Source organism: Pelophylax lessonae (assembly GCF_965119305.1).
Source record: "Pelophylax lessonae genome assembly, chromosome: 4".
In the NCBI taxonomy this organism is placed as follows: domain Eukaryota; kingdom Metazoa; phylum Chordata; class Amphibia; order Anura; family Ranidae; genus Pelophylax; species Pelophylax lessonae.
Window position 1 is genome coordinate 548450092 of NC_138771.1, and position 72089 is coordinate 548522180.

At 46.1% G+C, this 72089-nt stretch overlaps 1 protein-coding gene across 2 annotated transcripts; it reads left to right on the forward strand.

Annotated features, from left to right (window-relative positions):
- Positions 1–1736: 1736 nt before the first annotated feature.
- Positions 1737–35761, forward strand: LOC309553705 (WW domain-binding protein 1-like). 2 transcript variants are annotated; one of them, XM_082255080.1, is made up of 4 exons: positions 1737–1844; positions 8519–8621; positions 25166–25327; positions 34687–35761. In XM_082255080.1, exons 1-4 carry the CDS (start codon positions 1806–1808, stop codon positions 35085–35087), a joined length of 705 nt encoding a protein of 234 aa, XP_082111206.1. In that variant the 5' UTR covers positions 1737–1805; the 3' UTR covers positions 35088–35761. The 2 variants fall into 2 exon arrangements, with proteins under 2 accessions (XP_082111206.1, XP_082111207.1); XM_082255081.1 differs by having other exon boundaries at positions 1780–1826.
- The last annotated feature ends 36328 nt before the right edge of the window (positions 35762–72089 follow it).

Sequence of the window (72089 nt, forward strand, 5' to 3'; positions counted from 1 at the left end):
ACCATCTCCTGTATCACGTCTACAGTCTCTGACCATCTACTGTATCATGTCCTCAGTCTCTGACCATCTACTGTATCATGTCTGCAGTCTCTGAGCATCTCCTGTATCATGTCTGCAGTCTCTGACCATCTGTTGTATTATGTCTGCAGTCTCTGAGCATCTCCTGTATCATGTCTGCCGTCTCTGACAATCTACTGTATCATGTCTGTAGTCTCTGACCATCTCCTGTATCATGTCTGCAGTCTCTGACCATCTACTGTACTAATGTCTGCAGTCTCTGACCATCTCCTGTATCATGTCTGCAGTCTCTGACCATCTACTGTATCATGTCTGCAGTCTCTGACCATCTACTGTATCATGTCTGCAGTTTCTGAGCATCTCCTGCATCATGTCTGCAGTCTCTGACCATCTCCTGTATCATGTCCGCAGTCTCTGACCATCTACTGTATCATGTCTGCAGTCTCTGACCATCTACTGTATCATGTCTGCAGTCTCTGACCATCTACTGTATCATGTCCTCAGTCTCTGACCATCTACTGTATCATGTCTGCAGTCTCTGACCATCTCTTGTATCACGTCTGCAGTCTCTGACCATCTACTGTATCATGTCCTCAGTCTCTGACCATCTCTTGTATCACGTCTGTAGTCTCTGACCATCTCCTGTATCATGTCTTCAGTCTCTGACCATCTCCTGTATCATGCCCTTAGTCTCTGATCATCTCCTGTATCATGTCTGCAGTCTCTGACCATCTCCTGTATCATGTCTGTAGTCTCTGACCATCTCCTGTATCATGTCTGCAGTCTCTGACCATCTCCTGTATCATGTCTGTAGTCTCTGACCATCTCCTGTATCATGTCTGCAGTCTCTGACCATCTCCTGTATCATGTCTGTAGTCTCTGAATATCTCCTTTAGCAAGTCTCCAATCTATTACTCAAACTTAAACACATTGCTAATAATATTAGCTATCTATTTATGCTGAAGGTAGGACTGTGCAGGGGAGGCAGAGAGTGCAAAAGGGGGAGACTGAGGGCCACTGTGATGGGGGGCTGTGAAATTTGTTCAAAAAATATATTCTTGAACACATTACAATTTTTTGTGGGTGTTTTTACATTTTAAAGTGGGGGGGGGGGGTGCCAGATATGGGATCCGCCCCGGGTGCCAAATGCTCTAGGTACGCCACTGATCTTGCGGCGAATCCACCGCTGGGACCACCCTTTTGTTAAAGTGGACCGTCCACCATTTAAAAAAACACCAGGGTTATGGCAGCTATCTATCCTGGTATCTAAAGTCAAAGTACCGACATAAAACTGTGGCGGGCGGTCCAGAAGTGGTTAAAATCACCCCCGAAATTGCCAAAAGTAGTGCAAGAATCACTTTTAAAAATGGTTGCGGTGTTGCAAAGTAGGCGTCACACTGATTGGGACAATGCCATTGCTGGCTCAGATTTAGCATGCAATTTGACTTGCATGCCAAATCGTAGCCTATTGCTGGCAACAACAGTGTCTAATTTAGCAGCTAGTTACGTCAGTATGATTAAAAAATTCCACCTCCACAATATCCTCCTGCACCCTTTATCCACTTTACAGCACCTCATTCTGCTTGTCAGCACACGCTTCTACTCTACACAGCTCCTTCCGCTCCCAGGAGCGCCCTCTAGCGTCCTCTTTCCAAACTCTCTACTCAGACGGGAAAAAAAAAAGAAAAAGGAGGACAGGGTGGCCAATCAGCGAGCAGGAAGTTGTTGGGCTGACCAATCATGAGAAGCGGTGAGAAGGAACAGGAAGTGGTAGCGGCTGGAGAAAGATGAGAAGAGAGGAGTTGGCAGTGAGGGGATCAGCTTATGTGTGTAGCGTGTTCCTGCTTTCTATCATTGTGTGTGTGTGTGGAAGTAGTGGAGCTGTGTCTGTGTGGATGTCATTGTGTCTCTCATTGGCAGTCAGAATTTCTATTCATCCATACAGAAGTATTGTGTAGTTGCTAACGTGTATTTATCAGTATACATCTAGTTCACTATATCATATGATATAAAGCTGGAGGCAGGAGTGTTGCTCATAGCATTCAGTGTACTAGAAGGATGGCTGCTTGATCCTCCATGCTTTATTTACCGCCATTGTTATGATAGTTAAATGCCTCTTCACTATGATGCTGCAAGCCCACTGCTGGGTTGGCACTTTGTGTGTTCTGCAGGAGGTAGGCATTCATTAATTTCTATGGCCTGCCCCAGCTGCAGAGGTGCTTCAAATAGCACTGCACTTAGTGCCGCAGCACCATGCGATTTGTGCGTGCGAATGCGCATCACGTTTAATGATGCATAAAGGTGGCGTTAAGAATAAATGCACCCCACACACACACACATCATCTAAAGAGCAGCATGTTCTATCTGCAGATCTGCAGCGCATGTCGTTTTGAAATCCTTCTGTACCCACACAAGCTTGAACCTAGCCATAGACAGAAATTTAGCTGGTTGCCAGACAAATTTCAGTCTGTCTAAGGGCAGGCTGGTTGTACAAAGGTTGATCCATCAATTGACTTCTGTACAACCAGCCTGTTGGGGTTTTCTTTGCCCGATTATTGCCAGCGAGGCTGCAGCCACCAGGAGTGATCATTGTATTCTGCCCCCCCCGCACTTTCTGCCAGCAGAACATTATAGGGCAGTTGGAGGGATTCAAATATATAATTGTATTATATTTTGACTTTTTAATTAATATCATGAATTTAAATTAATATGAATCTATTATTGGCAAGAAAAACGTTTCCATTGTGTTGTTAAAAGTCTTGCTTGCTGCATTTTTGGGCAGTTAAAAAAAAAAAAAAAAGCACCTCCCTGTTGAAATGCATTGAAAATGCACATCAATAATGCACCCTTATTACGTTTTTGATGCAGTTTTTGAGTCGCATGACCTATGAAAAACACACCATAAGTATGGTAAAATCGCATGTGTTTTTGGCTCCATTATCAGCACCTTTTTCTCTATTGGCAGAATGCAGAAAACACATTTTTCGGCTGCCATGTTTCAGCTGATCTCTAATATGCGGGTTTGGGAAGGTGTGTATATCACATGCATTCTGCATCCAAAGCACACTGCTCTTTAGCAGATGCACAGAGTTGACAATAATTCCTAATGGCACCTCCGTACATCTGAAAATGCACAAGAATCCATGCTGCTGTAGCATCATGTAATTCCGTGTGACTGCCCTGTGAGAGCGTTTTTGCAAAAGGGTCAGGGACCTTTCCCTGTGTTTCATGCAGGTACAGCAGCACATTCAAAGGAAGGGCTGCTAAGCCTGCACAAACTCACCTACACAGAGGTGCAGATATGTAAACCTAGCCTTATGCCCTGTACACACTATCAGATTATCTGAAGACTTTTGTCTTCAGATTTACCTTTTCTATGTAGTGCAAGGGCCTGCCAGATTGCATACAAATTGAAAGTGTTTAGGTTTGACCTCATATTATATGGTTTTGGTAAGTCTGCAGACAAGTCTTCAGATAATCTGATAGTGTGTACAGGGCATTAGGACACATGCACACTACAGGTGCATCTCATAAAATTAGAATATCATCAAAAAGTAAATTTTTTTCAGTAATTCATAAAGAGAAACATATACTTTATATTGATGCGTTACACATATAGTGATATATTTTAAGCGTTTCTTTCTTTTAATTTTGATAATTATGGCTTACAGCTAGTGAAAACCCCTCCTCTGCACTTAAAACCATTCAAAACTCCAAGTTTGGCTGTTTTGAATGGTGTCATTTTTTGAATCTGGCGCCAGTACCCGGAAGTGTTGTCAGGACATCACTTTCGGGTTTTTGCATGGAACCCCGATCAGAGCCGAATGCGGCTTTGATCGGGTCTTCGGCGGCTGTGCAGGCTGGTTGCCCAGGTCTCCCAGTGGGATGGGAGACCCGGGCGAGCCGCGGGAGGGGGGACGGCCGGTACTCTGGTACAAGCACTTTCCCCCGAAATATTGGCAATATCGGTCACCTTGGTGGCCAATTCCGATATATCGGGGAAAGTGCAGATTGGCCCTCGATCGATCCCTAATGTACAGTATAATATGCACTCAATACTTGGTCAGGGCTCCTTTTGTCTGAATTGGAAACTTCACACTGGACCTCATGAAATTTGGATTCTGTGCCTCTCCACTCTTCTTCAAACTCTGGGACCCTAATTTCCAAATAAAATACAAAATTTTCTACAGTCAGTGATGAGTTGGGGAGCCATGTAATCTGCTGGTGTTGGTCCACTGTGTTTTATCAAGTCCAAAGTGAGCACAGTCTTTTATCAGTAAACACTGGAGCACTTCATGCTTCACTCTGCTGACCAGCTTTATGGAGATGCTGATTTCATTTTCCAGCAGGACTTTGCACCTGCCCACACTGCCAAATGTACCAATACCTGGTTTAATGATCATGGTATCGCTATGCTTGATTGGCCAGCAAACTAGCCTGATTTAACCACTTCCCGCCCGCCCTATAGGCAAATGACGGCGGGAATGTGGTTGAGTTATCCTGACCGGACGTCATATGACGGCGGCAGGATAACTCCGCTCTGGGCGCCCCCCGGGGGCGCGCAGAGCGGCGATCGGTGATGCGAGGTGTCAGTCTGACACCCTGCATCTCCGATCTCGGTAAAGAGCCTCTGACGGAGGCTCTTTACCATGTGATCAGCCGTGTCCAATCACGGCTGGTCACATAGTAAATAGGAACAGCCGTTGATCGGCTTTCCTTAGTTCGTGCCTGACAGGCACGAGTAAAGGAGCGCCGATCGGCGGCTCCCCTGACAGGGGGGGGGGTCGGCACTGGTAATCAGATCATTGATTACCAGTGCAGACCCTCGGGGGGGGGGGGGGGGGGGATGCCACTAGATCCACCAGGGATGCCCACTATGACCCCAGGGATGCCCACTATGGCCACCAGGGATGGCAATCAGGGCTCAGGGAGCCCCCCATTGCCCTCCCCATCAGTGCTGCCCACCAGTGCCCTCCCTATCAGTGCTGCCCACAAGTGCCCATCATTGCCATCCTTAAGTGTCGCCCACCAGTGCCCATTATTGCCCACCGGTGCCGCCTATCAGTGCCCATTAGTGCCCATTAGTGCCGCCCATCAGTGCCGCCCATCAGTGCCCACCAGTGCCGCCTATCAGTGCCCATTAGTGCCCGTCAGTGCCACCTATCAGTGCCCGTCAGTGCCACCTATCAGTGCCCATCAATGCCGCCTATCAGTGCCCAGCAGTGCCGCCTATCAGTGCCCACCAATGCTGCATATCAGTGCCGCATATCAGTGCCGCATATCAGTGCCGCATATCAGTGCCGCCTATCAGTGCCGCCTATCAGTGCCACCCCATCAGTGCCTCCTCATCAGTGCCTGTCAGTGCAGTCTCATCAGTGCTCATCAGTGCAGGAAAAAAATTATTTATTTACAAAATTGTATAACATAAACAAAAATTTTTTTTTTTTTTTTTAAACTTTTCGGTCTTTTTTTATTTGTTTAGCAAAAAGTAAAAATCGCACAGATGATCAAATACCACCGAAAGAAAGCTCTATTTGTGGGGGGAAAATGACATAAATTTGGTGTAGGTACAGTGTTGCATGACCGCGCAATTGTCATTCAAAATGCAACAGCGCTAAAAGGGGAAAATTGGCCTGGGCGGGAAGGGAGGGAAGTGCCCTGTATTAAAGTGGTTAAACCCCATAGAGAATCTGTGGGGTATTGTGAAGAGGAAGATGAGACACCAGACCCAACAATGCAGATGAGGTGAAGGCCGCTATCAAAGCAACCTGGGCTTCCATAACACCTCATCAGTGCCACAGGCTGATCGCCTCCATGACACGCCGGATTGAAGCAGTATTTCAATAATTTGTCTCATGTAATATTCTAATTTTCTGAGATACTGCATTTTGGGCTTTTACTAACTGTAAGCCATAACCATAAAAATTAAAATGAAGAAATGCTTGAAATATATCACTGTGTGTAACACATCTATATAAAATGAGTTTCACTTTTTGAATTGAATTACTGAAATAAATTAACTTTTTGATATTCTAATTTTATGAGATGCATCTGTAGGTGCTTAGCCTCTGTGTGTCCGATCTAATTGTTTTTTATGCACCCGAGAAGCACAGGTGCAGCTTCCAGCCTCTCTGCCTGCAGCCTGTCCAATACAGATGCTGCATGCTGTACTGAATGGTACTTGCATTTAGGGCTCTACACAATCAAAGACCTATGCCCTGAATAAAGGTATTCTGCATTTAGAGTAAACGTCCCTGAATGTAAAGAGCCATAAATGGTACACCATCCAGCCACATAGTATTTTATACTGTCATAGACTTTGACAGGCTGCAGGCAGCAGGGCTGGATGCTTCCAGGGTGCACAAAAACTGCAGGATTGGATGCATACCGGCTAAACATCCAATGTACATGTGTCCTAATACACCTGGGGTGTACCTTAGGGAATGAGAGCAGGGTGATTGCCCAGAGTCCAGAGACTTTGGGGTGCATTGGCACCCTGAGGAAGAAAGACCATACCATAGAATTTTAAAGCGGAACTAAAATAGAAAAAGAAAAGGTTGCAGACAGGCAGGCTCTTTATTGCAGAAAAGACATGCAGTACAATACACCTACTTGCCGGTTCTCAATCCACTGGAGAATGTACACTGGGTTGCAGAACAGATGTAAGTATTTTTTTTCTTTAGTTCCCCTTTACTGTTCAGCTTACAAAGCTAAGGCATCGCAATTATAGTTTTATGGGAACTGAAAATTACAGTCCCATGGCTAAGATAAAGATAACATCTCACCACCTTTTTCTAATCACTGCGGTGTGCTTACAGAGTGACCCTATTCACTTAAATAGGTCACGTTAGTGGCTGCTGAAAGTGACAGGGGTATAGTTCCTGCTGCAAATCCTCACAGCCACGCCATGTGTACACCTCTGGCCACTGCCTCTGCAGTTAAAGGGTGTAGCGGTTAGGGGGGTGTTAAAAGCACAGCTCAACTGTGGAATTTTACCACCTCCCAACCGTTCGTGTGAATGAGCCCAAAGTAGTATTGGACTCTTTGCAATTTTTACATTAGTGCATTCAGGTCACGCACGCAAACAGTTCCTAGTAATGTTTTTCTCAAAGCAGACATTTACTCCCAAAATGGACTTTTCCTCCATGCAAGACCCAAACTACTTCCTTTTCATTATTGAAAAGCCATTTTTTTTTTTTTTCGTTTTTATGATTTTTTTTTTTTTTTTACTCCGGCCCACATTTCCCATTTCCATTCTTGCTGAAGAAAGAAAGATATGTCCTGCTCCTGCAGCCTCCCTGGACATTCTTGTCAGATATCCCTGGAGCCTACAAGAACAGGGATACACAGTGTTGGAGGACAGACTTGGTGGCTTGTTATTGGGGGCCAAGTGCAAGAACCTGGAAGAGACAGCTGGCTCCCAATAACTTAGGAAAGGAAATATAGCAATGAGGAACCTGGCTTGTTGCAGCAGATTGTAACAGGACAACTCTGAATTTACTGAGGAGGTTTGCAAAAGAAACCCTACACACCAGGTAATGCGGGCCTTAGACAGTTCGAATCTCGGCTGGTTCAGCAGGGACCGCCTGAGAATCGAACCATGTATGGGCAGGCTGATTGTACCCAATGCAGCTAAGTCAATCCATCGATCGACCTGGGGTACAACCAGCATGTCAGATTTTTGGGATGCGGTTATTACCAGCGATTATAGCCACTAGCAATAATCATTGTGTTCTTCTGGCAGAGATGGCTCCCCCTGCCGGAAGAACACAATCAGTCCATTGGAGGGATTCCCCCATCAACACTAGCTGTTGATGTAGAAATCAAATGATTTTCCTTCCTGAAACCTCTGTCCTGCTTATGGGGAGTGAAATTACTCTAGTATTTCTGCCTAAGCAGTTACAATTTTTACCTTTATAACCCTGGCGCTGGCTTGCTCCCAAGCTTTCTCCTTGCCGTTTCCCTGAACTTCTGGTCAGGAGCATGCATACTGACTATGAGGAACTATTGTCAAGGGACAGCACAGTTGCCTGCAGCTTCACTCTTTAGCTTGTAGGAGGGTGGAGCCGAGGATTGGCCTGCCATCCTAGGTATTAGGGCTGTGTGTTTGTGTTGATGCACACAGCTAAGAGACATTTAGCTCTATTCCTGGGTAAGAACATGCATGCAAGGGAAAGGAGCCACCCTAAAAAAGGAAATTGCTGAAGATTAATTCTGAAAATAGTGCAAGCAGGCTGGTGGTTGCCAGTAAATTACAAATCCTGAGCCCTCTTGAAAAACAATGAGGTCTAAAATAAGATGCTATGATCTTCTGAGACCACTTAAGTTTCCCTACATACCTCCTCCCCACCTTGGTGCCCTTGAATTTTTCTAATTGATATGTACGTGGACCACTCAGTGCACTTTTACCCACTCCTAGAGATTATCTGCTTTTTTGAGATTTCTGAGCTATGTTTTTGGTTGAGTCACTGCCTCTAATATAAGTACAATTTTGTTGCAGGGTCGAGAGTTCTGCTTTGGTGAAGATCGGAAGCCTTACAGATGTGAGATAGGATACTGCTGTGGGGATACAGAGTGCTGCACTTACTACTATGAACTGTGGTGTAAGTCTGTAGTGGACTCCACTCAGTGATACCATGACAGTAGAAAGTCTATGCTAAAGAGAGGCTGTTAATGAGTCCTATCCTCAAACATTTTTTATACAGAAAAGGAAAAAGAAAAACATCAGGCTTTACTGATACTAGGGAAACTGTAACAGTTAAAAAATTGCAATTTTTAACTGTTGTAGTTTCCCTGGTACCAGTGATTTTTTTTTTTCTTTTTCTGTAGTAGAAAGTCTACATTAATGAACATTATTGGCTGAGATAAATGGTCCCCCTTTTAGCCAAAGCCATTAACACCATATTACCAAAAGTATTGTATGTGAGGTTAGGCACCGATGTTAGACGAGAAGGCCTGGCTCGCAGTTTCCACGATAATTCATCACAAAGGTGTTCTATTGGGTTGAGGTCCGGACTCTTTATGAACCTTTATGAACAAATGCACTTCTGGAAGAATGGTCAAACATTCCCATAGACACACTCCTAAACCTTGTGGACAGCCTTCCCAAAAGAGGTGAAGCTTTTATAGCTGCAAAAGGTGGGCCAACTCAAATTTGAACCCTACGGACTAAGATCTTTGCAAATTTTTTCTTTTTAGATAACATTTTTTCTTCTGTTTTTTTCCTCTGAGATCTACAATCAACTGCCGGGCTGGGCGACGGGCTGGATAATCTAGATCCAGTGATCAACCCAGTCTGGCCAGCGAGCCCGTGCAGACCTTAGCTCCGCGCTAGGTCAGCTGCGACATAGCCCCACCAGACGGGGCTGGCCTGCGAGTTAAATGCCTCGCGAGGTCGCATACGACCTGGTCTCAGTCCGAGTCGCAGCGTTCCTCCTAGCTGACAGCCCCCATTTAGATGGCAAGGGGTTCTGTCTGGAGTGGTGCCGCCTGGTTCCTGGTATGACGAATAGCTGTCCCCCCTCTCCCTTTGGAGGGTTCTGAGGTGGACATGGGCCCCTCGGTTGGACCCCTGGGTTCCCCTGCCTTCCTGTCAGGCACCCCCCCATCTGTCCCCCCCCATTCTACCCCCCCCCCCTTCACTTCCGCTGGGGCTGTGTGGGTGGTTTGGTCCATCTAGCGGGGGGGGGGGTGGCTCCTGCCAGGGCCCTCCATCCTGCCTGGGCATATCCCCTTGAGGCCTAGGGATTCCTCCTGGGAGCCTCGGCGTGCCACCATTTTGTTGTAGCCTTGTGCTGCAATGCATGTTCCATGTTTGTGTTTTCTGGTGGCCATATGCCATTTGAATAAAGGTTCATTATATTGCAAACAGAGAGCACTATATTTGTTCTTTATCCCCACATTATATGCCCTCATTCCGGAGTTGACAAGCTGGAAAGAGATCTCTGGGTCCTGTATATCTGTATACGAGCTGATGCTGACCAGTTTGGGTCCTGAGTTGAGGTGAGAGGCCAATTCACCTGGTGAAGGGATTTGCACATAAGGTGTCTGATATATCCTATGGGAGTGTTGGTTTCCTATTAACACTTGAGGACACAGAGCACGATTTGTTTATGGACTGTCTAATGGACGTTTATATGCATGAACACTTGATTTTGATTTAACACGTTTATCTGGCGCATTACTTCTTTTATATTGATTATTTTAATTGTGAGGTGTGGACATAATTTAGTGTTTGCTGCCGGTCTTTATATCATTTTTACATCATATCACTATGTATGCACATATTTTGGCACTGTTTGACACAGCAATTTTGATTTATATTCACGGTTGGGTTTGCGCTGATAGTTTTTTGTTTTACATGGCTGCGACATAGCCCCACCAGTTGGGGGCTGGCCTGCGAGTTAAATGCCTCACTACGACCTGGTCTCAGTCCGAGTCGCAGCGTTCCTCCTAGCTGACAGCCCCCATTTAGATGGCGAGGGGTTCTGTCTGGAGCGGTGCCGCCTGGTTCCTGGTATGGCGAGTAGCTGTCCCCCTCCTCTCCCCCTAGAGGGTTTTGAGGTGGACATGGGCCCCTCGGTTGGACCCCCGGGTTCCCCTGCCTTCCTGTCAGGCACCCCCCCATCTGTCCCCCCATTCTACCCCCCCTTCACTTACGCTGGGGCTGTGTGGGTGGTCTGGTCCGTCTCATTGGACAATCGGCTATGCGGGGGGGGGCTGTACCTGGGGGGGGGGCTCCTGCCAGGGCCCTCCATCCTGCCTGGGCATATCCTTGAGGCCTAGGGATTCCTCCTGGGAGCCTCGGGTACCACCATTTTGTTGTAGCCTTGTGCTGCAATGCATGTTCCATGTTTGTGTTTTCTGGCGGCCATATTGCAGTGTTTTGCCATAGAAAACAGCAGCGGCGGCGGCTATGTCTGTGGAGCCTTCTGGGTGGCGTTTCCGGGAGTGGGAGCCCCTCCCCTTACCCTGGTGCTGACTCCTGGATCCTTTCATTTCCTGATTGCCGCTCGTGCAGTGCAGATTCTCTTGGTGGCTGCAGTGCCTGGTTTCTGCGGGGTGGTCTGGTGGGGTCCCCTCCTCTCTGCTGAGGATCGATTGGTGCTCTGTGACTGGTAACCGGGTGGGCTGCCAGAGCGGTGGGGGTTGTCCCTTAGCAGTGTTTTACACTTTTTTTGTGGGGTCCCCCTGATGACTCCTGGAGTCTTTGGAGTACATCTCCTCACCTGATCCCCTCTCTGAGGCTGTCAATGCACTGACGGCGGTCCTGGAGTCCTTTGTGTCCCAGGTGGAATTGGCTTTGGGACGACGGGCTGGCAAAAAATGCCCTCCGCCTTCCTCTGACTCATCAGATCCTGAATCTGATTCAGCTGCCATGGATGTGGGTCACCCTGCTGGGTCTGCGACCACGCGCCCTGAATCCTCAGATGGTGAGCAGGATTCCTCCTCTTCTGCAACCACGTACGAAAAGGCGCTGGTGGACGCACTGTTTGTAGCTGTGCGTGAGACCTTAAAGATGGAGGATGCAACTGCAACAGAGGCGCAGGTTCCCTTTGGCACTCACAAGCCATCTAGAGCAGAAAAGGTGTTCCCTTTCCCCTACTATTTTGACAGAATTTTCATTAAAGATTGGGGATGACTAAAGCTTCCCCTTTGGGTCCCTAAGCGATTTGCTAGGCAAAACCCCTTAGAGGAGTCCCTTCCTAAGAAGTGGACTGTTCCACTGGTGATGGACCCTCTGGTTTCCAGACTAAACAAGGCAACCATGACTCTGGTTGAAGAGTCCGAGGCCTTTAAGGACCCAGCTGACATGAAGGCAGAGGCTGTGGCCTGCAATATGTTTACGCTGGCTTGTTCTGCACTGTGGCCGATAATTACCATTGCCCTGGTGTCGCAGACTCTGACCAATGGCTAGGCTTTTGCGCCTTGACCTGGCTTTGCTGAACTGGCAGACCAGCTGGTCCAGGTTCTGCAGTTAATCTGTGATGCCTCTTTGGATGCGGCTCCCCTAGTGGCTCGGTTCTCTTTCGGCAATGGTCCTTCGGCGCGTCTTTTGGCTCAAATGCTGGTCTGTGGATCAGACTTCTAAAAAGGCCTTGACTGATCTTCCCTTTCAAGGAGATCGCCTGTTTGGTGCTACCCTGGATGACATCATTAAAGGTCTCACGGGGGGGGGGGAAGAGTACCATTCTTCGGCAGGCTACTAAGGGCAAGGACCCTTGTCGTAGACGTGAGCCCTCCTTTTCGGTATAAACATAAGAAGTTTTTTCGTCCATCAGGGTCGACTGACAAGGGATCAGAGCCCTTCAGAGCCTCCTCTGGAGGATCTAAGCAAACTTGGTCTGGCAAGAAAAGAGCAGGCTTCTCCAGACCCGCGGACAAGGCCCCTTAAGCAAGAAGGTGCGCCCTCACCCGTATGGAGGGGTGGGGGGACGTCTTCGCTGGTTCCCGGACACGTGGACTCCATGCTCCTTCCTCTGGTACAAGACAGGTGGATCCATGAGGTCATTCGGTCCGGCTACAAGATCGAGTTTCTTTCTTACCCTCTGGTAAGGTTCTTCCTTCCAACGTGTGACTGTCCCCGGTCTGCTTACAGGCTCTTTTTGCAGCAGTGCAAGATCTTTTACTTTAAAGGGTGATGGTCCTGGTTCCAGCTTCAGAACGTTTTCAGGGGTTTTACTCAAATCTGTTTACAATTCCCAGGGTGTAAGGTAAGGTGCGTCCAATGCTGGACCTCAAGGCACTAAACTGCTTTGTGCGGGTGCAGAAGTTCAGAATGCAGTTCATTCACACAGTGGTGGCTTCCCTGCATCATTGGGATTTTCTTGACTCAATTGACATCCAAGGACGCTTACCTTCACATTCCAATATGTGTCAGTCTCCAGCGCTTCCTCCGCTTTGCCATGAGAGAGGCATTATCAGTTTATGGCTTTACCCTTTGGTCTCACCTCTGCTCCTCGGGTCTTCACAAAAGTGTTGGCCCCAGTGCTAGCGTTGTTACGCCAATGGGGGATTGCGGTACTGGGCTGCTTGGACGACCTCCTTCTGTAAGCGGAGTTTCCTATTGCTCTGATGGAAAACCTGGAAATCCCTATACGAGCTTGAGGGAGTTTAGCTGGATTCTGAATTTTTCAGAAGTCTGCTCTGGTTCTGTCCACAAAGCTGGACTATCATGGTCTGACTCTGGACTCAGCCTTAGCCAGAGTGCTCCTTTCTCTGGACAAATTCCAGAAACTGCAGGCTGCAATTTGTTTCCTGCTGTCCAACAGATGGTCATTCCTCCGGACTTGCATGCTGGTGTTGGGCCTGATGGTGTACCTTTGAGGCAGTTCCATTTGCACAGTTCCATACGAGGTCCCCACAAGGGAGATTCTGGCCAAATGAGACAAGAATCCGCAGTCTCTGGACAATCGGATCCGGCTGAGCTGGGGAACGAAAGAGTCCCTGATATGGTGGCTTTGTGCTTCGGCTGGGAAAATCCTTCCTCCCCTTGTATTGGACAGTGGGCACTACGGATGCCAGCCTGTGTTGCCGGGGAGGTATCCTTGGCAAAAATTCTGCTCAGGGGATCTGGACACTGGAAGAGTCCAAACTACTGTGCAATGTCTTGGAACTCTGAGCGATCAGAGTGCCTCAAACATTGGACTTATCGTCTTCAGGGATGTCCAGTGCGCATTCAATCGGACAATGCCACGGCCGTGGCTTATGTCAATCACCAGGAGAGCACAAGGAGTGTCCTAGCGGCTTTGGTGGTAGCCGGCATTCTAAGGTGAGGAGAGTGGTTCGTTCCAGCCCTCCCCGCCATACACATTCCAGGGGTGGAAAACTGTCAGGCAGATTAATTTAGTTGGCAGGCGTTTGACCAAGGGGAGTGGTCCCTTCGTCCAGAGGTGTTTCATCTGATATGTCTTCGTTGGGGCATCCCTGAGGTGGATCTGTTGGCGCCTCGGCTCAACAGAAAGGTGCAGAGGTTTGTGGCTCGGTCAAGGGATCCTCTGGCTGACTCCACAGACACACTAGTGGCTCAGTGGGGTCTGTAGTGGCTTATTTACAGCTTCCCTCCTCTCAAGCTTCTGCCCAGACTTCTATGCAGGATCGAGGCAGAAGGGATTCCGGCCATATTAGTGGCTCTGGACTGGCCTTGCCGGGCCTGGTACGCCTGGTGCGGCTGGTTGCCGACGTTCTTGGAAGCTTCCTCTCAAGGAGGATCTTCTGTCCCAAGGACCGATCTTCCATCCTGCTTTACAGTCGCTGGCTTTGATGACTTGGCTGTAAAACGCCAGGTGCTGAAGGATAATGGTTTATCTGAGTCTGTGATTCCTACCCTGTTGAAAGCTAGGAAACCTACTTCTAGAAAGAACTACCATCGTACGTGGAAGATGTACATTGCCAGGTGTGAGTCTCTGGGGGTTCCTCCTCCCTTTTTCTCAGTGGCTCAAATCTTAACCTTCCTTCAATGGGGTCTGAATGGAAATTGGCCTTGAGTACCATCAAGGGCCAGGTATCGGCTTTGGCGGTCTTCTTCCAATGACTTTTGGCCACACACACCCTGGTGCGTACCTTTTTTCAGGGTGTCTGACATTTGGTTCCTCCTGTGCGGGCTCCGTTGCCACCTTGGGATCTTAATTTGGTGCTTTCAGCTCTGCAGAAGCCTCCTTTTGAAAATATTCGGGAGATTCCCCTGCTTATGTTGTCCCAGAAGGTGGCCTTTTTAGTGGCTATCACTTCTGCGCGCAGGGTGTCGGATCTGGTGGCGTTATTCTGTCGTTCAACTTACCTGGTGATTTACAGATAAGGTGGTTCTTCGCCCCTGTCCATCGTTCCTTCCAAAGGTTGTCTCTGGCTTTCATTTAAATTAAGACATTGTGTTGCCTTCCCTGTGTCCCAGGCCTAAACATCCGTAGGAATTTGTCTTCCATGCCTTTGATGTGGTCCAGGCAAATAGGGTGTATCTGGCAGCTACGGAGTCTATCAGGAAGTCAGACACTCTTTTTGTGCTCACGGATGGACCTCGAAAAGGGTTGCCTGCTTCCTCTGCAACCATTTCCAGATGGATCAGACAGACGGTCGTTCAGGCCTATTCTATCAGGGGTCAGGTTCCTCCTTTCCCTGTCAAGGCACACTCTACTAGGTAGCTTAGTGCATCCTTGACCTTCTGTCATCAGGCGTCAGTGACGCAGGTTTGCAAGGTGGTCGTTGGTGCACACTTTTACAAAGTTTTATAAAGTGGATGTGTTGGCATCTGCGGATGCTTCCTTTGGCCGCAAGGTTTTGCAGGCTGCTGTTTAAGAGGACCTGATCCTCTTTGAGTGTGTATTGTCTTTTTCAGGTGGGCTCTGGTTGTTTTTGTTGAGCCTCTGTTGCCTGGTTGGCTAATGTTTAGCCTTGGGGAATTTTTTGGTTGTTCCCACTTTTCATGTTTAACACTGCTTTGGTATGTCCCAATGGTTATGAATACCAGAAGCTTTGTCCGTCAATGAACAATAGAGACAATGGGATTTTTGACTTACCGTAAAATCAATTTTCTGATGTTCATTGACTGACACGGCACCCACCCCTCTGTGAAGTTATTATTCTCCTGACACTGCTTGTTACAAAACTGAGTGTCTATAGCAGAGAGAGGGAATATACCCCCTGGGACTGCCCATGGGTGTAGCCGATCGTCTGTTTCTCTGGCCGCTGGTGGCCAGGTGAACAAAGGGGCAGGACTGGAAGTGACGAATACTCGTCCTTTCCGGTTTCCAGGGAGGGACGGGAATGACGTCAGTTCCTCTCTCTCAATCCCAGGCAGCCATCGCCGCAGGCTGCTTCGCTGCGGGGCCTCCATGATGCGAGCGGAGAGGCGGCGGCCCCTTCCGCCACCCGCAGAAGTGATTGAGTGGCTGATTAGCCACTCGGATGACTTCTGCCTTCTACATAATCGCTGGCTGAAAATAATGGTACTGGAATGATGCCTGTAGGTGCAGGCATTATCCCGGTATAACCACTGAAACCCAAGGACGTACAGGTACGTCCTTAGGTGAGAAGTGGTTAATGCAGCATGGCATTGAGGCGATCAGCCTGTGGCACTGCTGAGGTATTATGGAAGCCCAGGTTTCTTTTATAGCGGCCTTCAGTTTGTCTGCATTGTTGGGTCTGGTGTCTCTCATCTTCCTGTTGATAATACCCCACAGATTCTCTATGGGGTTTAGGTCAGGTGAGTTTTCTGGCCAATGAATCATAATACCATGATTATTAAAACAGGTATTGGTACTTTTTGCACTGTGGGCATTAGCCAAGTGCTGCTGGAAGCTGAAATCGGCATCTCCATAAAGCTGGTCAGCAGAGGGAAGCCTGAAGTTTTCTAGAATTTACTGTTGGAGGGCTGCGCTGACTTTGGACTTGATAAAACACATGGACCACCACCAGCAGATGACATGGTTCCCCAAATCATCACTGCCTGTGGATACTTCACACTGGACCTCATGCAACTTGGATTCTGTGCCTCTCCACTCTTCCCCCACACTCTGGGACCTACATTTCCAAATGAAATGGCAAATTTCTCTTTCGTTCATTGATGTACACAGCTCCATATCTTTTTGACCCTTGGGTTTATACTTCTACCTACAGGAGTAGGACACTAGGCGGAAAAAGGTTCGACTACGCCCACAGGACAATCCCAGGGGGTATACCCCTACTTCCTGCTATAGGTCTTCAGTTTTTTTCTGCCTAGTCAGGAGTAAGGACCTAGTTCCTTGCTGGGATCTCTGGCCCTATTTTTTTCCTTTTTTAAATGGAATTTTTTGCTTCTTTTATTATTTTATGCTCCTGTGAGAACTACAATCAACTACTGAACTGGGCAACGGACTGGATATCCTAAATCCTTATGGTCTTCCCAGTCTGGCCAGCGAGCGTGACCTGACCTCAGCTCCTCGCTAGGTCGGCCGCGACATAGCCCCACTGGACAGGGGCTGGCTGGCGAGTAAACGGCTCGCGAGAACGCATAGCCCTGGTCACTAACTGAGTCGCAGCGAGCCTCTGGCCCGCAGCACCCCCATTCCAAGATGGCGCAGTAGTAGTGCCCGCCCGGTTCCAAGGTGTGGTGAGTAGTGTCCCCTCTGATGGTTTTCAGGGTGGACGTGGGCCCCTCCCTGGGTTAGTTGGACCTCCAAGTGCTCTTCCTTCCCACATAGCGCTCCCCTTACTATCAGGGTCCCTCTGCGGACCACATCCTATTCACCCATACTTAGCCCCCCCCCCTGTTATGTATGTGTAGGGGTGTCGAGTCGGTGCTGGGGGCCGGGGGGGGCGCCGGCTGCTCAAAACGCATTTTTTGGGAGAAATGGTCCTGTGGGGGCTTCTGCCAGGACCCCTCCTTGCTGCCCAAGTGTACCCTGGGGGTCCCGGGCGGGCCCGCCATTTTGCCGCGGATGGCTGCTGTATATCTCGGCGGCCATGTTTGTGTAGTTCGGCGGACATTTTCTTGTAGTTTCCTATTGATATGAACGGTGGCCATGTTTTTGAAGCCTATGGCGCAGTGAATCGGCGGTGGGCCTCTAGTGTCAGTTCCTGAATGTTCTCCTTCTCTATGATCGCCGCACGACGTACAGCTTGGCACCTTGTCTCTGTACCTGAGTAGGTAGTGGTGAGTTCCTGTGGCTGCAAAACGGCTCCCTCTTTCAGCTATAGCGGTAGCTTGGTGCGCTGGGACCTGTGGTGCCTCTGGTGCGTCAGGGGGATTTCCTCGTCTCCTATTGAAATCAAGGATGCTTACCTTCACATTCCAATATGTGCCAGTCACCAACGCTTCCTCTGCTTTGCCGTGGGAGAGGAGCATTATCAGTTTGTGGCATTACCCTTTAGTCTCACCTCTGCTCCTCGGGTCTTCTCAAAAGTGTTAGCCCTGGTGCTAGCTTTGCTACACCAACAGGGGATCGCGGTACTGGGCTATTTGAACAATCTCCTTCTGTGAGCAGAGTCTGCTTCTGCTCTGGTGGAAAACCTGGAGATTACAATACGAACTTTGAGGGAGTTCAGCTGGATTCTGAATTTTCAGAAGTCTGCCCTGGTTCTTTCCACAAAGCTGGATTATCTGGGTCTGACTCTGGACTCGGCCTTGGCCAGAGTGCTCCTTCCTCTGGACAAACTCCAGAAATTGCAGGCTGCAATTAGTCTCCTGCTGTCCAACAGATGGTCATCCCTCCAGACTGGCATGCAGTTGCTGGGCTTTATGGTGTCTACCTTTTTAGAGGCTATTCCGTTTGCACAGTTCCATACGAGGTCCTTGCAAAGGGAGATTCTGACCAAATGGAACAAGACTCTGCAGTCTCTCGACAATCAGATCCGGCTGAGTTGGGGAACGTAGGAGTCCCTGATGTGGTGGTTTCGTTATTCGGTGCTTCAGCTCGGCAAATCCTTCCTCCCCTTGTATTGTACAGTGGTCACCATGGATGTCATCCTGTCCGGCTGGGGAGGCGTCCTCTGCAAGCATTTTGCTCAGGGGATCTGGACGCTGGAAGAGTCAATGTCTTGGAACTCAGAACTGTCTGGACCATTGGATGGATTGTCTTCAGGGATGTCCAGTGTGCATTCAATTGGACAATGCCACCGCTGTGTCTTATGTCAATCACCAAGGGGGCGCAAGAAGTGTCTTGGTGGCTCTGGAGGTAGCCGGCATTCTAAGGTGGGGAGAGTGGTTCGTTCCAGCCCTCCCTGCCATACACATTCCCAGGGTGGAAAACTGTCAGGCGGAATAACTCAGTCAGCAGGTGTCGGACCATGGAGAGTGGTCCCTTCATCTGGAGGTGTTTCATCAGTTGTTTCTCCGGTGGGGCACCTCTAGGTGGATCTGTTTGAGTCTTTGCTCAACAGAAAGGTGCAGAGGTTTGTGGGTCAGTCAAGGGATCCGTTGGTGGACACCACTGATGCGCTGGTGATCCCGTGGGGTCAATATCGTCTAATTTACCCCCCTCCTCTCAAGCCTCTGCCAAGACTTGCTGATGTCCTTTGGAAGCTTCCTCTCAGGGAGAATGCTGTCCCAAGGACCGATCTTCCTTCCTGCTTTACAGTCGCTGGCTTTGACTACTTGGCTGTTGAACACCAGGTGTTGAAGGATAGAAGTTTATCTGACTTGGTGATCCCTACACTGTTAAAAGCTAGGAAATATACTTCTAGGAGGATCTACCATTGTACGTGGAAGACGTACATTGCGTGATGTAAGTCTCTTGGGGTTCATCCTTGCTCCTTCTCGGTGGCTCAGATGATCTTAACCTTCCTTCAACGGGGAGTTGAACAGAAATTGGCCTTCAGTACCATCAAAGACCTGGTGTCAGCTTTGGCGGTCTTCAGGGTCTCCGACATTTGGTTCCTCCTGTGCGGGCTCCGTTGCCGCCTTGGGACCTCAATTTGGTGCTTTCTATAACCCTCCTTTTGAGAATCTTCGGGAGATTCCCCTGCTTGCGCTGTCCCAGAAGGTGGCCTTTTTGGTAGCTATCAGCTCTGCACGCAGGGTGTCGGAACTGGCGGCACCTTACCGGCACCTTACCTGGTTATTTACAGAGATAAGGTGGTTCTTCGCCCCCTGTCCGTCGTTCCTTCCAAAGGTTGTCTCTGATTTTCGTTTGAATGAAGACATTGTGTTGCCTTCCCTGTGTCCCAGGCCTAAACATCTGAAGGAATTTGCCTTGCATGCCTTGGATGTGGTCCGGGCAATTAGGGTGTACCTGGCAGCTACAGAGTTTTTCAGGAAGTCAGACTATCTCTTTGTGCTCATGGATGGACCTCGTAAATGGTTGTCCGCTTCCTCTGCGACCTTTTCCAGATGGATCAGATAGACGGTGGTTCAGGCCTATTCCATCAGGGGTGAGGTTCCTTCTTTCCCTGTTAAGGTGCACTCTACACGGGCGCATAGTGCCTCCTGGGCTTTCTGTCATCAAGTGTCAGTGACTCAGGTTTGCAAGGCGACCACTTGGTCTTTGGTTCATACTTTCACAACATTTTGTAAAGTGGATGTGTTGGCATCTGCGGATGCTTCTTTTGGCCGCAAGGTTTTGAGAGGACCGAATTCTCTTTGAAGGTGTATTGTTTTTTCAGATGGGCTCCAGTTGTTTTGGTTGAGCTCCTGTTGCCTGGTTGGCTACTGTTGAGCCTTGGGATTTTTTTGCTGTTCCCACCCCTCCATGTTTAACATTGCTTTGGGACGTCCCAACGGTTATGAAGATCTGAAGCTGTGTCCATCAATGAACGCTAGAGAAAATAGGATTTTTGACTTGCTATAAAATCCATTTCTCTGATGTTCATTGATGGACACAGCACCCGCCCCTCTGTGGAGTTGTAATTCTTCAGACACTGCTTATAACTAAACTGAGTGCCTATAGCCGAGAGAGGGAGAATACCATCTGTGACTGCCCATGGGCGTAGCCAGACTTTTTTTTTTCCTGCCTAGTGTCCTCCTCCTGTAGGGGGCAGTATAACCCAATGGTTACGAAGATCTGAAGCTGTGTCCGTCAATGAACATCAGAGAAATAGATTTTGCGGTAAGTCAAAAATCCCTTTTTTTTTTTTTTCAAGGTAATTGCAGGTTTGCAGTTGATGATTATTTATTGTATGTGTTAAAGCTGATCTACATGTTTAATGTCTCTTTAACCACTTAAGGACCATACCTATTTCTGACATTTGTTTACAAGTTTAAAATCAGTATTTTTTTTGCTATAAAATTACCTAGAACCCCCAAACGTGTTATATATATATATATATATATATATATATATATATATATATATATATATATATATATATATATATATATATATATATATGTGTATATATAGGAAAAAAAACAACTGTGCTAATTCAAAACAGGAGCAGCTACTTCAAGTGCGACCAACACCCCAAAAGTAAAAATATAAAAAACAAGCTGCGCTAGAAATTGAAACAGTCCATATGAATGTCCATAGGTGTAAATATAAAGTGATGACACTTGTGCAGGTACCGCTTACCGAATTCCAAACAATTAAGAGCCAAATAGGTGAAGGCAGATGTCTTCAAATAGTGAGGCGCGGTAAACTTCAAAGGACTCCAATATGGTTCTCCTCAGTGAAACATTAATGAAAAAAGAAGAAAAACAACACCATAGTGTAAACCAATAACGAGTAAGGAGTAGATGCTCCAAATAGGTTATGACCTGTGCAGGTACCGCTTACCAGAAATGACTGATTTTGTAGCCAAAATGTAGTATGATGACTCCACCAGGTCTCAAAGGATGAACAGCAAGCCTGCACTCTTGTGATGCAAATCTCCAGAAATGGGTATTATGTAAAAAGGAAAAAAAGGGCAAACGCCATAGCGTAAAACCAAAAACAATAGGTAATGACACCCGAAATTTGTGAAACTGGAATACCAGTACTGAATGTGGTAATTGGATAGTGAATGAGTGACAACCACCACCAAACTGAGTATATACCCCTTACCAAAATAAAGCAAGAGGAAAATCAGATAGACTCCCCAGTGTGATTGTCCGCTTACCAGATGGGCTAGTATATAAACATGTAGAGATAGGGGGTCCCGATCATGCAACCAAGAGGGCACCAGTAAGGATGGGTACTCTTACCGACTCCAGGTGGTATATGAGCGGGGGTTCAGGGTAACATCAGGCTAACTCCAATAGGACTCCTCCAACCAAGGCTCAGGAAGTATGCCAAATAAGTACCTTCTTGCTGTTCTCCTTCGTTTGACATGTGCTCCAGCACATGTCAAACGAAGGAGAACAGCAAGAAGGTACTTATATGGCATACTTCCTGAGCCTTGGTTGGAGGAGTCCTATTGGAGTTAGCCTGATGTTACCCTGAACCCCCGCTCATATACCACCTGAAGTCGGTAAGAGTACCCATCCTTACTGGTGCCCTCTTGGTTGCATGATCGGGACCCCCTATCTCTACATGTTTATATACTAGCCCATCTGGTAAGCGGACAATCACACTGGGGAGTCTATCTGATTTTCCTCTTGCTTTATTTTGGTAAGGGGTATATACTCAGTTTGGTGGTGGTTGTCACTCATTCACTATCCAATTACCACATTCAGTACTGGTATTCCAGTTTCACAAATTTCGGGTGTCATTACCTATTGTTTTTGGCTTTACGCTATGGCGTTTTCCCTTTTTTTCCTTTTTACATAATACCCATTTCTGGAGATTTGCATCACAAGAGTGCAGGCTTGCTGTTCATCCTTTGAGACCTGGTGGAGTCATCATACTACATTTTGGCTACAAAATCAGTCATTTCTGGTAAGCGGTACCTGCACAGGTCATAACCTATTTGGAGCATCTACTCCTTACTCGTTATTGGTTTACACTATGGTGTTGTTTTTCTTCTTTTTTCATTAATGTTTCACTGAGGAGAACCATATTGGAGTCCTCTGAAGTTTACCGCGCCTCACTATTTGAAGACATCTGCCTTCACCTATTTGGCTCTTAATTGTTTGGAATTCGGTAAGCGGTACCTGCACAAGTGTCATCACTTTATATTTACACCTATGGACATTCATATGGACTGTTTCAATTTCTAGCGCAGCTTGTTTTTTATATATATATATATATATATATATATATATATATATATATATATATATATATATATATATATATATATATATATATATATATATATATATATATATATATATATATATATATATATATATATATATATACATACATACATACATACATACATACATACAGTCAAGTCCATAAATATTGGGACATCGACACAATTCTAATCGTTTTGGCTCTATACACCACCACGGTGGATTTGAAATGAAACAAACGAGATGTGCTTTAACTGCAGACTTTCAGCTTTAATTTGAGGGTATTTACATCCAAATCAGGTGAACGGTGTAGGAATTACAACAGTTTGTAAATGTGCCTCCCACTTTTTAAGGGACCAAAAGTAATGGGACAGATTAACAATCATAAATCAAACTTTCACTTTTTAATACTTGGTTGCAAATCCTTTGCAGTCAATTACAGCCTGAAGTCTGGAACGCATAGACATCACCAGACGCTGGGTTTCATCCCTGGTGATGCTCTGCCAGGCCTCTACTGCAACTGTCTTCAGTTCCTGCTTGTTCTTGGGGCATTTTCCCCTTAGTTTTGTCGTCAGCAAGTGAAATGCATGCTCAATCGGATTCAGGTCAGGTGATTGACTTGGCCATTGCATAACATTCCACTTTTTTCCCTTAAAAAACTCTTTGGTTGCTTTCGCAGTAGGCTTCGGGTCATTGTCCATCTGCACTGTGATGCGATCTCACCGTCCAATGAGTTCTGAAGCATTTGACTGAATATGAGCAGATAATATTGCCCGAAACACTTCAGAATTCATCCTGCTGCTTTTGTCAGCAGTCGCCTCATCAATAAATACAAGAGAACCAGTTCCATTGGCAGCCATACATGCCCATGCCATGACACTACCACCACCATGCTTCACTGATGAGGTGGTATGATTTGGATCATGAGCAGTTCCTTTCCTTCTCCATACTCTTCCTTTCCCATCACCCTGGTACAAGTTGATCTTGGTCTCATCTGTCCATAGGATGTTGTTCCACAACTGTGAAGGCTTTTTTAGATGCTGTGTGGCAAACTCTAATCTGGCCTTCCTGTTTTTGAGGCTCACCAATGGTTTACATCTTGGGGTGAACCCTCTGTATTCACTCTGGTGAAGTCTTCTCTTGATTGTTGACTTTGACATACATACACCTACCTCCTGAAGAGTGTTCTTGATCTGGCCAACTGTTGTGAAGGGTGTTTTCTTCACCAGGGAAAGAATTCTTCGGTCATATACCGAAGAATCCACCACAGTTGTTTTTCCATGGTCTTCCGGGTCTTTTGGTGTTGCTGACCTCACCGGTGCATTCTTTCTTTTTAAGGATGTTCCAAACAGTTGATTTGGCCACACCTAATGTTTTTGCTATCTCTCTGATGGGTTTGTTTTGTTTTTTCAGCCTAATGATGGCTTGCTTCACTGATCGTGACAGCTGTTTGGATCTCATATTGAGAGTTGACAGCAACAGATTCCAAATGCAATAGCAAACTTGAAATGAACTCTGGACCTTTTATCTGCTCCTTGTAAATGGGATAATGAGGGAATAACACACACCTGGCCATGGAACAGCTGAGCAGCCAATTGTCCCATTTACTTTTGGTCCCTTAAAAAGTGGGAGGCACATATACAAACTGTTGTAAAGATTACAATTGTGTCGATGTCCCAATATTTATGGACCTGACTGTATATGTGTGTGTATATATAAATATAAATATATAATTTTTTTTTTTTTTAGCAGAGACCCTAGAGCATAAAATGGAGATCGTTGCAATACTTTTTGTCACACCATATTTGCGCAGCGGTCTTACTAATGCAATTTTGTGGGAAAAAATACACTTTTTTGAATTAAAAGATATGCAAACAGTAAAGTTAGCTTCCTTTTTTTTCTATAATGTGAAGGATAATGTTACGCCAACTCAATCATTTTAAGAGTTGGGTTTAGTTCAGGTTGCAGGGCAAAGTAACAGGTTCGCCTAACTTCTCCCTTCTCACGCATCGCATGCGCGCCCTATCTTAACTCCCCTAATGCTCTATTCCCTTCTCTGCTGCCCTCGTGGTTGGGAACTGGCCAGAAACTATTGGGGGTCAAATGGGTATGGGAAGAGATTTTTTTTTCCACACTCTAGACTGAATTAAGCACCAGGGAATGAAACAAAATTGAGTACATACTGCTGGGTAGGGGTAAAATTAGAGACATTATTTGTGTAGACATCCAAAATCCCGGAGACTGCTGTGCTACCATCTTGGTTGTAAAGTCAGCAAACTCTCAAGTGACCCTAAATTGTAATCCCTTTTACCTCCTCCCCTAGCAGCTACATAAAGGTTATAGGGAGGTGAGGGGAGGCTGGAGATGCTGGGCCAGCACCGACAGTAACTCTCGGACGTGGAAAGGGCTATGATGTGCAAAGAGGAAGGAGGCTGTACTAGGGAATTTACTCTCCTGGAGTAGTCACATTTTCTTGCAGGTTCATATGCACATTGTAAGTGAATAAAAAAAGAATGGTTTAGTGCTTTATTCTTTTACATGTTTTCCTATTTTTAATTCCAGTATGGCATGTTTACTTTCCAGGGTTCTGGCTGGCCTGGACGCTCATCATTCTGGCAGGCTGTTGCTGTGCATATCGGCACCGTAGAGTAAAAATAAGACATCAGCAGGAGCTGAGACAGCGTGAGATCAGCCTTATGGCCTACCAGGGGGTCGCTCCATCTGCCTCTGCTTCAACTGCCTTAGGTAATTTCTAGCCTCCATTAAATCTGTTATACAATGAAACCTCTGAGGATTGTTATAGTAATGACTTGTGAACCCCTAAGTCCTATAGATGACATGTGGTTAACTCCGAACAGTGGAAGTTCTGGGAGCGGCTTGCAAAAACTAACTGAAGAGCCTCAGCTCAGTCATCTACTTAGCCAAACCTACACAAATACTAGGTCCAGGGAGCCAGTGCACCTAGAATACTGCAGTTGGTAGCTAAATTTGTAGGATATATCAAACCATATCCTAGATTGCACAAACTGAATTCTAAATAATATTTGATGCAAGTCCTGTTCTCTGCATCAGTCTGAAATCACACTTAAGATTCCAGAGAGCTGGAGTGCATGCCATTTACATCACAGGCTATTTAAAGAAAAACAAAATAAAACCTTTCCTAGGTTTACTTATTAAGACCATGCAAAGAACAGAATTGATGTGCAAGGGGGAGTAACCCATAAATGATCTTTTCCATTCGGAGTACAGCAATCTGAAATGTACTGCAGTGTGCATACAATTTTACCATGCTATGCTTTTGGTTTAAGTTGTTCCTGGCTGCTTTAAAGGTTTCAAAACTGCCTCAAACTTGCAAAAATCCAGCCAGAAATAACAAAAGAAAGCGCAGTTTTAAATCTTGGATTTTATATATATATATATATATATATATATATATATATATATATATATATATATATATATATTCCAAGATTTAAAACTGCGCTTGGAAAACATTATTAAAACCACAACTAATTGGTGATATAAGCAGCGACTCTGCTCTGCTGTGAGATAATTTAACACAGAATACATTCAAATATGTAACAAAAGAGCCGCGCAAAAATAATGTGATAATAATAATATTGTATGCGATGCATATTAGCACATTATGCCATTGACTTTCAGGGAGAAGATTTTTTGTGGTTTACTACCACTTTAAGCTAAGACCAGTAGGCCTAGCATCGCATGGAAAGGGTCAACAACTTCCTCAGCAGGACTACAATGTAGCAGGTTAGCAGCATACATTTAAATAGGGATTAATAACCTTCAGGGCAGCATTCAAAAGTAGTAGCACAACACTCCATACAGCTAAGGGTAAATCTCAGAATGTTCCCACTGTTATATGAATGTGCAGATAGCACACACATGGGGGAGAGAGAGCCTGTTCATTTGTAGGTCTCCTTCCTTTTTTCAGAGCCAATCTTTGTCATAAAATGGATAACAAAAGAGCGGAAAAGAAAATCCATCCTGCCCACTCTGCTTGTATTCAGAATGGCAGGATTGGCTTTTGTAAGAGATCATCAACCTTACACCTATTTTACACTCTAATGTTGACACTGAGGTATGCATTGCAAGCATTAAATAAGAGGAGGATAAGAAGAGATATTATGAAAGTTTATAAAAGAAGAGAATAAAAAAACTGAACTCCAACTGTTCTAACAGCCCTGAACTTGATCCATTGGTTGAAGTTCAGATCTAGAACACAGCACACAGAGAGAGAGAGACACACCTGGTGGTTTTTGGTGACATGTCCTCCTGGAGTTAAGATTAAGGTCCAGACTCCAGCACAGCAGCACTTCAGAGAAAATTGAGATTATCCTTCCACGTGGTACTGGCAAGCAGGCAAGCAGGATCCTGTCAACAAAAGAGCTGAGGTTCTGGTCCATTACCTTTTCACTGTGGCAGGTTCAATGTTGAGGCCGGGTTTGCCATCACCTTGGTATCCCAGACTTTAACGGAAGGGGCAAAAATGTTACGCCAGGATCTGGAAGGGGGTCAACACCCTCCTGAGCTGGCGGATCAGTTGATCCAGGGGCTACAGTAAATTTGTGATGCATCTTTGGGTGCAGCCCCTTTGGCTGGCAGGGTATCTGTGACGGCGGTGATTCTTCGCCGAATTATTTGGCTGAAGTACTGGTCGGCCCACCAGGCTTCTAAAAAGGTGCTGACTGATCTACCTTTTATAGGTGACCGTTTGTGCGGTGCCTCTATGGAAGAGGTCAAAAGAGCCTTATGGTAGGTAAGAGTACATTACTTCCGCAGGTTACTTGAGGCAAGGAACCTCGTCGTAAACGTGGTCCTTTTTTCTTGGCTCACAAGTGGCCCTTTTGTCCGCCTGGATCTCAGGAAAAGGGTTTGAGATCCACCCGTAACTTCGTGGGAGGTTCCAAGAGACCCTGAAATGGTAAGTCAAAAGCGAGCACTACCGGTTCCGCAGACAAGCCTTCCCCAGCCTGAAGGGGTGCCCTCACCTGCATCTGGGGTGGGGGGACGTCTTCCCCTTTTTCTCTATCGTTCATTGACGGACGCAGTTCTCTGATTCATATCAGTAGGGGTAATACTGCCCCCTACAGGAGTAGGACACTAGGCAGAAAAAGTTCTGGCTACGCCTATGGGCAGTCCCGGAGGGTACACCCTCTCTCTTCCTGCATAGGATGTCAGTTTTTTTTCTGCCTAGTAAGTTCACTGGATCGGGCAACTGCAGCTGTCCGGTGCACTTTCAATTGACTATGCCGCGACCGTAGCTTGTGTCATTCACCAAGGGGGCACCAAAGGTGGCCTTGCGGCCTTGCAAGTGATGATTCTCGTTGGGCAGAGCGCCTTGTTCCGGCTCTATCCGCTGTTTCCTTTCCAGGTGGGGAAAATACACAATTGGTAGGCAGTTTGCCTCAGTTGGCAGGCCCTGGATGCAGGGCTATGGTCCCTTCCTCCGGAGTCGTTCCAGCAGTTGTGCCTTCGTTTGGGAGCACTCCGGACGTGGTCCTGTTGGCATCACATCTACAGGATAGTGCAGAGGTCGTGGCCCGCTCCCCGGACCCTCTGGCGGGTGCAATGGTGGCACCATGGGTTCTGTCATAGGCAAGAACATTCACTAGGTTCAACATGTACGATGCTAAGAAGTTTGGCGTGGTCACCTGCACAAGGCTGACGCCGGCATGGTCGTGCGAGAGTGCTCACGGATGGGCCGAGGTCAGTGTCAGCTGCTATCTGTCTTTCCTCCTCTCCAGTTGCTGCCAAGAATCCTTCGCAGGATCGAGGCGGAAGTGATTTCGGTCATTCTCGTGGCTCCGGACTGGCCTCGCCGAGCTTGGTGCGCCGACCTCGTCAGGCTTGCCGCTGACTCTCCTTGGAGGCTTCCTCTCAGGGAGGATTTCTTATCTCCGGGGCCGATCTTCCGTCCGGTTTTACGGTCGCTGGCTTGCCGGCTTGGCTGTTTATTCCACAGGCCGTTGGCCGCCCATTCCCTGGTGCGTAACTTTTTCCAGGGGGTGCAACACTTGGTTCTTCTGGTGCGACCTCCGTCGCCAACTAGGGACCTTGATTGGTGCAGTTGGTTCTTCCAGACCCTCCTTTGCAAGTATCGAGGGTATTCCCCTGCTTACCTTATTGCAGAAGGTGGCCTTCTTGGTTACTGTCACTCTGCACGCAGGGTGTCGACACTGGCGACATTGACCTGTCGTTCTCCCTATATGTTGGTTCATAGGGCCAGGTGGTACTTCGTCCGGATCCGTCCTTTCCTCCGAAGGTGGTTTCTAGTGTTCACTTGCACTAGGCTATTGTGTTGCCATCTTGTGTCCTAAGCCCCCTCATCCTACTAAATGTGCGCTGCATACTCTGGATGGAGTTCGGGCACTCGAGCGGTACTTGGCGACTACTGTGTCTTCCTGTAGTCAGATTCGCTCTCTGTGCTCACAGATGGTCCAAGTACAGGGCTGCCTGTGTCTGCTGCGACTATTTCCAGGTGAATCGGACAGTCGGTGGTGCAGGCTTCTTCATTTATGGGTCCAGTCCTACCTTTCCCTGTTTCGGCGCTTTCTACTTGGGCGCCTAGTGCTTCCTGGGCTTTTTGCCATACAGGCATCTGTGCTTCAGGTTGCAAGACGAGTCGTTTGTTCACACCTTTGCCACGTTTTATAAGGTGGATGTGCTGGCATCTGCAGATGCCTCTTTTTGGCCGCAAGGTTTTTTGCTGGCTACTGTTTGGAGGGCTTTTGGCCTTCCTTGAGGGTGTTTACTGTTTGTTTTCAGGTGGGCCTCATCTTTTATTCTGATGAGTCCTATGATGCCTGGTCGGCTGTGTTTGGCCTTGGGGATTTGTTCTTTTTTGCTGTTCCCACCCCTCATTTTATGGCACTGCTTTGGGACGTCCCTACTGATATGAATCAGAGAGAACTTCGTCCGTCAATGAACGATAGAGAAAACTGCATTTTTGACTTACCGTAAAATCCTTTTCTCTTAAATTCATTGATGGATGCAGTACCCGCCCCTCTATTTTGAGTTTGATTGGTTTTACTTTCTGACACTGCTTTGATACAAAACTGACATCCTATGCAGGAAGAGAGAGGGTGTACCCTCCGGGACTGCCCATAGGCGTAGCCAGAACTTTTTTCTGCCTAGTGTCCTACTCCTGTAGGCGGCAGTATTACCCCTACTGATATGAATCGGAGAGAACTGCATCCGTCAATGAACTTAAGAGAAAAGGATTTTACGGTAAGTCAAAAATCCAGTTTTTTGGACCCGTGGACCTTGTTCATTCAGGACAAATGGCTCCATGAGTTGATTCGGTTCAGTTACAAGATCGAGTTTTGGTCCTTGCCTCCAGCAAGGTTCTTTCATTCCAACTTGCGCCTGTCTCATGATCGGCTACAGCAGTGGTCCTCAACCCTGGCCTACAGGGCCCACTAACAGGCCAGATTTTAGGTATTACCTTGGGGAGATGCAGACTAGAGTACTGCAATCACTGAGCAGCAAATGATATTACCTGGGATGTATTTCAGTTATCTTGAAAATCTGGCCTGTTAGTGGGCCCTGTAGGCCAGGGTTGAGGACCACTGCGCTACAGGGCCTCTATGGGGCAGTGCAGGACCTGTAAGCACAAGGAGTCATTGTACCGGTTCCAGATTCTGAACGTTTTCAAGGTTTTTATTCAAATCTGTTTACAGTTCCCAGGAAAAAAGGCAAGGTTCGCCCGATCTTGGACCTCAAGGCTCTGAACCACTTGTGTGGGTTCTGAAATTTTGGATGGAGTCCATCCGCACGGTAGTAGCTTTCCTTCATCAAGGGGATCTTCTTGCTTCTATCAATCTCAAGGACGCTTACCTTCATATTCCAATATATGTTGGGCATCAGCATTTTTTTTGTTTTGCCGTGGGCGAGGAGCACTGTTAGTTTGTGGCGTTATCTTTTGGTCTCGACTCAGGTGTTCACAAAGGTTTTGGCCCCAGTGCTGGCCTTGCTACAGCAGAAGGGGATTGCGGTACTGGGTTACCTGAACGATCTGCTTCTGCGTGCAGAGTCCTCTTCGGCTCCAGAAGCCGACTTGGACATTACTATGCGATCTCCTCAGGAGTTTGGATGGACACCAAGCTAGACTACTTAGGTCTGATGCTAGACTCCACGTCAGCCCGGTTGTTTCTTCCTCAGGTGAAACTTCCAAAGTTGTAGGATGCGATTCGGCTCCTGTTGTCCAACAGTCGTCACTCAGGACTTGCATGCAAGTTCTGGGTCTGATGGTCTCCACTTTCGAGGCAGTTCTTTTTGCTCAGTTCCATACAAGACCTCTGCAAAGAGAGATTCTTGCCAAATGGAACAAGTATTCCCAGTCGCTGGACAATCTGATCATGTTAAGTCGGGGTACGAGGGGGTCTCTGATATGGTGGCTCCACTCCCCGGCATTTTGCCATGGAAATTGCTTTCTTCCCTTGTATTGGAGTGATTTCAACGGATGCCAGTCTGTCCGGGTGGGGAGGTGTCTTAGGAATATATTCGGTCAAGGTGTTCGGACTTGAGAGGAGTCCATGCTGCCGATCAACATCCTGGAGATTCGGGCGATCAGACTTTGTCTCAGTGGACGGATCAACTGCAGGGATGCCCGGTGAGGATACAATCAGACAATGCTATGGCTGTGGCATATGTCAATCATCAAGGTGGCACAAGGAGTTCCCTGGCAGCCAAGAAAGTAGCTGACATTCTGAGGTGGGCAGAACTATATGTTCCGGCCCTCTCTGCTGTACACATTCCGGGGGTAGAAAATTGGCAAGCGGTCTATCTCAGTCGGCAGACGTTGGATCAGGGAGAATGGTCCCTTCATCCGGAGGGGTTTCATCTATTGTGTCTCCAGTGGGGGACTCCCGATGTGGACTTGTTGGCCTCCCATCTCAACAGGAAGGTGCAGAGATTCATGTCAAGGTCTGGGGATCCTCTGGCCGACGTTACAGATGCCGTGGTGGCCCCTTTGGGTTAGTATTGTCTTTTACTCCAATACAACTTCTGTCGAGGCTGCTACGCAGATTTGAGGCTGAAGGGATTCCAGTCATTTTGGTGGCACCAGACTGGCCTCGCCGGTCTTGGTACGCAGGCCTGGTAAGGCTGGTAGCAGACATTTCTTGGAAGCTTCCTCTCAAGGAAGATCTTCTGTCTCAGGGACCAATCTTTCATCTTGCTTTACAGCGGCTGGCTTTAACAGCTTGGCTATTGAAAGCCTGGTGCTGAAGGACAGAGGGCTCTTATTCTGGTAAAAGCTAGGAAATCTACTTCCAGGAAATAAAAAAAATATATATATATATATATATATATGTGTGAAACAAAAATAAAGTGCAATGGTGCAAATTGGTACAATGAATATTGTCTGATTATAAATAGAGTACCTAATTAATACAGTTAATTCAGTGCTAAAAAATACAACAGACCACAAAAATGTCAAAAACACAAGAAATATCCAAAATAAAAAAAAAATGTATATATAAAAAGGTATTTTTATAAATTGTTATAAAAAAAATTATTAAAAATATATATATAGTCCACTAACCCCAGTAATCGTGCAAATAAAAATTGTGCAAAATATAATTCGTAATTTGATTGGGTAGAAATCACTCCGTGCAAGCAGGTGCAATCGTGCTCCCCAAATAGGACCGCACGCCCCAACTAGAGGTACCCCCGCAGGGGTCACAGGTATATAGCCAACAAATGGAATTTGACTCCCCCAGCCACTCTAGTACCAACCGGTGTTCCGTGAGAATTACCTACCCCGTGAGAAAAACCTACCCTGGCAGTGCGCATGCTCACAGCCCCTAGTGCGCATGCGCACTAGTCTGAAATGATGACTCTTCCGTGGAAAAAACCTACCATCGCGGCGGGTACATTAAAACAGCTGTACTGCAATATGAGTAAGCTCCGCTCCTTGCCCTGTCACTTCCCTGATCTTGTCTACAAAATATAAAAGCGGCTGGCGGCTCCGTGATTTATGTTGTCATACAGCCGCCGCCGGTTTTATATTTAGTAGACAAGACCAGGGAAGTGTCAGGGATAGCAGTGGAGATCACATGATATTTCTGGCGAGCTGTTTTAATGTAATTCCGCGGCGTTACAGACACTTTCGTAAACCGGAAGTGACTAGGGTAGGTTTTTCCCACGGGTAGGTAATTCTCACGGAACACCGGCACAGATAGACTCTCAGCCCAAGCTTGCTGTAAAGTTGTTCCTGTCCCAGCGTTCATATAAGTCACATGTGTCAAACACAAGGCCCGCGGGCCGAAACTGGCCCTACGGGCCATTTCATGTGGCCCTAGCACCTCTCCTCCAGACCCTGTGCTTTCTGCTTTCCAGCACTGCCTCTAGCTTCTTCCCAGCTGCAGCACAAGGTGAAGGGTGGTGCACTGTAAAGTAAGGGAGGGTGGGGAACTCAACGTCTGATGGGGAGGCTCCTGACGTCTTATGTAAGGGTAGGGGATGCTCTGGACATCTAGTCTTACAGATACAATCGCCCCTTTTGAGGGCAATCATATTGCCAGTGCGGCCCTCAATTAAATTGAGTTTGACACCCCTGATATAAGTTATGGATACTCCTCATGGCCATGCAGGAAGAAGAAGCTTTCCTTTTCAATCTGCAGCTGTTGTAATTTTCAGAAAATGCAATATGGCTACCTGGAGTTGTTCTGTACACAGAATGTGTACTGACCACACCCCAGAAACATAATTTCCTGCTTGTGTGATTGGCTCTCTTATTTTCCCAGAAATCTGCACTAAGATACAAGTCAGATTACAGGCATCCCCTCTCTGGTCTGTGTATCAGCTTTAGGGGCTAGACCTCGTAAGGAGCCTGCATCTGCTGCCACCATTTTCAGATGGATCAGGCAGACGGTGGTGCAGGCCTATTCTATTAAGGGTCAGGTTCCTCCTTTTCCCTCTCAAAGCACATTCTATGAGGGCGCTTAGTGCCTCCTGAGCCTTCTGTCATCAGGCGTCAGTGGCTCAGGTGTGTAAGGCAGCTACGCTGCCATCTGTACACACTTTCACAAAGTTTTTTAAGGTGGACATACTTGCATCTTCTGATGCTGCGTTTGGCCGTAAGGTTTTGCAGGCTGCGGTTGCAGAGGCTCCCGTCTCTTGAGGGTGCATTTGTTCTGGTGGTAAGCTCCATTTGTTCCTGGTTGAGCTCTTGATTTACCTAGTTGGCTATTTTTAGCTCTTGTTGGAAATTATATGTTTTGCTGTGTTTTTCCCACCCCTCATGTTGATACTGCTTTGGGACATCCCAAGGGTCTAGAAGACATGAAGCTGTGTCAGCCAATGAACGAAAGAAAAAACTGGATTTTTGGCTTACCGTAAAATCCTTTTCTCTGAGGTTCACTGACGGACACAGCACCCGCCTCTCTGTTGGGTTGAGTTATATATTCTTCTGACACTGCTTGTTACAAACTGAAGTCCTATAGCAGGAAGTGATGGTATACCCCCTGAGACTGCCTCAGGGCGTAACCAAAAATGTTTCCGCCTAGTCCTACTGCTGAAGAGAGAGCAGCATAAGCCAAGTGTCTAGAAGACATGAAGCTGTGTCTGTCAGTGAACCTCTGAGTAAAGGATTTTGCGGTAAGACAAAAATCCAGTTATTTTTATCTTTCTTGAGTTTAGTTTGAAGTCCATATGTACAAGGCCTAAGGTCTTCAAGGAATCTTTTCAGATCTTGTCAAATGTTTTGTAAGTGATGATCTTGTCAAATGTTTTGTAAATTATGCTGCTTGGGCTAGCCCATGTGATTAAACCTTAATCCTATGATTGTTGTACTAAATAATTTATTTTAATTGTTTTTAATGGTTTCAAATAATTCATAATTGTATGACGGAACACAGAGGACCTAGATATTCATGATTACTTGGGTATGTTGCCACCTCCAGGTGAATAGACACTGGCCTAGGTATTGGGTTATTAACGCTGACTTTGTATAATGGCACCATACAAATATCATATGCCCCCCTCTATAATAATATAAAATCAGTGTAAACTGGTAAGCTTTATATATTTTGCTGGAATGTGTTGGTGGCGTTTTTCCATGTCTGACTTTTTTTCTACAGAGGTCTGGCCAACCTGCAAACTGCCTACATATGAAGAAGTGACCCAGGACCCACCCACACCTCCACCACCCTATTCTGAAATCTTGGAGGAGACTGTCACAGGTGGAGAGAGCCAGCCTTTTCCTGCAGCTAGTTCTGTAAGTTTAGATCTAACACTATCTCAGCAAGAAGCAGCATCACTACAGGAGGTATCTACAACAGATCATCTTGTGAATCGACATGACTGTATGGAGCAAGAGAGTGCCAGTGCCTTGGAGAGGAGACGCCACATCACGGGGGATTCTGGAATCGTTCTTTGTGATGAAAAGATCTTGTGCTTGAGTGGGAGAGAAGAGGAGACTGTTTTATGTAGCGGGGAATATGTTCGCCTGGAAACAGGGGAGATACACAGACGGGAGTAACTAAACCCTATTTCAGAGAATTCATTGGCCTAAATGGAAATCTGTAGTGCGAAAGTTTGAAAACTGACATTGCTGACCCCTTCTCAAAATACTTGGTCTATGGTTGCCTTGCTCATCCAGTGGTTTTATTACTTTGTAAATCAATGACTTTTAATAGGTATGGAGATTAGGAATTCTGCCTTTCTTCTGACTTTTAATCTACATACTTGCCCCTGGCCAGTGTCTTAAAGTATTATAACCAGAGAGAGCCAGACAGCTAGAATTTTCAGAAGGAGGTCATCATTGGCAGTCTCCGTATTTCTATTAGTACAGCTTTTCATTAATGGGCAATACATGACCGTAAGGGGCTCTATCCCATGGACATTTACAAGGGCTGTTACACCAGGGGGAGCAGCGGCCTCGCCAACCCTGACAACCCTCTATTTCCTGGCACTATCCTTGCACTGATGGCATCTTCTTACAGAGCTTTTGCACTTTGTTTTTGTAAATTTGTCATTGGATTCAAGTGGAGAATCCATCTGTGTTTTCCTTGTTATTATAATTATGTTTTTTGGAAAGAATTAGACACATTTTGTTACTGACATCAGAATGCTGTGTAATATTGTAATCACCATGGCATGGTCTCAACGAATGGTTCTTTATCTGCTTATCAGAAGGGAATACTGATAAATAAACCAGCTCAGTTTAACAATGGACTCATGGTCATTTACAAGTTATTGGCAGATTTGGCATTGTTAAACAGCACATCTATATTGGCTCTACATTGGTTGATTTCAGTGTATTTTCTGTTGCTAAGGCATTTGGTTAAATATTGGGCAATGGCATGGTGGTACTAGAAATTTGATTGAACAGGATGATACTGGTCAATGAAATAGTTTTACGCAGAGCGGCCCTAATTCTCCTCTTCTGAGGTCCCCTGCCCATGCTCCTGGCTCCTCCCTCTTGCCCACTGCTCTCCATAGCAAGCCACTTGCTTTGGGAGCACTTTTGCGGGCTCGATCCTAGGCCATGCTGTGTGTATCCATAGACACACACAGCGTGGCTTGGCCCTTCCTCTGCTCTCGCCTCTTGGACCTAGTATGACAGCAGAAAGTTTGGCACAGCGCTGGATCAATATTGGGGTAATTTGGGGGGGGCTCCCTAGCAGATGCAGAGAAATATTAATACAGAGAATGCACTAAGGTAAAAATCCTTCTACCTTTACAACCACTTTAAAGGGGAAAAGGTGTTTTTTAGCCTTTTTACTAATAGCATAAAAATAACTTTTAAAGATAGTCTTGCCAAATACTTTAAAATCAAAGAGGCACTGCACTCCCGCCCAGCCAATGTAGCATAGACTTGAAGACGGACTCAGCCTATGAGTCTCTGGCTAAGACTAATGAACTGAGGCCATTTTAAGTCTACTCTAGGTTGGCTACATGGGAATGTGTCACTGCTTTGATTTTATACAAACATTGCTTCAGATTTGGCAGCCTGCACCTATCCCTCCGGTGACTGTGGGAGTTTGGCTTCACCAGCTTGAGCAGAGTTCATAACATAGAACCATGGCCATATATATTTTTGTTGTTGTTCCAGTCCTCCAGTCCACAAAGTTAATCTAGCACTTTGTCATGTCTTTCTAAGTGGTGGTGTTGTCTTTCTAAGTGGTGGTCGACAGTATCCCTCAGTACTCCACTGCTGTCCAACCACACATCTAGCAAATAGATAAATAAGTGGTAATTGACCGCTTGTCTTATGCACTAGGCATTTTTCTGAGACCAGCACCATCATTAGGTTTGCAGGGGGAGGAGGCAAGACAGCTGATACCTCATCGTTTACCTGGTGATTCCGCTTAACTGGTTGCTAGGATGCAGGCAGCCGGGCTGCAAAGTGTAATGCATCTCCGCTTGGCTGTCTGCACCACACAACGAATGACGCTGTGTGGCCTGGTCATCTGCATTCTTGCCACCAATAAAGCTGGATCGTCAGGTGGCAGATCCAGCCGAGTCCATCACTGCTTGAAAATGACAGAGGGGTTGGGACAGGTGCACTCACTGAACAGGGGGCAGTAGAAACTGAGCTCAACATTAGTAATGCTTACAAATTGGGCTTCTAGCAGGAGAGCAGAGCAGCTGGAAAGCAAGGAATAAACAAAGGATTTTCTTAATATTTTAATAGCAGATCATTGGAGAAACGAATACAGGTCATTTATACAAGAATTTTTAGATCTGTGTTTTTATTTTAATGCTCACGAGAGATCTTTAAAGGATTTTTGCAGTTTGATTTTCATTTTGGTTCAGAACTAGTTTTTATACTCTGTAGAATAAAATAAATGTTGCTGCTCCATGTAAAACACAGGTTAATTTTCAATAGACTGGGGAAGAGTTAAAATTTGCTTGAGGTTTTTATTTCCATCTAGGAACCCACTGGTCAGATTTTCTATCACTTCCTGACCGTTCAACAATGTACTAGAAAATGGTTATCACTGGGACAGAAATGCACAGTCAGAATTAAAACATGTTTAGAACATTATCCAATCTACTAAAAATGTGCTTTGCTTTATTTCCCAATGGAGAGATTTTCCTAACCCTTCTTATTCTGATAGGGACATGGGTGACAATAAAAACCTGGTAGAGGCTTTAACTAGGGATGCACCGATCCGATATTCGGATCGGATATCGGTGCCGATATGGCCAATTTAGATGGATCGGGGGATCGGTAACATTGACCGATCCACTGGCCGATCCGGTTTTTGCTTGTTAATGGCTCAGCCATCCCTTACTAGGTGCAGTATGGGAACCGCTACTTCCTGTATAGGTCTGGCTCACAGGCGGAGTGATATCAGATGCACTCCGCCTGTGAATGGAGGAGCCGTACACATGAAGCAGCGGCTTTGCTCTGTACTGCAGCTGCTTGCTTTGTGTGTAGCTCCGGATCGGTTCCGGTATCGGCGATTTCACAACGCCAGATATCGGTATCGGGTCCAAAAAAGTCAGATCGGTGCATCCCTAGCTTTAACCCATCCCTTCTCTCTTAAATCAAAATAAGAATTTTGGCTGGCGTTGGCTTTAAGGAGACCAGAACTGAGACTCCTCGACAACAATACAATTATATCTGTATTAAATAAATAACTTTTCAATTATTAAGTTAACAAACATGCATTTATTTGCTACCCTCTCACTAGGCAGGATTATGTAAGAAAATGTCTCAAGTTTTTAAAAGAAAGAAGTACAAGGCACAATTTTTTTTATAAGCAAAATAAATGTACTAAAGCAGATTTTCAGGTTCAGTTTGAACCGATATAGCTACAGTGCCTTGCGAAAGTATTCGGCCCTCTTGAACTTTTCGACCTTTTGCCACATTTCGGGCTTCAAACATAAAGATATAAAACTGTGTATTTTTTGTGAAGAATCAACAAGTGGGACAAAATCATGAAGTGGAACTAAATTTATTGAATATTTCAAACTTTTTTAACAAATAAAAAACTGAAAAATTGGGCGTGCAAAATTATTCAGCCCCCTTAAGTTAATACTTTGTAGCGCCACCTTATGCTGCGATTACAGCTGTAAGTCGCTTGGGGTATGTCTCTATCAGTTTTGCACATCGAGAGACTGAAATCTTTGCCCATTCCTCCATGTAAAACAGCTCGAGCTCAGTGAGGTTGGATGGAGAGCGTTTGTGAACAGCACTTTTCAGTTCTTTCCACAGATTCTCGATTGGATTCAGGTCAGGACTTTGACTTGGCCATCCTAACACCTGGATATGTTTATTTGTGAACCATTCCATTGTAGATTTTGCTTTATGTTTTGGATCTTTGTCTTGTTGGAAGACAAATCTCCGTCCCAGTCTCAGGTCTTTTGCAGACTCCATCAGGTTTTCTTCCAGAATGGGCCTGTATTTGGCTCCATCCATCTTCCCATCAATTTTAACCATCTTCCCTGTCCCTGCTGAAGAAAAGCAGGCCCAAACCATGATGCCGCCACCACCATGTTTGACAGTTGGGATGGTGTGTTCAGGGTGATGAGCTGTGCTGCTTTTACGTCAAACATAACGTTTTGCATTGTTGCCAAAAAGTTCGATTTTGGTTTCATCTGACCAGAGCACCTTCTTCCACATGTTTGGTGTGTCTCCCAGGTGGCTTGTGGCAAACTTTAAACAACACTTTTTTGGATATCTTTAAGAAATGGCTTTCTTCTTGCCACTCTTCCATAAAGGCCAGATTTGTGCAGTATACGACTGATTGTTGTCCTATGGACAGAGTCTCCCACCTCAGCTGTAGATCTCTGCAGTTCATTTAGAGTGATCATGGGCCTCTTGGCTGCATCTCTGATCAGTCTTCTCCTTGTATGAGCTGAAAGTTTAGAGGGACGGCCAGGTCTTCGTAGATTTTCAGTGGTCTGATACTCCTTCCATTTCAATATTATCGCATGCACAGTGCTCCTTGGGATGTTTAAAGCTTGGGAAATCTTTTTGTATCCAAATCCGGCTTTAAACTTCTCCACAACAGTAACTCTGACCTGCCTGGTGTGTTCCTTGTTCTTCATGATGCTCTCTGCGCTTTAAACGGACCTCTGAGACCATCACAGTGCAGGTGCATTTATACGGAGACTTGATTACACACAGGTGAATTCTATTTATCATCATTAGTCATTTAGGTCAACATTGGATCATTCAGAGATCCTCACTGAACTTCTGGAGAGAGTTTGCTGCACTGAAAGTAAAGGGGCTGAATAATTTTGCACGCCCAATTTTTCCGTTTTTTATTTGTTAACAAAGTTTGAAATATCCAATAAATTTTGTTCCACTTCATGATTGTGTCCCACTTGTTGCTTCTTCACAAAAAATTACATTTTTATATCTTTGTTTGAAGCCTGAAATGTGGCAAAAGGTCTCAAAGTTCAAGGGGGCCGAATACTTTCGCAAGGCACTGTATGTACACTATATTGTCAAAAGTATTGTCTCAAATGTCTGCGAACCACAAGTTTGCGGCGGGCCCCATTGACTTTGATGGGAGGCGAACTTTAAAAACCTTTAGGTCATATTTGCAGCCACAAAAGACTTACTAGCTGTGAACAAATAGTCCCACCATATGGACAATGTCATAACAGAAGTATTGCAATTGGAAAAGTTGCCCTAAAAATTTTTTTTTTTTTACAGCAATAAAAATATTTTTTTTTCCCTAAGCAGCCGGTAAATACATGTCAAACACATATAGGGTTCATTCACACATCTGTAAAATGGGTCCGCATCCATTCCACAGTTTGGCGGAACGTTTACAGAAACATTGATTTTCAATTCCAGTCTGAAAAATTAGGCATTCACAGGATAAAGAAGTGTCGGCCATTCCAGGCCCCAAAAATTAGCCCACAGGCGTTTACCTGACAGCTGAGAACGTTGTATTCTGTGGCTGAAGGTACATTAGGCATTCACAGGATAATTAGGCAAGTGTCTGCCATGAAAGGCCCCAAATATTAGCCCACATGGGTTTACCTGACAGCTAAGAATGTTGTATTCTGTGACTGAAGGTATATTAGGCATTCACAGGATAATTAGGTAAGTGTCTGCCATGAAAGGCCCCAAAAATTAGCCCACGTGGGTTTACCTGACAGCTAAGAACGTTGTATTCTGTGGCTAAAGGTACATTAGGCATTCACAGGATAAATAAGTGTCGGCCATGAAAGGCCCAAAAAAATAGCCCACATGGGTTTACCTGACGGCTAAGAACGTTGTATTCTGTGGCTGAAGGTACATTAGGCATTTACAGGATAAATAAGTAAGTGTCGGCCATGAAAGGCCCAAAAAAATAGCCCACATGGGTTTACCTGACGGCTAAGAACGTTGTATTCTGTGGCTGAAGGTACATTAGGCATTTACAGGATAAATAAGTAAGTGTCGGCCATGAAAGGCCCCAAAAATTAGCCCACATGGGTTTACCTGACAGCTAAGAACGTTGTATTCTGTGGCTGAAGGTACATTAGGCATTTACAGGATAAATAAGTAAGTGTCGGCCATGAAAGGCCCCAAAAATTAGCCCACATGGGTTTACCTGACAGCTAAGAACGTTGTATTCTGTGGCTGAAGGTACATTAGGCATTTACAGGATAAATAAGTAAGTGTCGGTCATGAAAGGCTCCAAAAATTAGCCCACATGGGTTTACCTGACAGCTAAGAATGTTGTATTCTGTGGCTGAAGGTACATTAGGCATTCACGGGATAAATAAGTAAGTGTCGGCCATGAAAGGCCCCAAAAATTAGCCCACATGGGTTTACCTGACAGCTAAGAACGTTGTATTCTGTGGCTAAAGGTACATTAGGCATTTACAGGATAAATAAGTAAGTGTCGGCCATGAAAGGCTCCAAAAATTAGCCCACATGGGTTTACCTGACAGCTAAGAATGTTGTATTCTGTGGCTGAAGGTACATTAGGCATTCACGGGATAAATAAGTAAGTGTCGGCCATGAAAGGCCCCAAAAATTAGCCCACATGGGTTTACCTGACAGCTAAGAACGTTGTATTCTTTGGCTGAAGGTACATTAGGTATTCACAGGATAAATAAGTAAGTGTCGGCCATTCCAGGCCCCAAAAATGAGCCCACATGGGTTTACCTGACAGCTAAGAACGTTGTATTCTTTGGCTGAAGGTACATTAGGTATTCACAGGATAAATAAGTAAGTGTCGGCCATGAAAGGCCCCAAAAATTAGCCAACATGGGTTTACCTGACAGCTAAGATCATTGTATTCTGTGGCTGAAGGTAAATTAGGCATTCACAGGATAAATAAGTAAGTGTCGGCCATGAAAGGCCCCAAAAATTAGCTAACATGGGTTTACCTGACAGCTAAGAACGTTGTATTCTGTGGCTGAAGGTACATTAGGCATTCACAGGATAAATAAGTAAGTGTCAGCCATTCCAGGCCCCAAAAATTAGCCCACATGGGTTTACCTGACAGCTAAGAACGTTGTATTCTGTGGCTGAAGGTACATTAGGCATTCACAGGATACAGAAGTAAGTGTCGGCTGTGAAAGGCCCCAAAAATTAGGCATTCAATGGACATGAAATGCCTTTTCTGCCGCTGTATTTACCGAAGACAAGGACCATGAATTGTTGTGGGTGGATGGGGGTCTGGCGGATATTTGTGGCCTGTCATGAGGAATTGTAATCAAACTGTGTCTACTGGTCACATGTGTTGAATTCCTCAGAGATCCATGCCTCATTCATTTTTTATAAATGTGAGGTAGTCAACACTGTCATGAAATAGGCGAGTGCACTTATCGGTCACGATCCCCCCTGCTGCGCTAAATGTCCTTTCGGACAGGACACTGGACGGGGGGCAAGCCAACAGTTCCATTGCAAATTGTGCAAGCTCTGGCCAGAGGTCAAGCCTGCCCACCTAGTAGTCCAGGGGTTCATCACTCCTCAGAGCGTCCACATCGGCCGTTAACCCGATGTAGTCGGACACCTGTCGGTCTAGGCATTCCCTGATGCTGGATCCGGAGTACAGCTGTCAATGGGTCGGCTGAAAGAAGGATCTCATACCTGAAGTGACCAACACATCTTCAAACTGCCCTCTTCTTGCAGGCGCTGTTGCATTGCTACCCACAACTGTTTCTCTGTGAGTGGAAATTCCTCTGCCAGCACATGCAAAAGCAAAATTCAGCATTTCTCGCAGCAAGGCCTGGAAGTGCTGCATTCTAACCGCCCTCTGTGATGGTGGTAACATTTCCGCCATTTTTTGTTTGTACCGGGGGTCTAAGTACATTGCCACCCAGTACTGGTCCTTGCCCTTTATTCTTTTTATACGGGGGTCCCCCTTAAAACACTGGAGTATGAAGGCCCCCATTCACACTAAACTGGACACGGTGTAGTGGCCTGGCTACAGCTCATCATCCAGGATAATATCGTCCTCGTTCTCCTCCCCCCATCCACGGACAACACCAGGGATCATAGACAGGTTTAAAGCATGCTCTTCTTGCTCCTCCTCATCTGCCCCGGCACCATCCTCCTCTGACTCCTCCTCAGACTCCTGTTGTTGACTTGTCTCAGATGGAGTAGCACCCCCCGGGAATTCATCCAACATTGCGACTTCCTCATCTTCCTGCTCCTCGACGGCTTGATCAATGACACAACACAATGCACGCTCCAGAAAGAAGGCGTAAGGTACGATGTCACTGATGGCGCCCTGGCCGTGACTGACCAGCTTGGTGATCTCATCAAATGGCCGCAGAAGTCTGCATGCGTCGTGCATGAGCAGCCACTGGCGAGATGAAAAAAACCAGAGCTCCCCAGAACCTGTCCTGCCGCAGAGTTTGTACAGGTAGTCGTTAACCGCACGTTTCTGCTGGAGCAGCCTATCAAGTATATGCAACGTTGAGTTCCATCGCGTTGGGCAGTCACAAATAAGACGCCTGAGGGGCAGGTTGTGTTGCCGCTGAATGTCAGCAAGGTGAGCAATGGCTGTGTAAGATCTTCTGAAATGGCCCGAGATTTTCCTGGCCTGCCGCAAGACGCCCTGGACCCCAGGGTATTTGGCAATGAATCGCTGCACCACCAAGCTCAGGATGTGTGCCATGCATGGCACGTGTGTAATTTTGCCCTGTTTCAGCTCGCTCAGCAGATAGGCACCGTTGTCGCACACCACTTTACCAACTGTCAAATTGTGCGGTGTCAGCCACTGATCTGCCTGTGAAAGCAAAGCTGAAAGGAGTGCAGGACCAGTGTGGTTCTTGGCTTCCAGGCACAACAGACGCAGCACAGCATGGCAACGTCTCACCTGGCATGTGGAATAGGTTCTGGGGATCTTGGGCGGCGCAGCGGAACTGACGGTAGCAGCGTAAAAGGAGGAGTCAGCCGGGGAGGAGAGGGAGGATGGAGTAGGAGGAGGAGAAGAAGAGGCAGGCCTGCATGCAATCCGTGGTGGTAAAACCAAATCTACACGGGTGCCACGGTTTACATGCTTGACGGCCATCAGAAGGTTCACCCAGTGGGCAGTAAAAGTTAGCCCGTGTTTGCTAGACCATATGTCTGTGGTCAGATGTATCTTGGCACCGACACTGTGTGCCAGAGATACATTCACTTGCCGCTGAACATGGCCATACAGCTCTGGAATGCCCTTCTGCTAGAAATATTTCCTGCCTGGGACCTTCCATTGTGGTGTTCCAATGGCCACAAATTTACGAAAGGCCTCCGAGTCCACCAGTTGATATGGCAGTAGTTGGCGGGCTATCAGTTCCGACAAGCCAGCAGTCAAACATTGGGCAAGAGCTTTATCCGGCGTCATCATTTTTTTTACGCTCCAAAATTTGGGCCTTTTTCCAGAACAACGTGAGGACAGCATGATGGAAGGTGGAGTGGAGGACAATTGTGAGGAGAAGAGGCTGGACGGTGAGAGCCTGGAGTGTGGCTTTGTGGGTTCTGACGGCGTTGCTCCCACTGGGCTCGGTGATGGGAGTTCAGGTGCCTTCTTAAGGCGGTCGTTCCTAGGTGAGTCTTGGGCTTACCGCTACTTATGCGTTGACTGCAAAGGCTGCAGATGGCAACACTGTTGTCAGCAGCAGACACATTAAAAAAAGCCCACACTGTGGAGCCATGTGTTGGCGTCCTGGGAGCGCCTGATGTGACTGTACATGGTTGATGGCTCGCTCCTGATACATTTGCAGTCTGCTTCGTCCCTCCTGTGCAATGCAAGTTCCGCCTGCTTCTCCTCCCTATCTGCTGGTCCGTCTCTCCCTCTGAACTCCCCTCCTCTTCCGCTCTTGTGGCCACCCATGTGACGTCCATAGACACGTAATCATCCACGTCACCTTCCCCACCACTAACATTCAAGATCTCGGAGTAGGCAGCAACAGCGGGGACCAACCTCCTTGGGCTAATCTGGGTACTGTCGCTCTGTTCATTGACGGACACAGCTCCTGTCATTCTTGACCATTAAGGTTATTCTGTCCCCTACAGGAGTAGGACACTAGGCAGAAAAAAACTTTTGGCTTCACCCATGGGCAGTCCCAGGGGCATACTCCCTCTTCCTGCTATACTCACTTTTTCTGCCTAGTCAGGAATAAGGACCTAGTTCCTTGCTGGGATCTTTGGTCCTGGCAACATTTTCTAGATAGAAATGTGTTTTCCTCCTGGATGTTTCCTGTGAAATCTACGATCTGGCCTCAACCTGAGTCGCAGCGTTCCTCCTGGCCGACAGCCCCCCAATTTGGATGGAGAGTAGGATCTGTCTGGAGTTGTGCCCACCTAGTTCAAGTTATGGGGAGTAGCTGTCCCCCCTCTACCCCTTGAGGGATTTGGGGTGGACAAGGGCCCCTCCTTGGCACAGTTGGACCCCTGGGCCCCCCTCCTTCCCACAAGCACACCCCTATCGCCAAGTCCCTCATCCTGCCCCCCATCCACATACCTCGGGTATGTATTTTTTTGGGTGGTCTGTCCACTTTCCTGGGGTGGGGCAGGGTGCTAACTGGCAAACAGGGCCTGGGGGGGGGGGTGCACCGCTGGTGACCGCACAATCAATTGTGCGAGGGGTTGTACCTGGTGGGGGCTCCCCACCCTGCCTGGATCTGTTGAAAGGCCTGGTCTCCCAATTCTGGGTCCCTGTATGCCTCGTGGTGCCGCCATTTTGTTGTAGCCTATGTATTCCTATACACGGCGGCCATGTTTGTGTAGTCCTGTGGCCATTTTCTTGTGGTTTGCCATTGCAAATAGCGGCGGCCATGACAGTGGAGCCCTATGGGTGGCGAATTAGATTTTTTAGTTGGGTCCTCTCCGGTGACACATGGAGTGTTTGAAGCACGTTTCCCCACCTGATCCCCTCTCTGAGGCTGCGGGGGCCTCCAGGTCCCAACCATCCATCCATGCACTGACGGCGATTTTGGAGTCCCTCGTGTCCCAGGTGGAGGCAGCCTGCGGGCGACGGGCTAGCAAAAAGGACCCCTGCCTTCCCCTATTTTATCTGTCTCATCAGATCTTGAATCTGATTCCGCCGCCGCGAACGTGGGTCACCCTTCTGGGTCTGCGACCACGCGCCTGGAGTCCTCTGATGACTCCTCCACGTCTGCGTCCATGCACGAAAAGGCGCTGGTGGATGCACTGATTGTATCTGTGCGTGAGACCCTGTAGATGGAGGATGCAGCTGAAGCTACGATGGAGGCGCAGGTACCCTTTGGCACTCACAAGCCATCCAGAGCAGCAAAAGGTGTTTCCTTTACCTGCCTATATTGACAGAGTTGTAGCTAAAGAATGGGGACGACCAAAGCGTTCCTTAAGCATTTTACTAGGCCTTACCCATATGAGGGGTCTCTTCTTAAGAAGTAGACTGTGCCACCGGTGGTGGACCCACCAGTTTCCAGATTAAACAAGGAAACCATGATTCCGGTTGAGGTGTCCCCGGCCTTCAAGGACCTGGCTGCCTGGAAGGCGGAGGCTGTGGCCCGCACTATGTACACTTTAGCTGATTCGGCAATGAGGCCGGTATTTACATTTGCCCTGGTGTCGCAAACTTTGACCGAGTGGGCTAAGCTCCTACACCATGGCCTATAGGGAGAACAGCTGCCCCCTGCCTTTGCTGAGCTTGCAGACCAGCTGGTCCAGGGGCTGCAGTATCTGTGATGCCTCTTTGGATGTGGCTAGGCTGTGGTCCTTCGGCGTGTCTTTTGGCTCAATTGCTGGTCTGTGGACCAGACTTCTAAATGGCCTTGACTAATCTTCCCTTTCAAGGAGATTGCCTGTTTGGAGCTTCCCTGGATGACATCATTAAAGGTCTCACAGGGGGGAAGAGTATCTTTCTTGCGCAGGCTACTAAGGACAAGGAACATCATCGTAGACGTGGGCCTTCCTTTTTCAGCAAATACGTTTTTTCGTCCCTCAGGGTCGACTGATAAAGGCTTGAAGCCTTTCAGGGCCTCCCCTGGAGGATCCAAATGAACTTGGTCTGGCAAGCCGAGAGTGGGCTTCTCCAGACCCATGGACAAGGCTCCTTCAGCATGAAGGTGCGCCTTTACCCATATTGGGAGTGGGGGGGGGGGGTACGGTACGGCTACAAGATCGAGTTTCGCTCTTGTCCCTGGCAAGGTTCTTTCCTTCCAACTTGCGCCTGTCCCCGGACCGTATACACTGTCTGTTTGGGGCAGTACAAGACCTGTTACATCAAGGGGTGATTTTCCTGGTTCTGACTTCGGAATATTTTCAGGGTTTTTACTCAAACCTGTTTATAGTTCCCAGGAAGGAAGGCAAAGTGCGTCCAATCCTGGACCTCAAGGTGCTGAACTGCTTTGTGCAGGTGCAGAAGTTCAGAATGGAGTCCATTCCCACAGTGGTGGCATCCCTGCGTCAGGGGGATTTCCTCGCCTCTATTGAAATCAAGAATGCTTACCTTCACATTCCATAATGTGCCAGTCACCAGCACTTCCTCCGCTTTGCCTTGGGAGAGGAGCAATATCAGTTTGTGGCATTACCCTTTGGTCTCGCCTCTGCTCCTTAGGTCTTCACAAAAGTGTTAGCACCGGTGCTAGCTTCGCTACGCCAACGGGGGATCGCGGTACTGGGCTACTTGCAAGATCTCCTTCTGCGAGCGGAGTCTCCTTCTGCTCTAGTGGAAAACCTGGAGATCACGATACGAACTCTGTGGGAGTTCGGCTGGATTCTGAATTTTCAGAAGTCTGCCCTGGTTCCGTCCACAAAGCTGGACTATCTGGGTCTGACTCTGGACTTGGCCTTAGCCAGAGTGCTCCTTCCTCTGGACAAACTCCAGAAATTGCAGGCTGCAATTAGTCTCCTGCTGTCCAACAGATTGTCATTCCTCCAGGATTGCATGGTGTCTACCTTCGAGGCAGTTCCATTCGAGGTCCTTGCAAAGGGAGAGTCTGACCAAATGGGACAAGACTCCGCAGTCTCTGGACAATCAGATCTGGCTGAGTCAGGGAACAAAGGAGTCCATGATATAATGGCTTCGTTCTCCGGTGCTTCGGTTGGGCAAATCCTTCCTCGGATGTCATCCTGTCCAGCTGGGGAGGCGTCCTCTGCAAGCATTCTCAAGGGTCCAGGCTACCGATCAATGTCTTGGAACGCTGAGCGATCAGACTGTGTCTGGACCAATGGATTGATCGTCTTCAGGGATGTCCAGTGCACATTCAATAAGACAATGCCGCCACCGTGGCTTATGTCAATCACCAAGGGGACAGAAGAAGTGTCCTGGTGGCTCTGGAGGTAACCGGCATTCTAAGGTGGGGAGAGCGGTTAGTTCCAGCCCTCTCTACCATACGCATTCCCATGGTGGAAAACTGGTAGGCGAATTACCTCAGTCGGCAGGTGTTGGACCAAGGGGATTGGACCCTTTATCCGGAGGGGTTTCATCAGTTGTGTCTCCGGTCGGGCACCGCCAAGGTGGATCAGTTGGCGTCTCGGCTCAACAGAAAGGTGCAGAGGTTTGTGGCTCGGTCAAGGGATCCTCTGGCAGTCGCCACAGACGTGCTGGTTGTCCCATGGGGTAAGTATCATCTGATTTACACCTTCCCTCTCAAGCTTCTGCCAAGACTTCTACGCAGGATTAAGGCAGAAGGGGTTCCGATCATCTTAGTGGCTCCAGACTGGCCTCGCCGGGCTTGGTACGCCGATCTGGTGCGTCTGGTAGCTGACGTTCCTTGGAAGCTTCCTCTCAGGGAGGATCTGCTGTACCAAGGACTGATCTTCCATCCTGCTTTACAGTCGCTGGCTTTGATGGCTTGGCTGTCGAACGCCCAGCTGCTAAAAGTATAGAGGTTTGTCTGAGTCGGTGATTCCTACGTTGTTAAAACCTAAGAAATCTACTTCTAGGAAGATCTACCATCGTACGTACATTGCATGGTGTGATTCTCTTGGGGTTCATCCTTGCTCCTTCTCGGTGGCTCAGATCTTAACCTTCCTTCAATGGGGGGTTGAACAGAAATTTGCCTTGAGTACCATCAAGGGCCAGGTATCGGCTTTGGCGGTCTTTTTCCAGAGACCTTTGGCCACACACTTGGTTTGGTTCCTCCAGTGTGGGCTCCGTTGCCACCTTGGGATCTTAATTTGGTGCTTTTAGCTATACAGAAGCCTCCCTTTGAAAATATTCATCAGATTCCCCTGCTTACGCTGTCCCAGAAGGTGGCCTTTTTGGTGGCCATCACCTCTGTGTGAAGGGGGTCGGAACTGGCGGCATTATCCTGTCCACCTTAACTGGTGATTCACCAGGATAATGTGCTGCTTCGCTCCTGTCCATCGTTCCTTCCTAAGGTGGTCTCCGACTTTCATTTGAATGAAGACATTGCGTTGCCTTCCCTGTTTCCCAGGCCTAAAGATCTGAAGGAACTTGCCTTGCATGCCTTGGATGTGGTCTGGGCTATTAGGGTGTACCTGGCAGCTACGGAGTCTTTCAGAAAGTCAGACTCTCTATTTGTGCTCACAGATGGACCTCCCAAAGGGTTGTCCCCATCCTCTGCGACCATTTACAGATGGATCAGGCAGACGGTGGTTCAGGCCTATTCCATCAGGGCTCAGGTTCCTCCTTTCCCTATCAAGGCACACTCTACTAGGGCGCCTAGTGCCTCCTGGGCTTTCCATCATCAGGCGCCCATGATGTAGGTTTGCAAGGCGGCCACCTGGTCGTCGGTGCACACTTTTACAAAGTTTTATGAAGTAGATGTGTTGGCATTTGTTGGCATCCCCTACCTTTGGTCCTCTGCTATTTAAAAGGACCTGATCCTCTTTGAGGATGTATTGTTTTTTCTTTTTGTACATCATGGGACACAGAGCCATAAATCATAACGTATGGGTTATATAACCACCTTTAGGTGAAGGACACTGGCAAACAATCAGAATTGATGCCCCCCTATATAACCCCTTCCACACAGGAAGTACCTCAGTTTTTTCGCCAGTGTCTAAAGGTAATGGTCACAGTGGAGAGTCTCTCCACATTTTTCTTATTTTTTCTTCAATTGAAGACAGAAATATGCTGTTTACCCCGATCAAAGATCATGGAATCTAAGGGGTTACCAATCAGATTAATCCTAAAGAGTCAATGGACTAAAAAGCCTCGGGAAGCAGATACGAGGTTTTGCCTGTAATGCTGTCCTTTTTAGGCGCAGGACCCTGGGATCCGGACCCTTGGAATACCAAACCCCAAAGGCGCTCCATGCAGGGTGCTCTACAGTTCCAAGGCCGTGGCCCCTCTAAAATAAGGGGACCCAGTCTTAGAAGGTCGCCAAGACCAAGCTCGTCCTGATGGGTGAAGATTGGATTTCTGTTTGAAGCAGAATTCTGCGGCTGGACTGGTGAGTCCAATTTAAAATATTTACTTATTCAGCAAACCTTGAAGGTAAAAATTGCTGGCATGATTGCAAATTGTAAATATTTTATGCACTGTTCCTTTTAATAAGATAACAGAGACCATGTGCCATATGTATCCCTCCATGAGACTATGGATGTTATGCTTGCAAGTTACATCTTGTTGAGGCAGTTGTCAGATTGTTGCAAAGCTTGATTTAAATCGTTATTTCTTTGCCTATTGTTATCACATTGTGTTTTTTCCCTGAGCTGATTACCTGAAAGGTATCAGCTGTGGCAAACAAAATTCAGTCAAAGCTGCTCTCACCCCATATGGTTGTTGTTGTTTTCATCCTGGCGCATAAGCGTCCACATGTTCATCTCTGCCTTGATCACGTGTCTATTGCGTAGGCCTATTTGCACATGCGCGGGAATCTTCGCCTTTAAGTACAGGTGTACGCTGCATGGCGAGCGTGTGCTTACGCAATGGCGTGCACGTGGACGCCACGTAGCATGCCGCACATGCGCGATACAGCATAAGTGAGCGCGTTCTGCAAGGAACAGTTACCAACACACTAGCCTGTATCAGAGGCTGAAAGGAACACAGAGCAGCAGCAGCTGAGTGCCTGAGTCATTGTGGGTGTTTGTTACTGGCACAAACAGGTCCTGTATCTTGGGATAATCAGTGTTGTGTGCATTAGGCTGTATAAGCTTGGCACAAGCCTTGAGTACACTTAAAGATAGTACCTCAAGTTTGTCTTGCTTTAAAGCAATGTCTCCCTGAAAAGGGGCTGGGTGGGCACAGTTGGAAAAGGCACTGTGATGCCACCGTCAGGCCTTGAAGGTCCTAGCCATGTTTCCACTGTGTCTGTCTACTCCTTCTGAGGAGCTAGAGGCATCTTGCCAATCTGAGCCATTACGGTTGTCAGGCATAGTAGCTACTCCTAGTACTTCTGCTGCAACCTACGTCACAAAGGACGATTTGGCTGTGGCCATGGAAAGCCTTTCGGTTCAGGATCGGGCAGAGGATGTAGGAGAAGTAGCTGATGGTGACCCTATGGAAGGTCAAGCTGAGGTTTCCACTTCTGGGGAGCCATGTCAGAGGAGTCTCTACATCTCAGGCCCAGAGATTGTTTATTCAGTCTCTTACTGAAATGGTCCGGTCTGGATACAAATTTCCTCCCCTAGTGACAGCTGAAGTCTGTTTTTCCTCTAGGCTCATTGCGCCCTTCTCATAGTCCTCAGACGTTTCCCATACATCCGATCTTGGAGCAAGAAATGTATAAAGATTGGGACCATCCTGATAGAATTTTTGTTTCTCCTAAAAGATTTTCATTATTGTATCCTATGGAGAAAAAGTTTACTAAAAAAAGGAATATACCCACTGTGGATGCTTCCATTTCTGCTGTTAACAAGAGTTTAACCTGTCCTGTGGATAATGCCCAGGTTTTTTAAAGATCCAGCAGATACATTGCCTCGCATAAGTATTCACCCCCCTTGGCATTTTTTGTGTTTTGTTGCCCCACAACCTGGAATTAACATGGATTGTTTGAGGATTTGCATAATTTAATTTACAGAACATGCACACAACTTTGAAGATGTTTTTTTTTTTGTGAAGCAAGCAACAAATAGGACAAAATAACAGAAAAAGTCAATGTGTATAACTATTCACCCACCTAAAGTCAATACTTTGTAGATCCACCTTTTGCGGCAATCACAGCTCCAAGTCGATTTGGATAAGTCTCTATGCACTTGCCACATCTTACCACTGAGATTTTTGCCCATTCCTCCTTGCAAAACTGCTCCAGCTCCTTCAAGTTGGATGATTTGTGCTCATGAACAGCGATCTTTAAGTCTGACCACAGATTTTGGATTGAGGTCTTGGCTTTGACTAGGCCATTCCAACACATTTAAATCTTTCCCCTTAAACCACTCGAGTGTTGCTTTAGCAGTGTGTTTGGGGTCATTGTCCTGCTGGAAGGCGAACCTCCGTCCTAGCCTCAAATCACGCACAGAGTGGTACAGGTTTTGCTTAAGAATATCCCTGTATTTAGCACCATCCATCCATCTTTCCCTTAACTCTGACCAGTTTCCCAGTCCCGGCTGCTGAAAAACATCCCCACAGCATGATGCTGCCATGTTTCACTGTGGGGATGGTGTTCTTTGGCTGATGTGATGTGTTGGGTTTGTGACAGACATAGTGTTTTTGATGGCAGAAAAGTTAAATTCTAGTCTTATCAGACCAGAGAACCTTCGTCCATACATTTTGGGAGTCTCCCACGTGCCTTTTCGCAAACTCAAAACATGCAATTTTGTTTTTTGCTGAAAGTAATGGCTTTCTTCTGGCCACTCTGCCATAAAGCCCAACTCTATAGAGCATACGGCTTATTGTTGTCCTATGTACAGATACACCAGTCTCTGCTGTGGAACTCTGCAGCTCCTCCAGGGTTACCTTAGGTCTCTGTGGTGCCTCTCTGATTAATGCCCTCCTTGCTCGGTCCATGAGTTTTGGTGTGCAGCCATCTCTTGGCAGGTTTGCTGTTGTGCCATGCTATTTCCATTTGGTTATGATAGATTTGATGGTACTCCTGGAGATCATCAAAGATTTGGATATTATTTTATAATCTAACCCTGACTTCTCAACAACATTGTCCCTTACTTGTTTGGAGAGGTCCTTGGTCTTCATGGCAGTGTTTGGTTAGTGGTGCCTTTTGCTTAGGTGTTGCAGCCTCTGGGGCCTTTCAAAAAAGGTGTGTAGATATAATGACAGATCATGTGACACTTATGGGCCATACACATTATAAGATTTTCTGAAGACTTTTTCCTTTAGACTTACCAAAACCATATAATATGAGGTCAAACCTAAACACTTTCAATTTGTATGCAATCTGGCAGGCCCTTGCACTACATAGAAAAGGTAAATCTAAAGGAAAAAGTCTTCAGAAAATCTTATAGTGTGTATGGCCCTTTAGATTGCACACAGGTTGACATCATTTCACTAAATATGTGACTTCTGAAGTTATTGGTTGCACCAGAGCTTTTTATGGTCTTCATAACAAAGGGGGTGAATACATACGCACATGCCAATTTTCTGTTTTCTATTTCTAAAAAATAGTTTTATGTATATATTTTTCCTATTTCACTTCACCAACTTAGACTATTGTGTTCTGATCCATCACATAAAATTCAGATTAACAAAACATTGAACTTAAGGCTGTAATGTAACAAAATAGGTAAAAAGTCAAGGGGGTAAATACTTTGGCAAGGCACTGTAAAAAGTTGAAATCTTTATTGAAAGCCTCCTTTGTGGTTGCAGGTTTTGCGATTCAACCAGCAGTAGCAGCCATAGGAGTTTGTCAGTCTTTAAAAGACCGTATGAAGTGAGTGTCCAAGACAGTTCCTTCTCAAGGAAAGTCTATGTAAGATCTGTCAGATCTACCTCGCAGTTTGTTTTGCAGTGGATGCTCTTACAGGCTCCATAAGGCAAATGTCACAATTTTTACTCTGATATCAGTGCATATGCGCTGAATCCTTTGGTTAAAGAATTAGTCTGAGGAATTGCCATGTGAAAAGTTACTGGCTGGCTTCCCTTTTCAGTGAGAACGCCTTTTTGGTGATGATCTGGATAAGTATATCCAAAAGATCTTGGGAGGGAAGAGTACGTTGCTACCCGTGAAAATGAAGAGCCAGCGTCCTTCTTTCAAAAACCCCAGCACTCATACTACCAGTGCTTCTACTTCCAGACAGTGACGACGACCTCAACCATCTGGATCCGGAACCAAGCCTTTAGGGCAGAGTCAAAAAAAGCCCTGGGCCCAGAAACTAGCAAAGTCTTCTGCTAAGCCCTTTCTGTGAAGGGGCGCCCCCACTCGTGTGGGTGGAGGGAATGCTGCAGCAGTTCTCAAAAGTTTGGGTGGAATTGATCCAAGACAACTGGGTTATCTCCACCATTTTACAGGGGTACAAACTGGAATTTTGGGTGTTCCCATATCCCCAGTTTATAAGGTCCGGTATACCGACAGATCCCCGAAAAAGGTCTCTCTTACTGGCATTAGACCAGCTGAAGGCTCAAAAAGTGATAATGGAGGTTCCAGAGGACGAAAAGTTCAAGGGTTTTTACTCAAACCTGTTCGTAGTCCCCAAACCAAACAGGGATGCGAGACCTTTTCTGGATCTCAAAGCTTTAAACCAGTTTCTGAACGTTCATACTTTCTGTATGGAGTCAATTTGTTCAGTCGTAGCCTACCTACAGGGAGGGGAATTTCTAGCATCCATAGACATCAAGGATGCATATCTTCATGTGCCAATATTCCAGGCTCATCAAAGGTTCCTACGCTTTGCAATAGAGAACCGTCATTTTCAGTTCGTGGCCCTGCCTTTCGGTTAGCCACAACTCCAAATGTTTTCACAAAGATCCTAGCTCCAGTATTGGCTGTTTTAAGGTCCAGAGGGATATCTATAATAGGATATCTGGACGATCTATTACTAATAGATCGATCGGCTTCGGCTCTAAGCCAAAAGTGCAGTTCCTAGAACATCTGGGTTGGATACTGAACTTGGTAAAGTCAGCATTACAGCCAATCCAGCGTCTGGAATACCTTGGTTTTCTTGTGGACATAGCATAGGCAAAGATATTCTTGCTAGCAAGAAAGGTCACAGACCTGAAGGATCAGGTTCGGTCTGTAGTAAGGATGCGATATCCTTCTATACGTCTTTGCATGAAGTTATTGGGGAAGATGGTGTCCGCATTCAAGGCAATTCCATGCCAGACCCTTACAGAACAACATTCTGTCTACCTGGGCCAGAAAGGTTCAGTCTCTAGACCGGTCCATGTCTCTGGTACCAAGAGTACGTAAGAGTCTAAACTGGTGGTTGTTGACCAGAACTCTGGAGAAGGGGAAATCCTTTCTTCCAGTGACCTGGAAAATAGTGACTACAGATGCCAGTCTCTCCAGCTGGGGAGCAGTTCTGGAGGAAGCCACTGTCCAGGGGAAATGGTCTTGGGTAGAGAAAGTTCTCCCCATCAATGTTTTGGAAATCCGAGCAGTCAGTCAGGCTTTGAAATTCTGGACATCCAGGATTCGGGGTCACCCTCTCGGGGTACAATCCGACAATGCCACGGCTGTGGCTTATATCAACCATCGAGGAGGCACAAAGAGTCGGTCAGCCCAGAAAGAGGTGGATTTCATCCTGTCTTGGGCAGAGAAGTTTGTGGCATACCTGACAGCAATTTTTATTCTGGGAATAGAGAACTGGCTTGCAGACTTTTTGAGTCGTCAACAGATGTTTCTGGGGGAGTGGTCCTTACACCTTGAAATTTTTCAATCAATCTGCCTACGCTGGGGAGTCCCAGACGTACATCTGTTGGCATCCAGGTTCAACAAAAAATTGAAGAGATTTGTGTCCAGGACCATGGATCCACTTGCAGTCGGAGTAAATGCTTTTGTGAACCTGTTGCGCAGAATCCAGCTAGAAGGGAAACCAGTAATTCTGGTAGCTCTGGCATGGCTGAGGGGGGTTTGGTTTGCACAAATCCATAGGTTGGCAGTGATGAGGCCTTGGGCCCTTTCACTGCGTCTGGACCAATTCTCTCATGGTATAATATTCCACCCTGCTCTACAGTCTCTAAATTTAACGGCTTGGCTATTGAAGCCTTAATCTTGAAGGAGCGGGGTGTATCTGGCCCTGCAGTTCATACACTGATAAATGCTAGGAAACCAATCTCTAGAAACATTTATTCTGGAAATCCTATATTGCCTGGTGTGAGGCCAGGAAATGGCATTCCTGCAAATATATCATTGGGAGAATTCTAGCTTTCCTTCAAGCAGGAATAGATATGAAGTAAGCCTTGAGCACTATCAAAGGGCAGATTTCAGCCTTATCGGTTTTCTTCCAGGAACCGATCGCTTCCCATTCATTGGTTCAGACTTTCGTCCGGGGAATGTTATGTTTGCTTTCACCTGTGAAGTCACCATTGTGTCCTTGGGACTTGAATTTGGTATTGGTAGTTTTGCAAAAACAGCCTTTTGAGCCTCTGGGGCAAGTTCCCCTGGATCTTTTGACCAAAAAACTGTTCTTTCTGATTGCGATAACTTCGGCTAGAAGGGTATCGGAACTAGCAGGTCTTTCTTGTAAAGAGCCATTCTTGATATTTCATCAAAATAGGGTGATTCTACATCCACATCCAGGTTTTTTGCCCAAGATGGTGTCTGCCTTTCATATGAATCAGGACATTATACTACCTTCCTTTTTTCCAGATCCTCACTCAGAGGAGGAAAAGTTATTGCATTATCTTGATTAAATGCGTGCACTTAAGTTTTACTTAGAGAAATCAGCTCTGATTCTTAAGACCGAGAGCTTATTTGTGCTGCCCGAAGGGCCAAGAAACAGAGATGGGCAGCATCTAAGTCTATGATTTCTTATTGGATCCGCCAGGTTATTACTCAGGCGTATGGTTTAGTAGGGAAGGTTCCACCTTTTTCTGTTAAGGCACATTCTATCAGAGGAGTAGGTGCCTCTTGGGCACTTCGCCATCAAGCCTCTATGGCTCAGATTTGCAAGGCCGTGACCTGGTCGTCGGTGCATACGTTCATTCGTTTCTATCGAGTGGATGTTGGGACCCAGGAGGAATCTAGAACAAAAGAACAAAAAGGGGGGGGGGGGTAAAGTAGAAATAGGTCAAATTAATAATACAAAAAGCACCCACTCGCTCAAATAATTCTCAAAGAGCGGAACTCAAATGTCAAAACAAAAGCATATACAAAAAATTGGACAACTAGAGAAAAGGAATGCCCAAGGAAAGTGCCATATGATTGAGTAGCAGGGGTATAAATATATGTGGGTCAACAAAAACTGCAAAAAAAATTGCACAGAAACCAAAAAGTTACTAATAAAAGTATCAAAATGTATTAAATCAAAAAATGGAACATACAGTTTCAATGAAAAATAAAATAAACCTTCCACCTCACCACTACAAAGTATTAACCACGTGGTTATTAAAAACAAACATATACGCATGGATTAGCTGCAGCTACCATATGAGCAATAAAAAAAGTATCAAAATCATGTAATTACATGAATACCGGGCCACCAAAGTGCAGGGTGGAACCAAAAAAGGGGCAAGAAGCTCAGCTGGATGCAGTCATTGGATATCTGGCCAGGGGATTATCGATCTCCAAATGACTGTAACCAAACTAGGCAAGGAGCAGAGCCAAATATACTATGATGGGCGACGCTACTGGAAAAAGATAGAGCATGAATAAAGTCCGCGGCATACTGTAGAATTGGCCAATAAGTAACCTCGAGATTCATGCATCAAATTCCACCAACGCCGTCAATCATGAAAGTAATGTAATCAAAATGCCACTAGGGGGGAGAGCAAGCATGGTAACAACCATCAACTCAAAGTACCATCAAATAGAGATAATGAGTATAAACAAATATGAAACAGTATATCATAGACATCAATGGGTAATCTCGGCAAAGATAGGTAAATTGCAAAAATATAGATAATGATAATATCTTAATAGACAGGCTGGTTCCCTCTGCTGGCCAATCAAATCGACTGATGTATGGTTAGTATGTCCGTTGTCCACCTTGAGAAAAAAAGGAATCAAATTAAGCAGGATATGGACAAAATATTTAGAGTCCTATAAGATAAATCTTCAATGAAATTGACAATATATCAACAGGTCATCCCATATACTAAACGAGGGGTGCTTGTGTTGCAAGTCAGTAAGGGTGACTCCCAAGTGTGAACACAATGGAACCCAGGAACGGGGGGAGAGAGGTGGATGAACAGCTGACAGGTATCGTCAAACCTTAATGTGGGAGAGTGTGGATCGGCTAACATCAGATGTTTCCAACTTCAAAAGCGGGTGAGTAGTCTCTGCACAGAGGAACGGCCGATAAGGGTGAATTCCACATAGGGCTTAATTCCGACACCTCATCCAAGGAGTAGTTGGCGTTCAGACAGAGATCATGGTGTGGGACATCCTAGCAGTGTGATTGCATATGGCCATACATGGCAACGTCACACGCTGCCCAGCTGACCACATAACACGTGCCGCCCACTGACAATTACTCCAGGTGCAGTAGAGCCGTGTCCACAGTCCACACAGGGGCAGGGGAACTAGGATAATTGCCCACATGCGCAATGGTGATATCTCTGGAAACAAAAGAACCTCCAAACATGAAGTGGCAAAATGGCTCGGCTCAAAGCTTCAGAGCCCCAGCTCAGACGAGCTGCAGCAACCAGGTAGTGTAACGTCCAGGAGGAATCTGCATTTGGCCAGATGTTCTGCAGGCAGCGGTGTAATCCTTTTTTTGGGGTCAGATGCTGGTATTTTTTTGGTGTCCCCCTCCCCTCAAATGCATTGCTTTGGGACATCCCATACGTTATGGCTCTGTGTCCCGTGATGTACGAAAAGGAAGATGGATTTTTTAATACAGACTTGCCTGTAAAATCCACTTTTTGAAGTACATCACGGGACACAGAGGTCCCTCCCCTCTTATATGAGGTCTTTAATGCTTGCTACAAAACTGAGGTACTTCCTGCGTGGGAGGGGTTATATAGGGGGGGGGGGCATCAATTCTGATTGATTGCCAGTGTCCTTCACCTAAAGGTGGCTATGTAACCCATATGTAATTATTTATGGCTCTGTGTCCTGTGATGTACTCCATGAAATGGATTTTACAGGTAAGTCTATTAAAAAAAAAAAAATCCACCTTTTCAGGTGGGTTCCAGTTGTTTTGGTTGAGCCCCTGTTGGCTGGTTGGCTACTGTTTAGCCTTTGCAATTTTTTGCTGTTTCCCACCCCTCATGTTTAACACTGCTTTGGAATGTCCCAATGGTCAAGAATGACAAGAGCTGTGTCCGTCAAGGAACGAAAGAGAAAATAGGATTTTTGGCTTACCGTAATACCCATTTGTCTGATGTTCATTAACGGACACAGCACCCACCCCTCTGTGGACTCCTAATTCTCCTGACACTGCTTGTAACCAAACTGAGTGACTATAGCAGGAAAAGGGAGTATACCCCCTGGGACTGCCCATGGGTGTAGCCAGAAGTTTTTTCTGCCTAGTGTCCCACTCCTGTAGAGGGCAGCATAACCCAATGGTCTAGAATGACAGGAGCTCTGTCTGTCATTGAACATCAGAGAAATGGATTTTAACCACTTGCCTACTGTGCACTTAAACACCCTTCCCATCCAGGCCAATTTTCAGCTTTCAGTGCTTTCACACTTTGACTGACAATTGCGCGGTCATGCTACACTGTACCCATATGAAATTTTTATCATTTTTTTCACACAAATAAAGCTTTCTTTTGGTGGTATTTAATCATCTCTGGGTTTTTTATTTTTTACAAAAAAAAGAATAAAGACAGAAAATTTCGAAAAAAAAAAAAAAAAAAAAAAAAAGTTTTTCTTATTTTCTGCGAGTAAATTTTGAAAATAAATTTTTCTCCTTCACTGATGTGCGCTGATGAGGCGGCACTGATGGGCACTGATAGGCTGCACTGATGGGCACTGATGAGGTGGCACTTATGGGCACTGATGAGGAGGTACTAATATGCCGCACTGATAGGCGGCATTGATAGGCGGCACTGTTGAGCACTGAGAGGCGGCACTGCTGGGCACTGATAGGCGGCACTGATGGGCACTGGCGGATGGCACTGATGGACACTGATGAGCACTGATGGGCAGCACCATCAGTGCCCACACTCAGTGCCCATAGTGCTGCCAGTCAGTGCTCATCAGTGCCTAGATGAGCAGGCACTGACTGGCAGCACTATGGGCACTGATTGTGGGCATTGATGGGGGGCACTGTGGGCACTGATGGGGGGGCAATTTGTGTATGTTTTTACCTTTAGCAATCAGGGCACTGGTGATCAGTGCCCTGATTACATTGCTGTGTGTCCCCGGCGCTGTGAGGCTCCCCCTCCTTCCTCACACTGCAGGCTCTGTGTGAGGAAGGAGCGCCGGCGATGAGAGATGATCTCATATGTTTACATATGAGATCATCTCTCATTGGACGGCTTGATCACGTGGTGATTGGCCATTCACCACGATCTGTGATCGGCTGTGTCCAAGGGACACGGCCGACACAGATTCTCCCCGATGCGCGCTCAGGGAGCGCGCGGGGAGACTCTTTCTGGGAGGCCGTTTAACCACTTAAGCCCCAGAAGATTTTACCCCCATTCCGACCAGGGGGTATTTTGCGATTCGGCACTGCGTGACTTTAACGGACAATTGCGCAGTCGTGCGACGCTGTACCTAAACGAATTTGGCGTCCTTTTTTTCCCACAAACAGAGCTTTCTTTTGGTGGTATTTGATCACCTGTGCGATTTTTTGATCACGCGCTATAAACAAAAAAAGAGCGTCAATTTTGCAAAAATAGCAATATTTTTCACATTTTTTTATATGAAATTCCCCCCAAAAAAAAAGTAAAAATCAAAATTTTTTAACATTTTCGGCCAATTTATTTTATGCTACCTATGTTTGGTAAAAAAAAATCGCAAAAAGCGTATTTTGATTGGTTTGCGCAAAAGTTATCGCGTTTACTAACAAAGGGAAAGATTTTTGTCATTTTTTTTTTTTTAACGCGTAATGGCGGCGATCTGCGATTATTTTTGCGGTACTGCGACATTGCAGCGGACAGATCGGACCCTTGACTGACATTTTTGGGGTTACCAGTGACATTTCTACAGTAATCAGTGCTATATATATGCACTGTTACTGTAAAAATACACTGGTAGTGAAGGGGTTAACTTTATTTGGGAGGGAGGGGCTGTGTGTGTCCCTAGGGGCGTGCTTTCTACTGTGATTGGCTGTGGCTTGAGCTGTAAGGACACTGATCAACGGATCTACATAGTAGATCCATGTGATCAGTGTCTTTACAGCGAGGAGAATGACAGGTGGCTTGTTTACACAAGCTGCCTGACATTCTCCTTCTCCCCCGCCGATCGCCGAGTGGCCGGCGGACATCGGGTCCGCTGGTCACACGCGCGGGGGGGGGGTCCGTGACCACGCGGGAGCGCGCCTCCGGCGGCGCGCGCTCGCTCCCTAGACCCTCACAAGCAAGCAACGTAGCCCTACGTTAGTTGGCCTGTGAGGGGCTGACCGCCGACGTAGATAGTCGTGCGGCGGTCGGCAAGTGGTTAAAAACGGCCTCCCGAAAATTCAAGTCCGCGCTGCAGCCGTATATAGGCTGTAGCGCGGATGGCAGGTAGTTAAGGTAAGTCAAAAATGCCATTTTTTTTAAATATAAATTAGTCATTTCATTTTTTTTATTTTTACAGTTTCTTTAAAAAAAAAAAAAGTTTTTTTAATTATGTTGCCGTCACAAGGAATGTAAACATCTTTTGTGACAGGTACTGCTTGTAATAGCAATCAAGTGGCCAATTGCAATTACAAGAGAGTCGACAGTAGGCTCTAAAAAAAAATGGTATCGGGGTGATCCAACCAAATGACATACTAAGTATCTGATTTGGCAGCTAGTGGTTAAAAAAAAAAAAAAATTGGCATGAGGTACCCCCCCAAAATCCATACTAGACGCTTAACCCAACATGCAACCTGACAGGAAAGGGGGAGGACGGAGGGGAGGAGGTCACCAAGTGATGTCACTGGGTCACTTTGCCCTTTTGTTTTTTTTTTTTTAGCCGTGGATGGGAAGTGAAGCCGACAGCGGATGAGTCATGCTTGTTAAGGATATGGTGGGTGCCTACTCTTTAACAACCAGCAATGCACTGGCTGTTAAGGATGCCGTGGTTAAAATACAGAAAGTTTTCACTACTTTTTTTTAGTGAATTGCAGAACAATTAATGAAAAGCACTATGAGCTATAATACTGCTGATCCTAAAGGATAAGTCCAGTCGAAACTAACCCTAAACCTGCTCTTTGCCACTTTCTAAGACTATTCTATCTAACCTTGTAAAGAAAAAAAAAAAAGAAAATCCCTGTACTTACAATAGCTGTGAAGTGAATGGGAGGTGACGTGACCCATAGAGTTACTAAGGGGCTTCTGTTGTCAAGTGCCTCTCCTGCACCCGCCTCCACGCTGAAGCCACTGCTGAAACATCAGCATGGGTCCAGACCGTATTGGGTGTAGAAAAGGTAAGTACAGTGATTTTAGCTTTTATAGGGTTAGATAGAATAGTCTTAGAATGTGGCAAATAGCAGTTTTAGCATTGTTTAGTTTTTTACTGGACTTTTCCTTTAAGTACAACTAAAGGCAAAACCTTTTTGTTAGTTTTGGATAGAGTGGAGGGGGATTAAAATATCTGTCAGGTTTTTATTGCTGTCTGAGTCCTCAATCCTCTATATTTGTCCTATTTACCATTTATCATTGAAAGTAAAAAAAAAAAAAATTTGGGTTGTTACCAGAAACGTCATGGGGGGGGGGGGGAATCTAATGGGGACACTAGTTCTGGTGACCTGGGGGTCCCCAAGGAGTTACCTTAACCGCTTCCATACAGAGCAGTTAGACACCCTTCCTGCCCAGACCAATTTTCAGCTTTCAGCACTCTCACACTTTGAATGACAATTGCTCAGTCATGCTACACTATAACCAAACAAAATTTTTATCATTTTTTTCACACAAATAGAGCTTTCTTTTGGTGGTATTTGATCACAACTGGGGTTTTTTTTTTTCGTGATATATGCAAAAAAAGAGCAAAAATTTTGAAAAAAAAACACTTTTTTTTAGTTTCAATTATGAAATTTTGCAAAAAATAAATTTTTCTTCATACATTTGGGCCAAAATATATACTGCTACATGTCTCTGGTAAAATTAACCCAAATTAGTGTATATTATTTAGTCTGTGTGAAAGTTATTGAGTCTAGAAGCTATGGTACCTATTACTGAAAATTGATCACACCAGATGTACTGACTGCCTATCTCCTTTCTTGAGGCCCTGAAATGTCAGGACAGTACAAATACCGACCAAATGACCCCTTTTTGTAAAGTAGACAGTCCAAGGTATTTAGTAAGAGGCATGGTGAGTTTTTTGAAGTTGTAATTTTTTCCCACAATTCTTGGGAAAATGAAGAAAAAATTTTTTTTTTCTTTTTTTTCCCACAAAGTTGTCAATTTATAAGCTATTTCTAACACATAGCATGTACACAGCAAAAATTACACCCAAAAATACATTCTGCTACTCCTTCCGAGTATGGTGATACCACATGTGTGAGACTTTTACACAGCCTGGCCACAAAAAGAGACTCCACGTCCAAGAAGCACATTCAGGCGTTCTAGGAGCATAAATACACATAAAACTTTCTTACTACCTATCACACTTTTCAAGGCCCTAGAGCACCAATACAATGGAAAAGTCCACAAAATGACCCCATTTTGGAAAGCAAACACTCCAACGTATATTCTATGAGGCATTATGGGTCGTTTGAACATATCATTTTTTTCCACAGGTTTTTGGAAAATGTGGGAAAAAAATGAAAAAAAAATGAAAACACAAAGTTGTCAATTTATAGGATATTCCTAACACATAGCATGTACACAGCAAAAATGACACCCCAAAATACATTCTGCCACTCCTCCTGAGTATGGCAATACCACATGTGTGAGACTTTTTCACAGCCTAGCCATATAGAGGGGCCGAACATCCAAGGAGCATCATCATGCATCCTAGCCACTTGCCTAGGCCTATTTTTGACATTTGGTGTTTACAAGCTAAAATCAGTTGTTTTGCTAGAAAACTGCTTAGAACCCCCAAACATTATATATTTTTTTTTAGCAGAGACCCTAGAGAATAAAATGGAGATTATTGCACTATTTTTTATCACACCGTATTTGCGTAGCGGTCTTCCAAACGCAGTTTTTTTGGAAAAAATTCACTTTTTTTAATTAAAAAATAAGAAACCAGTAAAGTTAGCCCAATTTTTTTCCATAATGTGAAAGATAATGTTACGCCGAGTAAATAGATACCCAACATGTCATGTTTCAAAATTGCGCACGCTCACGGAATGGTGACAAACTTTGGTACTTAAAAATCCCCATAGGCGACAATTTAAAAATTTCTACAGGTTGCCATCTTTGAGTTACAGAGGAGGTCTAGGGCTCAAATTATTCCCCTTGCTCTAACGATCGCGGCGATACCTCACATGTGTGGTTTGAACACCGTTTACATATGTGGGCGGGGTTTCTGTATGCATTCGCTTCTGCGCGCGAGCTAATGGGGACAGGGCGCTTTAATTTTTTTTTTTTTTTACTATTTATTTTATTTATTATTTTTTATTTTTACACCGTTTAAAAAAAAAAAAAAAAAAATTGATCATTTTTATTTCTATTAAAAGAAATGTAAATATTCCTCGTAATAGAAATAGGCACGACAGGACCTCTTTTTTGTGAGATCTGGGGTCAAAAAGTCCTCAGATCTCACAAGTACACTAAAAGATAGAAAAAAAAAAAAAAAAATAATAATTATAATATAAAATGAAAAAAAAAAAAAAAAAAGGACCTTTAAACTGGTTGCTAGGCAACAACATTTTCCGTAGCTCCGGTCCTCCAAGACCATAGAGTCAAGTGAGGGCAAGCTTGCCCTCACTCGACATCCTGTCTGTGAGGATTCGGGACCGGATCGTTTTCCCCGCTGCCGGCGGGTCCGGTAAGCGGGGAAAAGGACCGGAACGCGTCGGGAGGGGGGGGGGGGGGCGCCTCTTCTGCCATCCCGGAAGGGTGATCCCACGGCGAATCCGCCGCTGGGACCACCCTTATCGGAAAGCCAACCGTCCACCGTTTAAAAAAATACCAGGGTTATGGCAGCTATCTGCTACCATAACACCGGTATTTAGGTTTAAACGGACGACGTATATAAACCTTTTTGGACTTGGACATGGTGGCTGTATGAAGGGTGACAGGTACTCGGGTACTTTGTTGGGCAGGTGGCAGGTACTCGGGTACTCCGATAGGCAGGTGGCAGGTACTCGGGTACTCCGATAGGCAGGTGACAGGTACTCGGGTACTCTGATGGGCAGGTGACAGGCAGGTGATAGGTACTGATGAGTAGTACTCACTGACTGATAGGTGATACTGTACTGATGGGTACTGATGATCAGTACTGATACGTGATAGGTGCTGATGAGTACTGATGAGTAGTGATGGGTACTGATGAGCAGGCGGCAAGTACTTGGGTACTTCAGGCGTCAGGTACTCTGATGAGCAGGTGGAAGGTACTCGGGTACTCTGATGGGTAGGTGACAGGTACTCAGGTACTCTGATGACGGGTACTCCGTTGACAGGTACTCAAAGTACCCGAGTACCTGTCATCAGAGTACCCGAGTACCCGTCATCAGAGTACCCGAGTACCTGTCATCAGAGTACCCGAGTACCCGTCATCAGAGTACCCGAGTACCTGTCATCAGAGTACCCGAGTACCTGTCAGAGTACCCGAGTACCCGTCATCAGAGTACCCGAGTACCTGTCATCAGAGTACCCGAGTACCCGTCATCAGAGTACCCGAGTACCCGTCATCAGAGTACTCGAGTACCTGTCATCAGAGTACCCGAGTACCTGTCATCAGAGTACCCGTCATCGGAGTACCCGAGTACCCGTCATCGGAGTACCCGAGTACCCGTCATCGGAGTACCCGAGTACCCGTCATCGGAGTACCCGAGTACCCGTCATCAGAGTACCCGAGTACCCGTCATCAGAGTACCCGAGTACCCGTCAGAGTACCCGAGTACCCATCATCAGAGTATCCGTCATCAGAGTACCCGAGTACCTGTCATCAGAGTACCCGAATACCTGTCACCAGCCCATCAGAGTACCCGAGTACCTGTCATCTGAGTACCTGGTGACAGGTACTCGGGTACTTTGATGGGCTAGTGACAGGTGCTCTTTATTGGGGGGGGGGGGCAATCAGTGTGTTTAGGGTGCACAGTAGTTGGTAACTAGCTGTTACCACACTCTCCTCCTCACACAGGATCAGTGTGTGAGGAGGAGAACACGGTGACAGCTAGTTACCGTGTTCTCTGTTGACATTTGTGACCGGCTGTGATTGGACACAGCCGGTCACGTGGTAAAGAGCCAATTTCATTGGCTCTTTACCTAGATCGGGGATCGACTCTGTCCGAGGGACGAGCCTCGTCCCCGATCGCTGCTCTGCGCGCCCCCGGGGGCGCGCATTGCAGAGAGAACGAGCGGCTCGTGCTGGAGCCGCTCATGTGATCGGCTGTGATTGACACAGCCGATCACGTGGTAAACAGCCAATTTCTATTGGCTGTTTACCTTGATCAGTGATGGGCTATGTCCGAGGGACGAGCCTCATCCCTGATCGCGCCGCTGCGCGCCGCCGGGGGCGCGCAGTAGCAGCTAGAACGGGCCGACGTCATATGACGGCGGCCCGGATCTAGACAACCACCTTGCCGACGTCATTTTACATGACTCGGTAAGGAAGTGGTTAATTTGCAAGGTTTCCTCTCACTTCCTGTTTGGCTATGGGACAGGAAGTGAAGGAAAAATCTTTGCATTGAGACACAGATGGTAAAAGAGAAAATTACAGGAGTTATAACTCCTTTGCTCCATCCAAAATTAAGTTTTGCCTATAGTTGTATTTTTAATCGTTAATTGGGGGGACACAACCCCACATCTTTGAATTCCACCCTATCTTCAGGAGATTCGACACTAGCAAGCAAAGCTGTAAGACAGCCTAGCATAACCCCTGCTATGTTCAGCATACTTTAGAATGTTGTTAGAGTCTAAAGCCCCGTACACACGTACCGATCGTCGGCATACAAACGTCGGTGGACGAAGGATCTGCCGATTGTACGCGTGTTAGTATGGTGCCTCCGACAGATGTCTGCGCACAATCCGCGGACAAAAGTCTTTCTTGCAAACATGAAAATATTTGTATGCCGACACCAGAACGGACGATTGTTCGCCTGTCAGTACGCAATTCTGCCGACACACAGCTACAAATCCCAACACGCATGATCAAACCAAATGAGTTCCCGGAAGAATTTTCTCTAGTAAACTCAACATTTTATTCAGAAAGAACTTTCGGCTCGCGGAAGTCCAAGAAATAGGTGAAATGCGGAGCACATGCTCATCTTGATAAATGTGAGAAGAAGGAAGATGCTGCTCATAATGCCATACTTTTCTAATAAAAAGGCATGTGTTCTGTTATGATGAAGATAATGTTTGTCTATTCTATCTGTTCTATCAAATTTTAGAATTAAATAATTTGAACTCTTCACCATTATTTTTGTATTTTCACACCAAAGATCTAACTATTGATATGACCCTTTATTCTTTTATGAATTAATGTCTAAAACATATTTTTCAGGTTATGCACAATATTAAACATGTTAACAAATTCAGATAGGCCATTTTTTATTTTCAATTTTCTTTATTTTTTGGATCTCAGCAAAAAAAACCAAAGCAAACATCAATACTTTCCGTATAATAAACTAAACATAAAAAAGGTCCATTTGGACAAAATTAAACTAGAAACTGGCAAACAGGGGTAAAATAAATAATAGGGGGTTACACAAATTAAAGTTGGTGATAGCTATAATCAGGTTGCCATGAGGGCAGGTTTGGATCCTGCTGGCCATATTGCCACTGGCCATGTGGCATTTGGCGAGGTGGTGGCTGTTGTGGAGGTGGAGGTGGAGGTGGAGGGCACGGGTGCTCCTGGCATGCATGGCTGTGCTCATTAAGTATGCCGTTTTCAGCGTTTTGCAGCACATCCAGAATAATTTTTCTGGCATACTGACACTGCCTGAGGTCCACCTTATCCAGGATTTTGGCAGTCATATTCCCGAAGGACTCATTTGCCTCCGGTTTCCTACGGAGGGCTATGGTGGCCTCCTGTATGAATTCATCTGTGATGTCGTCTATGTGTTTCCTCTTTTGCCTCCGTTTGGCAGGAGGAGGTGGTGGTGGAAAGAGTTCCCCAGGCTCCTCAGGCTCCACAGGCTCCCCAGGCTCCTGGCTGCAACCTGGCTCCTCCTCAGTGACACTTCCCTGTTGATGAAATGAACAATTGATTAGAATGTTATAGTGTATATAAAAAGTCATGTTTGTTATATTATTGTGAACAAATAGCAGACTTTACATACAGTGGCATATCTAGGGTCTCCAGTGCCCTTGTTGAGGAGCTGTATTTGGCAACAACCCCCCCCCCCCCCCCCAAGATCAATGGAAAACTGTAACCCACCCCCCCAAAAAAAAATTAAAGGGCATTAAAAGTTTCTAATTTGCCCCTTGTTTGCCCAGTGTAGAGCTCTCTAGTGGGCAATCATTGTCTCAGGTGTGAAAAAGAAAGAGAGGGTTGAGAGATAGAGAGAGGGAGAGAAAGAGGGGGTGTGAGAGAGAGAGGAGGGGGTTGCAGAGAGAGAGGGGCCTGAACTTGCAGAGGGCTTGATGTAGGGCATTGAGGGTGAAGCAGTGCAGGGAAACATGAATAAGGAAGCCACCTGCCTTGCTGACCCAGAGTGAGAGACCAGAGACATGGAAGCAAGGATGGATGGATCATTTGCAGGAGCTGTTAGTTTTGTATTAAAAAAGGTTGAGCCAGAGGAATGCTGAGGCTACAGCAGTGTTTCTTAGGATCAGAGGTGTGCTGGGGATGCAGCAGTGTTTGTAAGACCAGAGGTGTGCTGGGGATGCAGTGAGAGGCAGTCTCAGTCTCCTGGTCTTTTGGCTCAGCTGCTCTCAATGTTTTACACCTGCATGAAGCAGCTCTCAATGTTTTACACCTGCATGAAGCTGCTCTCAATGTTTTACACCTGCATGAATCCGCCTGCAAACTGGGGGTTCTGGGGTGTGCAGGCTGAGTGGATTGTTAAAATAAACAATAAAACAATGCCAATGTTTTTGTGACCCACCCCCCTTGGCCTGCGCCCCTGGCGGTTGCCTGTCATGCCAACCCCTTGCTATGCCCGTTTACCTAAAGGGTCAATTATGGTTTAGCTTATAATTTTGTTACATGATTACATTTTAGCAGACAATATATTGTGAAATGCCATACCTGAGTAAAACTCTCCTCCAGGAAATCCTCATCCTGGCTTGGATCTACCGACACTGAGCCCTCTGCCGAAGTAGAAGGCAGTGTAGAAATTGACGGCCTGGATTCCAAGGTGTCTGCCAGGAACCGCATGTTATCATAGTACCACAGCCGTGGTACATGTACATTCCGTGCCCCTGCTCCAGACTGGGTGGACTCCTCTATTTTTTTTAACTCCCGCCTGTAGGCAGTACGAATACTGTTTATTTTTTTGCGTATATACTCAAAATTTGCCCCAGGATAGACAGGCTTGTAGAAGGCCACCAAATGTTCCATGGCCTGTTTTCGGAGTTTTCGATTTTTATAATCCGCGGACTTCACTTGCCACAAACACGGCAGTTGCCTGAACTCATCAATAAAACTTATTAAAAAGTTGTGGGTGGTGAAATTGTCCACCATATTGCAGGACAGTATATGCCTGCAAGACACAAAACAACACAAAACATATTAAAATAGCATGTATTTTGGCACATAATAAAGATATTCCTAATAAAAGCTGTATAGGGCCCAAAACACACACTTTCTATTAAAAGAGTCGTACCTTTGTTTGTGGGGAAAAGTCGTGATTCGCCGCTCGATCGTGCTCCAACTCTCGATATGTCCGCTAGCGAATCGTCGGCCGAACGATCTGGCGTCCTTTAAATACAGCGCAGGCGTCAACTCCTCCTCCAGTGGCGGGCTTGTGCAGGGGTGTGTACGTGCCGAAGATCAGGCCTACATGCGACACTCACACCTGAGGCAGTGGAATAATAATTGTTTAATTAGGAACCATGTCTCAACAATCTGGGAGCTCAATTAGTGGGGGCCGAAGTGATTGGGCCACCCGAAAATCAAGGGCTACACCCATGTCAAAGCCAGAAATGGTGGAGATGGTCTCCATTTTAGAAAAAATGGATTACGATGGAAAGTTGGCAAATTACGAGCGGCCCAATGCCAGGAAAGATGGCATCATGGACAAGGTGGTGGCCTGTTTGGTCAGAAAATTCGGTGTCGAGCGATCGAAAGATCAGATTAGGAAACGATGGTCTGACCTCAAACACCGTGAGCAGGATCAGCTTTCCCAAATCCATCGGATTTTGAAAAAAAGTAAGTTTTATTTTTTCTTTATTTTTTTAATCATGCAATATGTTTTTTATAATTTTGTGTATGTTGTATTAACATGTCTAGATTATAATGTCTATGTAAAAAGTTAGATTACTCATTTTAGTTGTCATGTCGTGATTTGATCGATCTATTGTTGATGTTTTAGTATATGACATTAAAAGTCAGGAAGCCATAGTGAAAAATATATGTATTGTGTTGCAACGAACGTTCTTTCCTGCACGAATCTTCTCAGCAAACATTCCTATTAATCACAGATTATTATTCAAACCTTTAAATAGGAGAAAAACGTAAACTCCGTGCCAAACAGTGGGAAAGGAGGAGGAGAGGTTTGGCAGCTCCATCTGCAGTGGAGGAAGAAGAGGAGGACATGGGCACAGAAGGTGGCACAGATTCCACTAAAGGTAATTGGTTCCTATGCACTGTCAAACATTAATGTACCATATTTTTCGTAGATAACCATGTACATGTCTTCATATTTGTTACTAAAAGAGCTATCAAGCAGGGCACCATGTCCTAACAAATGTACCTCTTGTGACTTTTATGATATGGCCAATGTTTTGTATTATGTAGATGAAGACATTATGCCGGAAATAATCCTGGTGGAGCCTACAAGTGACCAGACACCAGAGCAACAAGAAGGTTGGTAGTCACAGATTTTTGTGTAGTGGGATCATAGAAATATGTGTATTTGCAATGATTGTTTAACCTTATATTCTTGTATTCCCTTACAAATTTACATTGCAGATGTTGCATCATGCCAGGATGTGGCATCCCCAGCCAGGTCAGAAGCCCGATCTCCTGGCAACGTGCCAAGCAGCATGGAAGCCAGTTCAGAAACTGTGGAGGAACCAGGACCAAGTGTCCAAGAGCCAATTGTGTGCCCACGTAGGTTTTTTCAGAATGATTTTTATCAGTGTTATTTTTAGCCTCCAATTTACAACACTAGTTCCCTATGGGAGCCTCTTTATTTGAATGGAAGTCGCACCGTAAGTCGGATCAGGATGCTCTGACTTGCGGGGCCACTTGCGTTGTGAAGATTTTTGAGGGGGAACTACACCAAAAAATTGAAGAACCCACCGTGGGTGTCCCCCCAAGTTCACAACCAGGCCTTTTGTGTGTGGTATTGAGTTTGAGGGTATGCCCACAACAAAAAGACAGCGTGGGTTACCCCCAAAACCCCTACCAGACCCTTATACAAGCATGCAGCTTGTCAGGCCAGGAAAGAGAACGAGCAAGCGGACCAAACACCCCCTGGACCACAGCAGGACACATGCCCTCAACATGGGGGGGTTTTGTTGCTTTGGGCCAGGGGGCCTCTGCACCGCACACCCAAAAGCACCTTACTCCCATGTAGAGGAGGACAAGAGCCTCATCCCCACAACCCTGTCTGGTGGTTTTGGGGGGTCATGCGGCCAGGGGGTTCCTAGGACTTTGGAAGCAACCTTTAACAAAGGGTGGCCCCCAGATCCCAGACCCCAATCACTATGTGAATGGGTATGGGGTACATAGTACCCCTACACATTAACCACATAAATGGAAGTGTATGTGAATAACGACAGGAGACGTTTATGAAATGTTCTTAAAGATCTTCATCCGGTCTTCTCCACTCTGCTCTTTGGAT

Bases quoted from the DNA above. Each gene is read 5' to 3' on its own strand.
- LOC309553705 (XM_082255080.1), top strand. From the start codon at position 1,806: ATGAGAAGAGAGGAGTTGGCAGTGAGGGGATCAGCTTAT. The intron at 8,622-25,165 runs GTAAGTCTGTAG...TTTACTTTCCAG, and splicing joins TTACTACTATGAACTGTGGT to GGTTCTGGCTGGCCTGGACG. The intron at 25,328-34,686 runs GTAATTTCTAGC...TTTTTTCTACAG, and splicing joins CTCTGCTTCAACTGCCTTAG to AGGTCTGGCCAACCTGCAAA.